We start from the raw sequence: 66107 nt of genomic DNA, 5'->3' as shown, positions 1-66107 counted from the left end.
CGAACAAACAACTCTCCTCTTGTAACTGGAATCGAATGGAGATGGCTGAAAGTTCATAAATCGGGAACAAACGTGACTATGAAGGGCAGCATGGTAGCGCAGTTGGCCTCACAATGCCATGGGGTTGATTCTGACCTGATTGATCTCTTTGCAGAGATTAAACATTCTTCATGCGTTCATGTGAGTTCCTCCCGGTGCTCTAGTTTCCAGCTGTGTGTGAGGGGTTGTAGGTTAATTGGTCACTGGAAAAATTGCCCCTCGTGTGTGGGGAGTGGATCAGAATGTGGAAAACATGAAACTGGTATGAAAGAGTGATCAATGGTGGGCGTCGACTTGGTGGAAGGAAAAGCCTGTTTCCATGCTGAATCTCAAAACTAAATTAAACGACCCAAAATGGATAGGTAACCTTTGGCCAGGTCAACACTGCATCATTCAAACTGAAACCAAGCTCACAATTGATTAGGCACATGTGATCCCGCCTGCCCTATGGCCATGGAAAATAATTATTAATGGTGCTTGTAAAATACCTTACATTTATGTTTTGGAAACTAAGTATCCTTCTCCAAGTTAGACAAAAATGTTGGGGAAAGTTAGCGGGTGAGGCGGCATCTATGGAGCGAAGGAACGGGTGATGTTTTGGGTCGAGACCCTTCTTCAGACTGATGCGGGGCGGGAAGAAGAAATGAAGATGCGGAGACAGTGGGCTGTGGGAGAGCTAGGGAGGGGAAAGAGGGAGAAAACAAGGACTACCTGAAATTGGAGAAGTCGATGTTCATACCGCTGGGGTGTAAACTACCCAAATGAAATATGAGGTGCTGCTCCTCCAATTTATGGTGGGACTCACTCTAGCCATGGAGGAGGCCCAGGACAGAAAGTTCGGATTTGGAATTGGAGGGGGAGTTGAAGTGCTGAGCCACCGGGAGATCAGGTTGGTTATTGCGAACTGAGCTCGTTTTCTTTCCTCGGGTTCTGGAGGGCGTCGTGTAGCGACACCTAGTGGTGAAGCTGTGTATTCAGAACCCTTGTCATTGGTCGCGACTGTTACGTGACCAGGGGTTCGTTCGCGGGCTTTTCAATATGTTCAGTAGGTAGTGCTCCTCACGACAATAGGAGCTTAGATCGTTTATTCCTGACCAAGTACACGTGCAGTTTGAGTGTTGTTTCACTAATAAAGAAAATTTTGCTCTACCTGCTTAGTCTCACTACAATAGTAAGATTACCATACAGTAACTTGCATATCATGTGGACACAGTGGCACAGCTGCAATTGTTACCTGCAGCAATCCAATTGAATCCTGACCCTCTGTGCTGTGTGCATGATACCCTATGTTCTTCCTGTCATTGTATGAGGTTTCCCTGAGGTATTTCAGTTTCCTCCGACATCCCACAGATGTGCAGAATGGTAGCTTAATCGGCCGCTGTAAATTATCTCTACTGGAGATGATAGGATTGAAGAGAGGGCACAGAGAATATGTTGCAAAGCAAATTAGTTGGGAGTGTGATTTCTTTGTGAACTGGCAATACTTGAAAGGCCGAATGGCTTCCAATGTTAAAGGGAAATATGGAAAAGTGGACGCTGAACCCATCCTTTTGCAGCATGGAATTGTGCCTGAGTGCAGTCAGGGCACCCAGTCAAGAAGAGGTCAGAGAATGTTTCAAAGGTATCCTCAGGTAAGCATAAAGAAATGCAGTCATCACCACGAGATTACAAATGACTATCATCTGGGACCATCCAGATGACCTAAATGTTTACTGATAGGATGAATAATTGAAACATCATCAATGGCAAATTCAGGGGAAGGAAGTCAGGCTTAACCCTCCAAACTAGTGTTATCTATCCATCTATCTTCTATCTACACATAATCTATCTATCTATCTATACATCTATCTACTTCTCTTTTATTTATATTATATATATTATTTTATATAATATATTTTATTGTTACATAACAAAAACTCTGATCTTGTGCTCTTCCAGTTTGCTCGGTTTTTCTACTTCAGCAAAAACGGTACACGACAGCACTATGAATTTTCGTCAGCTCACCCACCGTTCTCCTGTGTTGCGAGTGCAACAAGTTTGGTTCCGATTGGTAGTATATTGTAAAACTTAGCGAGGTTTAAATATCGTAAAAAATGCGCGTGCACAGATCGATCTCCTCTCCTGCCAGTCAGCGCTGCGCGGATTGGTCTCTTCTCCTGTCACTCCCTGGAACAGTCTGCCCCTTCCTGCGTTATCGAGTCTTTACTGAAGCTGAGGGACGCTGCAGGTGGTCGGCAGAGGTCATTGAAACCAGACATCATTTTCGGAGGAACCGGAAGCGGCCCGGCATTGGAGATGTCGCCAAACGGAGAGTCTGATCCCGGCGGAGGAGAGCTTCTAGCGCCCACGGTGAGTCCCAACACACCGCCATCGCAACGCCCTGCAGCTCCAGCCCTTCCCCTCTGGTCCCCTTCGCTGGCTTCTGTCCCCCTCCCCTGTGATACCCCCCTCTCCCCCATGGTTCTTCCCCCGTCTTTTCTCTGAGCTCTGCCCGCACGCCGGCTCGGCCGTTGCTGCTGGTGCTTCCGGGCTGATCTGAGGCCTGCTCTAAGGGCGCCGATGGCTGATGCTCCTCCGGGGCACGCAATAAGGGAGAGGAGCGGCAACCTCGAGATCCTGGGGAGGTGAGGAGAGAGTGTGGGGGAGGAGAGGGGATAGAGGGAGAGCAGGGGAGTTGGGAAGGGAGAGGATTTATGGAGGGAAGGAGAGAGGGAGTGACTGAGGGTAGGGAAAAGGAGAGGTGAGGGAGGGATTGGGGGAGGGTAGGAGGAGAGTGAAAAGGAGATGAGGAGGGGGAATACACTGAGAGGAGGGGGGAGTGGGGAATAGAGTGAGCGGAGGGCAGTGCGGCAGGTGAGGAGGGATAGTGGGAGGGATAGGAGGGGGTAGGGAGAGGGAGTGATTGAGGGTAGGGGAAAGGAGGGAGAGAGGGATTGGGGAGGGGAGGAGGAGATGGGAAAGAAGAGGGAGGGTGAAGAGGAGGCGGAGTGTGCTAGGGATGAGGGGAAATGAGCTGTGCCTGTGCAGTTGGGGGCTATGGGTGAGTGGTGGCATATTGTGTTGGTGGACCAAACCTCCTCTGTGACAGCGACCCAACAGGTCCCACTTATTCTAGTACACAACTATAGCTTGCATTCTTGAATAGGCTTCCCAGTGCTCCCTGAACCAGGGCTAACGTGTCCCTCCAGAAACAATCCCCCTGTATAGCAGGGAATGCCAATTAATGAATAGTTGTACTTGGAGCATTATTTGCAGGGATCAGAGAGTCAGCTAGGCATGGAGAATAATATTAACATTTTAAGATTCAGCTATTGGCTGTGTCAGATATTGACGACTGCATAAATCCAACACTTTTTTTCCCCAATGCAACCGCAGCACTTCTGGGGCAATTAAGGCAAGTGAGACAAAATGTAATCTCTCAGATGGCCAGCGTTTGAGCTTATGGCACATAGAAATTGTTAGGTACAATGTTGTGGGTATCACAGAGATATCACTGAAAGAGGATCCTTTGAGAGGCTGGTGAAGAAACACATCTGCGCCTTCCTCCCTCGGAACATGGACCGTTGCAGTTCGCATACCGTCCGAACAGATCCATGGACGATGCGGTCTCCCAGGTCTTGCACACCGCTCTCTCCCATCTGTACAGCCAGAAGGGGGGCTACGTGAGGATGCTGTTCATAGACTACAGTTCAGCCTTCAACACGATAGTCCCCACCAGGCTGGCCGGGAAGCTAATGGAATTGGGGCTCAATACCTCCCTGTGTGCCTGGGTCCTGGACTTTCTCACTGCCAGGCCCCAGGTAGTCAAGATGGGAGGGAATACATCGAAGTCCCTCACCCTGAGCACAGGATCGCCCCAGGGTTGCGTCCTCAGTCCCCTATTGTACTCCCTGTACACACATGACTGTGTGGCTAAGTTCAGCTCCAACTCAATAATTAAGTTTGCTGATGACACTGTGGTGGTGGGCCTGATCTCAGACAACGACGAGAAGGACTACTGGGAGGAGGTGGCTGATCTAGCACTCTGGTGCCAGGATAACAGCCTCCTCTTGAACATCAAAAAAACGAAGGAGCTGATCATGGACTTTAGGAGGGCACATCATCCGAGGACGTACACTCCATTGAGGATAAATGGGGATCCTGTGGATAGGGTGAACTGTTTTAAATATCTGGGAGTCCACATCTCCGAGGATATGACATGGTCATCACACGCCTCAGCACTCGTGAGTAAGGCAAGGCAGCGCCTTTACCACCTCAGGCAATTGAGGAAATTCAGAGTGTCTCCGAGGATCCTCCAGTGCTTCTTCGCAGCGGCGGTGGAAAGCATCTTGTCCGGGAACATTACCATCTGGTTTGGGAATTGCTCTGCCAAGGATAAGAAGGCTCTGCAGAGAGTAGTGCGTTCGGCCGAACGCACTATGGGAACTTCACTTGCCCCCCTGCAGGAACTATACATCAGGAGGTGCAACTCCAGAGCCAATATCATGAGAGACCCCTTCCACCCCTGCAACGGACTGTTCCAGCTGCTACGGTCAGGAAAACGCCTCCATTGCCATGCGGTGAGAAGGGAGAGGTTGAGAAGGAGTTTCTTCCCAGAGGCCATTCGGTCTGTAAACGCCTATCTCACCAGGGACTAACTCTACTGAACGTTTTTCCTTCCATTATTTATTATGTAAAAGAATATGTGTGTTTATGATTGTGTTTATAGTTTGTTTGGTTGTTTGTCTTTTTGCACAAAAGTCCACGAGCATTGCCACTTTCATTTCACTGCACATCTCGTATGTGTATGTGACAAATAAACTTGACATGACTTGGAGGTGGGAGCTGAATATCCAAAGAGCGGAAACTATAGGCCAGTTAATCTGACTACAGTGTTTGTTATGATTTTTGAGTCGATTATAAAGGATGAGGTTTCCGAATACTTCGAACCACATGATAAAGTAGGCCAAAGTCAGCATGGTTTTGTGAAGACGAGATCTTGCCTGATGAATTTGTTATTGGAGGAAGAAATAGCAGGACAGAAAAAGAAGAGTCACCAGATGTTTTTACCCGGGATTTTAGAAGATCTTTGATACGGTGCTGCATGTGAGGCTGCTAAAGAGGATGAGAGCACATAGTATTAGAAGGAAGATACTTACATGGATAGACGGCTAAATGGCAGAAGGCAAGGAGTGCGAAGAAAGGGAGTTTCTGGTTGGTTGCTAGTGATTAGTAGTGTTCCGCAGGGGGGCCGCTACTCTTCTTGTATCTCAATTATTTGTATGATGGAATTGAAGGCTTTGTGTGCGAATGATAGAAAGATAGGTAGAGGGGCAGGTAGTGTAGAGAAAGCAGGGGCTCTGCAGAACGATTTGGACAGATTGGGAGAGTGGACAAAGAAGTGGCGAAAGTACATTGGCCACTTTGTATGAAGTGGCATTGTGTGCGGTGATACACTTCATACAAGGTGTGTGAACACACAGCATAGCAAAGTGTGCAGCCATACACTTTGGTGTAGGAATGAAGGCATGGACTATTTGCTAAATGGGGAGAGGATTCAGAAATCTGAGATGCAAAAGGACTTGGGAGTGCTGGTGCAGGATTCCCAAAATATTTATTTGCAAGTTGAATCGGTAGTGAGGAAGGCAAATGCAATGTTAGTATTTATTTCAAGAGGATTAGAATATTAAAAAAAACTATAATATAACTAGACTAAGTGGGACCCGTTGGGTCCCAGCATCACACAGGAGGGCTGGTCATCCAACGCAATATTCCACCTCTCCACCAATTCTAATATTGGAGGCCAATTGTGTGGGGGGGGGGGGGGGGGGGGGGGGGGGGCGGCGCTGTTGGGCTGGTAGTTGACTCACGGCTAATCCTTGAAATTCTATTTCAAGCAGGGTATAAGGCCACCAAATTCAAGTGCAGTTTCTTACCACTTCTAGCAGGGTGCAAGGCCACCAAATTCAAGTGCAGTTTCATACCATTTGAAGTAGGGTGCAAAGCCACTAAAGACAGCGAGTCGTGACCTCTCCCTCCTCCATCTTGCAGAGACTGAGCCACACCCACACTTCTGGGTTTTATAACCCCTCTCTCTCTCTCCCCCCCCCCCCCCCCCCCCCACCGGAAAAGGTGTGGCTTTCATGGAGTGATTGACAGGAGAGAGATTCTCAACATTTTTTAAAAAACTAATAACACTTTTATTTTTCATTGATGGGAAGAATTCTCTGCACCTGCTCAGCGGAGGGGGGACTGAGTAAGATGGCCAAAACTCACAGCCGTAAGTGGTAGCGTTTTATCTAAAATTAATATACAGTGCAAACAGGAAGTAAGTGCATTTACAGTAGTGCCTTTCAACTTCAAGCCAATGCACCCACGCCACTATTTGCAGTAAGGAGTGCATTTCAATTTCATGCCACCATTTGCAGTAAGTGGTGCCTTTCAACTTCAAGCCAATGCACCCAAGCCACCATTTGCAGTAAGTAATGCCTTTTAACTTCAAACCACACCCAAGCCACCATTAGCAGTAAGAGGTGCCTTTCAACTTCATGCCACCATTTGCAGTGCCTTTCAACTTAATGCCAAAGCACCCAAGCCACCATTTGCAGTAAGTAGTGCCTTTCAACTTCAAGCCAATGCACCCACGCCCCCATTTGCAGTAAGTAATGCATTTTAACTTCAAGCCATTGCACCCAAGCCACCATTTGCAGTAATAGTGCCTTTCAACTTCAAGTCAAAGCTCCCAAGCCACCATTTGCAGTAAGTAGTGCCTTTCAACTTCATGTCGCCATTTGCAGTAAGTGGTGTCTTTCAACTTCAAGCCACACTCAAGCTACCATTTGCAGTAAGCAGTGCCTTTCAACTTCATGTCGCCATTTGCAGTAAGTAGTGCCTTTCAACTTCATGCCACCATTTGCAGTAAGTGGTGTCTTTCAACTTCAAGCCACACCCAAGCCATCATTTGCAGTAAGTAGTGCCTTTCAACTTCAAAGCTCCCAAGCCACCATTTGCAGTAAGTGGTGTATTTCAACTCCAAGCCACACCCAAGCAATCATTTGCAGTAAGTGGTGTCTTTCCACTTCAAGCCACACCCAAGCAACCATTTGCAGTAAGTAGTGCCTTTCAACTTCATGCCACTATTTGCAGTAAGTGGTGTATTTCAACTTCAAGCCACACCCAAGCCGTCATTTGCAGTAAGTGGTGTTTTTCAACTTCAAGCCACACCCAAGCCAGCATTTGCAGTAAGTAGTGCCTTTCAACTTCAAGCCAAAGCAACCAAGCCACCATTTGCAGTAATAGTGCCTTTCAACTTCAAACCAAAGCAACCAAGCCACCATTTGCAGTAATAGTGCCTTTCAACTTCAAACCAAAGCTCCCAAGCCACCATTTGCAGTAAGTAGTGCTTTCAACTTCAAGCTAAAGCACTCAAGCCACCATTTGCAGTAAGTAGTGCCTGTCAACCTCATGCCACCATTTGCAGTAAGTAGTGCCTTTCAACTTCAAGCCAAAGCAACCAAGCCACCATTTGCTGTAAGTAGTGCCTTTCAACTTCAAGCCAAAGCAACCAAGCCACCATTTGCAGTAATAGTGCCTTTCAACTTCAAGCCAAAGCTCCCAAGCCACCATTTGCAGTAAGTAGTGCCTTTCAACTTCATGCCACCATTTGCAGTAAGTAGTGCCTTTCAATTTCAAGACACACCCAAGCCAAGCCAACCAGGGGAGGGAGGGAGGGAGGGAGGGGATGCGCTTTCTGGAGCGCTAGTATGAACCATTTTAGAACCAATAGACATTTTTTGCAAGCTTTAGAACCAATAGAGACACTTTTTGCAAGCTTTAGAACCAAAAGACATTTTGTTTGCAAGCTTTAGAACCAATAGACATTTTTTTGCAAGCTTTAGAACAAATAGACATTTTTTTACAAGCTTTAGAACCAATAGACATTTTTTGCAAGCTTTAGAACCAATAGACATTTTTTGCAAGCTTTAGAACCAATAGACATTGTTTTGCAAGCTTTAGAACCAATAGACATGTTTTTGCAAGCTTTAGAACCAATAGACATTTTTTTGCACACTTTAGAACCAATAGACACATTCTGCAAGCATTTTAGAACCACTAAGGGCACTTACATTTGAGTAGACATGTGTTTAGTGTTATTCACAGCTCAGAGAAACGTGACCCTCTGCCTTCCTCCATCTTGAAGAGTGAGTGAGGCACACCAGCAGCAGAGAGAATGGGGAATTTTGTAAAAACATTAATATCTCTGTCATTTTTAATCGACGGGAAAAATCCTCAGCACACATGCGGCGGAGGGGGGCTCTGAGCAAGGTGGCCAAAAATGACGGCCGTAGGTGGCGGCGTTCTCTCGGAAATCGCAGCACAGATGGCGAAAACCGGTCAAGAACAGACTTTTAGTAATATAGAAGATAGATAGATAGATAGATAGATAGATAGATAGATAGATACTGAGCTGTAATACTGAGCTGCATTTGGAGTGGGCAGATTTGGGCCACATATCAGAGAAATTATGTGCTGGCATTGGAGAGAGTCCAGAGGAGGTTTACGGGAATTGTCCTGGGGATAATTGGGTTACATTTTGATGAGCGTTTTACCATTAATATGTAGCAACTCATTATCTGCAATCCAGAGTATTGGGTCTGGTGCATCCCATAGGCGGCCTGACCTAGTTTATGAAATCCTACTACTATTAAGCCAAGTGACAAGGAGGGGCAGTGATGTGACTTTGTTGTGGGTCCCAGCACACATTGGTGCTCTAGGAAATGAAAAAGTGGATAAATTAGCAAAGGAGGCTTTAAAAAAAAAGAAACATAGAGGTAGACTTACAATTATCCAAATCTGAAGGAAAACACATTGTGTGGAAGAAAATAAATCAGGAATGTCAACAATATTGGGAACAGGAGACAAAGGGGAGACACCTCTATTCGCTACAAAACAGAGTGGGCATTATAGCAAGAAGAGGGGGGGAACAGGAGGGAACATGTAGTATTAGCAAGATTGAGGATAGGACACACTCACCTGAACAGCACATTAAAAATATTGGAAAAACACCCTACTGGACTGTGTGAGGAATGCCATCAGCCGGAAACAGTTCAGCATGCCCTAATTACATGTAGGAGATATGAGACAGAAAGAGGAGTTATGACCAGTGAAATGAAGAAAATTGGAGTGACAGAAATATCAGTAAAGAACATTCTAGAGTGTGGAGGGAAAGGAAAAGGAATAAAGGTATTGTTTGATTTCTTGAGGGCCTCTGGCCTTATAAAAAGGATATAATGTAAAGACATGAGTACTGTGGAATGAAGCCAGAAGGTGGCAGTAATGCAACATTACGGATGCCGGCTGCCGTAAAACTCCAAAGAAGGAGAAGCGCGTTTTACCATACTGGGCCTGTACTCACTGGAGTTCAAAAGGATGGGATGGGATCTTATTGAACTTACCGAATAGTGGAGAGCCTGGATAGAGTGGATGAGGAGATAATGTTTCTGCTAGTGGGAGAGTCTAGGACACAGCCTCAGATTAAAATGATGTGTTTTTAGAAAAGAGATGAGGAAGAATTTATTTTGTCAGAGGGTGGGAATTTTTGAAATTCATTGCCAGACAGCTGTGGAGGCCAAGTCATTCGATATTTTTAAGGCAGAGATTAACAGATTTTTGATTAGTCAGGGTGTCAAGAGTTGTGGGGACAAGGCAGGAGGATGGGGTTGGGAAGGAAAGATAGATCAGCCACGGAATGGTGGTGTAGACTCTTTGGGCCGAAAACCGTAGTTGTAACTATCTTCTTTATCGCCAGGAGGAGGACGGAAGCGGAAGGTTGCGGGTTGTTGCAGTGGACGTCAAAGATCTTATAGCTTATAGGATCTTTGGTGGACGTTATCAGACAGCTAAGATTTTATTGAATGGCAACCGGCTCGAGGAACTTCCGCCTTCTCCTGTAATCACCGGGACGTCACGGTCTTTTCCGATATTGCACCACTGGGTGAGGTCAGCTGACGGCTCGGAATGACTTTGCAAAATTAATCAGCGTGGGTTGCAGAGTGTTGGAGATGGCGGATCGGACGATGCTGTTCTGGGGATCGGGCTCGCCACCCTGTTGGCGCCTGATGATAGCGCTGAAGGAGAAGCAGGTGCTCGACATCCCTCAGAAGCTGCTATCCTTCGACAAACAGGAGCACAAGTCGCCCGAAGTTCTGGCACTGAACCCCCGGGGAGAAGTAAGGACAATTGGAGTTTGAAACTGTTAGGCAACACCTCTCATGCAAAGTTGGGGAGACTGTCAGCGACTTGGGCCGCGAGTAACTGCTTTCGTTTTGTTTCAGCTCCCCACCTTTGTGCACAATGGCAACATCGTGAACGAGTCGATGGCGGCCTGCCTGTACCTGGAGGTGAGTGAATAGACACGGGCACACACACACACCGCCGTCCTCCCGCTAGATCCGGCACAGAGCGAGAAGTTCCCGGGCTCAGAGAAAATGTGGGGCAGCCTTCGGACGTAGTGGAATCTCTAAAACGATTCCAAGTCTGTGCAAAGTTCGGGAGACATTTTGTTCAGTGGGCGGATCAAACGGGAGTGCCTCTCGAGAAGCACTGCCTTGTTACGTTAAGTGTCCCATTGCCCCAGGAAGGGGTGAGCAAGGCCCACCACCCGCTTGACCCGGATCGATGTGCACTCGGTCGGCCAGAGTAATCAAATTGATTCTCTATAGATAAAACAAATCCGATTATAATTTTGATCTGCAGAAAATGACTAGCCAATATTTATTTCCGTTTTTAAAGCTTTAAATGTTTTAAAGCCTTTGACTAATGAGCGTTGAGTAAGCCGATTTTACAGATGAAGCAGTTCTGGAGTGCAGACCACTGCTGCGAACCACGAGGAGTTAGTATCGCTGCCCCGACAAAGTCCTTTTTACTGACTCGTTCGTCAGGGTGTACGTCAATGACTGGAAGTGTGGTAGATTAGGGTGGAGCAGCGGTAGCGTAGCTGCCTTTACAGCGCCAGGGATCTTTTCGATGCCTGTAGAGTGGGTTTCCTCCCACATTCCAGTGACGTGTAGACTTGTAGGTTAATTGACTTCTAAAAATTGCTCCTGGTGTGTAAAACAGATCTAGTGTATAGGTGATCCCTGATCGGTGGGGACTTGGAGACCCTTGCACATTATCTCTAAACTAAATCACATGAGTGTACATGGACTACACTCCGTGAAAGGATTGTTGGATTGAATTACATTTATTTCAATGCAAGAGATGGGTAGGGTGTATGAACTCGGTGAGTGTATAGGTATGTGGGATTGGGACGTTTTAGCTGCAATGTATAGTTTGCTAGGGACAGGGCTACGAGAGGCAAGTACCATTTATTAACCAAAAAAAACATTTAAAAGACATTTGAACATGTACATGAATATGAAAGATTTAAAAGGGTATGGGCCAAACGTGGGCACATGGAACTAGTGTAGATGGGACATCTTGGTTGGCATGGGCATGATAGGCTGGATGCCCTTTTTCCACGATGTATGATTCCATGATACATCCATAGCATTTGGTGCTCCCAGTGTAGCCTCCTTGAGATCGGCCAGTCAAAGTGTAGACTAAGCAGCCATTTCGCCAAACACTTGGGCTCTGTCCGCCAAGGTCTGCTGAATCCCTGTTCGCTCCCCATTTTAACACTCCTTGCCGTGCCATACTGACCTTTATGTCCTGGACCACCTCCATTGCCAGAGTAAGGCAACATGCAACCTGGAGGAACACCACCTCGTGTTACGCTTGGGTACATCCAACGGCATAAACATTTCTCCCATCCCTGTCCCCTTCCACCTATATTCCTTCTTCTAGCTTCACATTTCATGCCTCTTCTCTTTACTTCTGCCTTTTGTCTTTTCATCTCTGACTCTTGTCCAACCATACCAATCAAACACCCCCCCCCCCATCTGTATCCACCTATCACATGCCAGGCTTCGGCCTGGCCTCGCCTTTCTTCCAGCTTTCTCCCACCTTCTACAATCAGTCTAAAGAATGGTCCCGACCAAAACGTCACCCACCCATGTTCTCCAGAGATGCTTGCTGACCCACTGGATCACTCCAGCACTTTGTATCTTTTCTTTGTAAACTGGCAGCTGCAGTTCCTTGTGTTGAAATTGTTTGCAATTATCTCCGGTATGATGCTAATGTTTCCCTGGGATGTGTTTCTTCATTGCTTTGCAGAATCAATTCAAGTCCCAAGGCAACCAACTGATTCCAGATGGCCCCGCAGAGCAGTCTCTGGTTTACCAGCGGATGTTTGAAGTGGTAACTCTGCACCAAAAAATGGGTGAGCTTCTGACCAAGCTGTTGTGTTCAGCCTGTGGGTGGTTGGGGCTGTCACGGGGTAATGAGTGGGATGGAGGTGGTTGCTTCTGATCACAGCTGGGGCAAGTGTCAACACAGAGAGTCCACCCAGTCCTCGCCAGGAGACCCCACATGGGCGCCCCTAGGCAACTACAAATGGGCACTGGCCAACTAACCAGTGGGGCCCTGGTAGAATCCTTGCCTGATTAAGTACTGGAGGGGGAGATGGGGGTGTGTGGGTGGGGGGGGGGGGGGGGGTGATGGTGGCCTTAATAGAGAATTAGGACTGGAGTGGGTGGGAGGATGGTTGCCAGCCTGAATACCAGATAACTCCAGTACTGGTTTGAAAACAACCTGAAAATCCATGTTAATTAATCAAAAACTGGAAATTCAACCACTAAATGCAGAGTATGAGTAGAAATACATTGCCGAAAAGAACTGGTGATGGATGCTGAGAGCACAGGTGGCAAGGCACGTTGCTGACAGACATGACACGCAGTTTCTTCATCACTATTCAGGACATCTACTGCCCAAGCATCCAAGGCTTACCCAACAGAGCCAAGTTGAATAATCCAGAAATCTGAGGTCAAATTCACCATGGCAGCTGTAGAATTTCAATTTGATCGATAATCTGGTATTTAGGAAAGCAACTCGTCATGGTAATGATGCCCATAAACAACTGCTATTAATCATAAAACCCATCTGGTTCACTGGCATCCTTCAGGGGAGGAAACGTCATCTGCACCTGCACCGTCCAGCATGTGACAACAGACCCCCCCCCCCCCCCCAATGTGGTGCAATTGACTGTTAAATATCCTCCAAAAGCCATGGTTGAAACATGGGCTGATAAGTGTCGCTTGAGAGGGACCTGGAGAATTCTTGCCCACATTTTAATTACAATAGGGTTCTACACCATCCTGTGGCTCGTACATGACGATGGACAAAGCCATGAATTTAAGCAAATGGCCCATCACGGACTCCTCTCCGTGCAGACTGCCATCTACGAGGGTGCATTATTGACCTAACACTTTTCCCAATCTTTTTCACTGCAATATTGCACTTCATTCCGAATGAACTTCCTGTTGGTGGCAATAATCTAATCGGTGACTGGAAAGCTATTCAACTTCCATTGCTCCCACTCCACATCTAAGATCTCACTCAAGTTTGTCATCAAACTGTGGAGTATAGGTAATGCCTATATAGCATGCACTTCATGCCAAATTTCAAGTGGTTATTGTCTGATTTAGAAGCAAAGGAGAATGGGCTTTGCACTCAATGCCTGCAAGACCAGTGTCCTCTCTCAAACTGCCTTTGCAGTCCATGACAATGAAGGTTCATGATACGACTCTAGAAAACACAGCATCTAGAATAGTACAGCACAGGAATGGGCCTTTGATTGTGCTAAACATGATGCCAAGACAAACAGTTACCTGCCTGCCTGCACATGATCCCTATCCCTCCATTCCCTGCATATACATGTGCCTAAATAAGTACCTCTTAACCTCCACCATCGTATCTGGTTTCACCACGATCCCTGACAGCATGTTCCAGGCACCCACCATCATCAGTATAAAAACAATACTTGTTCCACTTTGGCCCACTCACCTTAAAACAATGCCTTCTCGTATTTGATATTTCCATCCTGGGAGTAAAGGTGCTGACTGTCTACCCTATCTTTACCTCTCATAATCTATATAATTAGATCAGCTCTCAACTCTTCCTCAGCTATCTGTCCTCAACTCTTCTTCTGTCCCAGCTCCCATAAGCTTCAATTCCTCCATCTTTTAAATATTATTCTATCTCTTCGTGAAACTGATCGAATGATCCGGCGGCCACCACCCTCTGGGGCAGAGAGTTCTGCAGATTTGTTACCTTCTGAGACAAGTTTCAAATGACCGGCCACTTTTGTCACCTTGTCCCCTTGTTTGTGACACATCCACAAGTGAAAACATCTCCAGAGAATGTGTTGTGTACCATCTATATGTTCCTCTATTTTGGGCCTACTTCATGGCAAAGGCAATCATTGATAATTAAATTCAGCACCCCCATTCAGTGTCCCATTACATCCAATCACACCTGTTGCATACATTTTTTTTTAGAGATATATTGCGGAAACAGGCCCTTCAGCCCACCAAATCCATGCCGACCACCCCATACACTAGCACTATCAATAGACAATAGGTGCAGGAGTAGGCCATTTGGCCCTTCGAGCCAGCACTACCATTCAATATAATCATGGCTGATCATCCACAATCAGTACCCCGTTCCTGCCTTCTCACCATATCCCCTGACTCTGCTATCTTTAAGAGCTCTCTCTAACTCTTTCTTGAAAGCATCCGGAGAATTGGCCTCCACTGCCTTCTGAGGCAGAGAATTCCACAGATTCACAACTCTCTGGGTGAAAAAGTTTTTCCTCTTCTCTGTTCCAAAAGGCCTATCCCTTATTCTTAAACTGTGGCCCCTGGTTCTGGATTCCCTTAACATAGGAAACATGTATCCTGCCTCTAGCGTGTCCAATCCCTTAATAATCTTATATGTTTCAATAAGATCCACTCTCATCCTTCTAAATTCCAGAGTATACAAGCCCAGCCGCTCTATTCTAGAAACATAGAAACATAGAAAATAGGTGCAGGAGTAGGCCATTTGGCCCTTCGAGCCTGCACCGCCATTCAATATGATCATGGCTGATCATCCAACTCAGTATCCTGTACCTGCCTTCTCTCCATACCCCCTGATCCCTTTAGCCACAAGGGCCACATCTAACTCCCTCTTAAATATAGCCAACGAACTGGCCTCAACTACCTTCTGTGGCAGAGAATTCCAGAGATTCACCACTCTCTGTGTGAAAAATGTTTTCCACATCTCCGTCCTAAAAGATTTCCCCCTTATCCTTAAACTGTGACCCCTTGTTCTGGACTTCCCCAACATCGGAAACAATCTTCCTGCATCTAGCCTGTCCAACCCCTTAAGAATTTTGTACGTTTCTATAAGATCCCCCCTCAATCTTCTAAATTCTAGTGAGTTCAAACCGAGTCTATCCAGTCTTTCTTCATATGAAAGTCCTGACATCCCAGGAATCAGTCTGGTGAACCTTCTCTGTACTCCCTCTATGGCAAGAATGTCTTTCCTCAGATTAGGAGACCAAAACTGTACGCAATACTCCAGGTGTGGTCTCACCAAGACCCTGTACAACTGCAGTAGAACCTCTCTGCTCCTATATTCAAATCCTTTATCAACATATGACAGTCTCGCCATCCCTGGTATTAACCTTGTGAACCTACGCTGCGCTCCCTCAATAGCAAGAATGTCCTTTCCCAGGGACAATTTACAATTTTACTGAAAACAATTAACTTACAAGCCTGGACATCTTTGGAGTGTGGGAGGAAACTAGAGCACCCCACCCAGTCACAGGGAAAGAGTAGAGACAGCATCCATAGTCGGGATTAAACCTGGGTCTTTGGCGCTGTAAGGCAGCAACTCTACCACTGCGCTACCCTATTACAGATAAAAGTTTAAAGATGAAGACCTCAAACCTGGTGCAGCTCATTGTCTACTGGGCAAGATGATTCCCTGTACTCAACTTTTGTTAAGACCTCTTAGAGCAGCAACCTCAAGGAACTTGAGTGATACCACCCACATTGTCCCCACAAATTCCACCACACGCATTTGATGGGAGTATAAATCAACAACAGTCCTTTTTCAGTTAGTCGCCGGTGATGCCTATCCTGTACTGGTGGACAGGTCACATCGACGTGGAGATTCCATTCCAGAAGAGGATCTATTGTGTTAATGTGTGATATGATTTGATGCATAACATTCAGAATAAGCATTCACTTTCTCTACACTCCTGCTATACCAGTGGCAAATTGAGAGAAACCTCTCAACGCTGTTCCTGAGGGCAAGAGTCATTCTAACCTTTCTGTCCTTGCAACCACAGCTGACTTCCTCTTCTACAGTTGGAGGGTTCCAGAACCTGAGCGACATGACACAGCGCTGGCAAGGAACAAGTCTATGCTGAGTTCAGAGTTTAAACTCTGGGAAGGATATCTGTGGAAGGTATGTCCCTTTATTTGAAGACTGCGAGCAGTTTAGATAAGTTGATCTGCAGTTGCATGAGCCATGGTTAAGTTGCTGCTGGAAATATATAAATTAGGAGCTGGCCCGGACGTTTCGACACTTTGTCACTGCTCTGATTTTTTATATGGCCTTGGCCGATCTTTCATCATGTACCATATTCATACTTTCTCCCCATTCAGGAACTCGTTTATCCCCTCCATTGTTCTCTCTGGCAGAGAGATCAAGGGATTCACTTCAAGAGGTCTGCTTCAACCACTAACCCCCGGCAGCACGTTCCAGACCCTCACCACCCTCTGTACATGTAAAACAAAATCTTGTCCCTTACATCTCCTTTAAGCTCCGGCCCTCACACTTTAAAGCTATGCCCTCTCGAATATGATTTTTTCCATCCTGGGAAAAAGATTCTGACTGTCCACACTAGCTAGCTATGCCTCTCATAATTTTATACATGTCTATCAAGTCTCCCCTCAACCTCCAGCATTCCAAAAAAAACAATCCAAGTCTGTCCAACCTCTCCCTGTAGCTAACACTCCCTAAACCAGGCATAATTCTGGTAAGGCAGCATCTCTGGCGAAAAGGAATAAATGACATTTTGAATTGAGACCCTTTTTCAGACTGAGAGTCAGGGAAGAAGTCCTTCTCCCCCTCTTCCCTCTCTCTTGATTCTGTCTGAAGAAGGGTGTCAACTCAAAATGTCACCTATTTCTTCAGAGATGCTGCCTGACACACTGAGCTGCTCCATCTTTTTCTGTCCATATTTGGTGTTCCTTCCTACACGTAATTCTGGTAAACCTCCTCTGCACCCTTTCCAAAGCTTCCAGTACACCCCTGTAATGGGGCAACCAGAACTGCATGCAGTACTCCAAAGACGGCCTAACCGAAGTCTTATAAAGCTGCATCCTTGCTCTTGTACTCTAAATCCCTCGATTGTATCATTTCTCTTTACTATGTTGGGCTTTTAGTGATTCATGTACAAGAACACCAACTCTCTTTGTATATCAACTCATCCCTATTTCTATCTGCTTCAGTAACATCCCACCTTTCTCCTGTTCCTGACAAAGTGGTGAACCTCGTAGAGTCATACTTATCTATATTATGTTGTGCCTCAGTTGCATTGAATCCACATTACATGCTCTTCATTGTTCCTAATCTATGTTGCATGGAAACAGATCCCTTGCCGATTAACATGTCCCATTTGTCTGCATATGGACGATATATCTCTAAAATTTTCCTCTCCATTTACCTGTCCAAGTGTCTCTTAAATGCTGTTTGTGTACTTGCCTCGGCAACTTCCTCTGGCAGCTTATTCCATTGCGAAGGCAGGTACAGGATATTGAGGTGGATGATCAGCCATGATCATATTGAATGGCGGTGCAGGCTCGAAGGGCCAAATGGCCTACTCCTGCACCTATTTTCTATGTTTTCTATGTCTATGTTTCTATATTCACCTCCTTTGACAACATTGTAGCACTGCTTTATGATGAATAGTGAAGGCTAATTACTGACTGCTGTGATGCGCAACTAGTCACTGCCCACCATCCTGCAAAAGACCCATTTATTTCAAAATCAAAACTGTCCTGTGAACTAATTTTCAATCTGTGGCATTGGATGACCCATAAATCTATGTGATGTGATGTTACACACTAACCTTGCATGTAGGCTTTTTCCTTTCAGAAAGCAATGTTCAGTTCTAATTCAGTTGATATTTCCCCACTGTCCTGATGTCTCATTATTTCCAACAGCTTTCAGCATCTTCTCCACTCCCCATGTTATACTAACCATTAACTATCTCTGTTCTTTTGAGGGATTACACAAACCATAATTGCCCTCCAATCCATGGGCATTGTTCCGTGGTCCACATCGTTTTCCAGAATACTTACCATTAAATACTGCAGATTATTGGGAAATGGAAATGTATCAGTTTTCAGTAGCTTTAATTTCTCAACACTTTTTCAAATTAGTTTTAGTTTGTCACGTTGTAGATTTATAGTTCACCAATATTTCTGGAAAGTTAATTGTGTCGTTTTCAGTGACAACGTATTTGCTGAACTGCTTTGTCACTTCACATTATGAATTTGCAGATTTCAGTACAGGACTTCACTAAAATAGAATTTAACAAGTATGAGGCACTCTGATGCAATGTATTCTTTGGTAACTATCCCACACAGGACTGGGGAGATGTCAGCGTTTGATTTGTGGCAGAGATTCAGAAAACACTGTCCGCAATAACAGCTCATGAGCAGGTGGGTGGGAAATGAGCTCCAAATTAGGGGAAGACCCCAGGGTAACATCCTCTTGTATCAACACTACCATGTCCACTGACCATGTGGGGTTTCTCGTGGTGCTCTGGTTTCCTCCAAGATGTGGATGTTTCTAGGTTAATTGCCTTTAATAAAAATTGTAAATTGTCCCTAGCCTGTAAGACAGTGCTAGTGAATGGGAATCGCTGGTCGGCACGGACTCGGCTGGCTGAAGGACCCATTTCCGCGCTGTATCTCCAAACTAAATTAAACAAATATGGAACAATACAGCATGGGAACAGGCCCTTCGACCCACAGTGTTAGTGCCGAACATGATGCCAAGACCAACTGTTTTCCATGTGCACATACCTCCTTGCATACCTGTATGCCTATCCAAACGTTTCTTGAAAGCCACGGTCATGTAGGGTGAATGCACAGAGTCTTTTACCAAGGGTAGGCGAATCAAAAACAAGAGGACAGATGTCTAAAGTGAGAGGGGCAAGTTTTAATACAAACCTGAAGGGCACCTATTTTCACTCGGAGAATAGTGCATGGAATGAATTGCCAGAGGAGGTAATTGAGGCAGACACTATAATAGCATTTAAAACACATTTGGACAGGTGCATGAATAGGAAATGTTTAGATACAGTAGATGTGGTCCAAATGCAGGCAAGTGGGACAAACATCTTGGTCAGCATGGACGAAGGGCCTGTTCCTGTCAAAGATTATTCTATAATTGCATAAGTGTGTGCTTTAACCATACTCTTTCTTCCCGTCAGATGGGACCAAAGTCGTACATAGCTGGAAAAAACTTCACTATGGCTGACATCATGCTGTTTCCACATCTGGCCTTCTGCGTCCGATTTGGGTGAGTTACTGATCGTCTCACTGTAGTCTGTTAATTGGATTTAAGATCGGTGAAACACAACCCTTGGGTGATGATGGGCTTTGAGCTGAGATTATGTGTCCAGCCAGCAGAGCACACATCCTGGTCTATCTTCAGTTTCCATATTTCCTTACAACATAGGAGGCCATTCAGCCCATTAAGCATTAACTATGGCGATAGATGTGGCCCGTCATCATGGGTCCTGGTCCGTATGCAATAACGGTTGCTGACCCCTGGACTAAACCAAACCCTTGATCCTGTCCCGACAGCTTTTTTTCAAATTTTAGCGACTCAAAGTGGGGGTGTGTCTTCATTGCCGGGAAATTCAGTAAATGCCAGTTGTTCCAACACCTAGTTCCCCCAGGCTGGTCCTTGAGATGGCTTTTGTTAGTTACTTCCCTGTTGGAACCAAACATCCATATGAATTTGCAGCACAGAGGAATTTAAGTGACTAAACACCTCGTTGTGTATGTATGAAAATTTAAATATTCCTGACTGAAAAATTCAACCATGTATCTTTTATGTTGATTTCAGACTCTCTCAGAAAAGGTACCCACATCTGCTGGATTACTACCACCGAGTGAAGGAACGCCCCAGCATACAGGCCACTTGGCCCCCACACTGGAAGGAGAGCCCTCTACCCATTGACTCCCTGAAGGAGGTCTAAGGTCCCTGTTCTCACTAGGCATGTTCTCTGTCTCCACCATCATGCAGGTTGTCATTGAGCCTGCAGTCAGAATTTTATCAAGAAATATGCTGGCATTTTCTAGGCAGTGGCTGATTTTAAACCTTTGAATAAATTCTCTTAGATTTATTAAAGTGGTCGGATAAATGAGTATTCGTCATTAACACATAGTCAGACAAGAAGCTGCTTCAACGGTTTAGTACTGAATCAAGATTTAACCAGTCTTTGAACATTTTGGTATTTCCCTGCTCATTGAGCTTCTTTCACGGGGATTGATGATGTTCAAGGAACTGTGTGTACTGGCCTTTTCTATTTTCCACTCCTATAGTTGAATCCTGGTCATCTCAAATAAACACCCTTCAGGAACTTATAAAAATTTCCTCTGATAATGAACCAGGGGGATAACTAATTGCTCTTTTACCCGGTGATTATAGGCAATTTCTAAACACCTCTGCTTAGAGATAGTCTGGGCTTTCACCCTCAGTAGTACCCACTGCCTGCTGCTCTCATTCTGTTCCCTCACAGTCTGGAGCACAATTGATACATGTCAATTAATATAAACAGGCTATTGAATGTTTTTACGTTATCCTTGAAGTGTGAAAACGCACACCTCCAGATTCAAGGATAGCTTCTTCCCATCAGGCAACCGAACAACTCTATCAACAATTAGAGAGTGGTCCTGAGCCACTATTCACCTGGAGATCCTTAGACTATCTTTAATCTGACTTTACTGGACTTTATCTTACACTAAATGTTATTCCCTTGATCATTTATGTTTACTCTGGATCGCTCAATTGTAGTCATGTATTGTCTTTCCGCTGACTGGTTGGCACGCAAGACTTTTACCTGGTAGATATGACAAAAAACTAAACTTCAAACTTTATTAGTAAAAACATCATAAATTATACAAGGATAAGAGAATTGAAGAATGCAGATGGTGCCACATTCGCAACACTTGGGAGTTTGTAGAAGGTTTTATGATTGATCCTTGATGCACAGCACTGTAAAATTTCACCTGAGGAACCACGGTTTGATCACTATAGCAAGGACATGGGCAGGGGTATAGTCATACAGCATGGAAACAGGTCCTTCAGTCCAACTTGTCCATGCTGACCAAGATGCTCCATCTAAGTTGTCCCATTTGCCCGTGTTTAGCCCACATCCCTCTAAACCTTTCCTATCCATGTACATGTCCAAGTGTCTTTAAAATGCCAACTACCTCCTCTGGAAGTTTGATCCACGAACCCAGCTATTGTATTTATTTAAGGCAGAGGTAGATTCATAATCGGTGATGATATCAAGGAGAATGGCAAAAATGCTGGAAGATGCACTTGAAGAAAGTCAGATCAGTCATTATCCCATGGAACGGCAGGGCAGGCTTGAGGGGCTGAATGGCATCCTGCTGGTCCTACTTCTAATGGTTTAACTTGCCGAACTGGCTGAGTCATTATGTCGTCAAATTTAAAAAATCATTTGTTGTGATGTGTGACTATAAAGTTGGCATTGTCAGCACTCAGTGAAAATGATTGAGGTGATCTGCTAGACTCCATTGAGAGCTTTTTCATCTCTGGCCTTTGTCTAATCATCTGCCCATCAAAACCATCGCCGAGCGAGTATGCGCGGAGTCCGGTGTGCAGGATGAAGGGTTGTCCGAACTGTCCAGTTTATTCAGCACACAAGATAGTACACAGAGTTGGTAAATCAAATGCTCCACTACCGCGGTCTCTAACGCTTAGGGATGAAGTCTGTGCCTCGCTCTGTGTCTGACTGTAGATCCCCAGCCTTTGTGGTATTATTTGTGATGAAGTTGCGCACCCTGCTGGCTCATTCCAGCTGCGTCTCTGCCGGAGGAGACGGATACACCATTTATATGGCACATGGTGTGAGTAGTTTGCCGGGTATCTTGTGGGGCCGGTGAAGAGGGAGGCGGCTGCTCTCATTGAACAGGTTTCGCTGCTACCTCAGAACCCGGGTCAAGAGGCAACATGGATACAGGAGCACCTTCTTCAATTGCTGCCGGACTTTGTTCTGCGTGACCACGTAGATGCAGGTATTGCTGCAGGTGCCCAGTAGCTGCAGCATGGGTCCGAGGTAGGCGACGAGATCGGGCAGGCGCCGCTTCACCAGGCGGTGAAAGATGTGGTTGATTGTCAGTCTCTCGTGGATCCTGTACACCGCGTGTGTCGTCCACAGCAGCACGAAGCTGGCCGAGATGCTAAAGAGCAGGATGACGGACTTCCTGCGATTCTCTAGCTCCGCGTCCGGTTGACTCTCGGCGCCGCCGTCTCTCCGCAGCCGCCGGCGGGCTCGACTGGCCAGCACGATACACCTGACGGTCAGCGCGTTGAAGAGCAGGATCAGCAGGAACGGCAGCAGAGGGGTGGTAATGTGATTCATCAGGTCGAACGCCTTCCACAGAGGCGAGGTGTAGTAACTGAGGTCCACTGTGCAGAACAACGGGATCAGAAATAAAAAAAGGGGCTTGTAGCGAAAATACCACGGGATATTCTTCAAAATGCTGAGCGCGCACACGACTCCGAGAACGGCCGCCGCCGTCCTCACACGGCTGTACTTCGCCTTCAGCTCCCGGCAGCTGATCGCCACAAACCGGTCAAAGGTGAAGGAGACGGTGAACCAGACGGACAGGTCAGTCGCGGCATGAGTGAGGCAGTCTATGAGGCCACACAGCCTGATGTGGAAGAAGAATATGTTGACTGTGTACAAGGGGACGATCTGCTGCAATATCACGTCCGTCAGCACCACGGACAGATCAGCCAACGCCATGGCCACCAGGTACCAGGTGATGCAGCGTGTGAGACCACACCGTCCCCGGGACAAGACCAGAATCACCAGCAGGTTAACTGTAACAAAACAATTGGCAGATATATCCCCAACAATGCAACGCAATGCAAACATGGTTTTCAGTTTAAAAAAAACAGCAGCGCACACCACATTCTCCAACTAGAAAATACTCCAAAATCCGGGCACAGACAGTGCGGGGGATCTGGGCAAAGCAAACATAGAGACCATGCCCAGATCCAGTGCATGCAGCACCGATCACCCCTCATCCTCCTCTGCTCCATCGTAACCAAACCAGCCCATCCAAACTCCCTACTAACTGAAATGCTCCAATCCAGGCAGGTATGGTGAAAAAGGAAAGCAGCTAGAGGAACTCAACTGCAACATCTGTGTAGTGAAAGAGACCGTGAGCATTTCAGCTCGGGACCCTTCCTTTATGTTGGAGGCAGGACAGAGCTTCATCAACGGACAGGAGAGGGGATGATGAGGACTCATTTACAAAGAAATAGACACTGAAGCGGAGGGCAATGGTAAAAGGAGCTTGACGTCATGGTGGGCTCGGAACATATTGAGGTGCTGTTGCAGGGTGAAGGTGAGGCCAATGCATAGTGCTTAATCCCTCCAACATCTTAGTAAATGTCCTCTGGACCTTCTTTAGTCCAATTAATATTTCCATTAGTGTGACGAACATTACTGCAGTGCAGTACCAGACATGGCCCCTGGTATAGCGATATATAACGCTATAACATGACGCCGCAGCTCTTATATGCCCCGCAATGGTTAACGATTGCCAGCATTCAAATTGTCTTTTTCACCACCTTATCCACCTGTGCTGCCATTTTCGGGGATCTATGGGCTTGTACATAACAGTTTATTTTATGTTCATCAATATTCCTTCGTGCCCTACCATTTACTGCGTATGACCAACCATTACTTGGCCACGCGTTCCACCACCGCCTTGGGTCTTTTTTTTAGTCTGAAGAGGGTTATCGACTCGAAACGTCACCTGCCCATGTTCTCCAGAGATGCTGCTGAGTTACTCCAGCACTTTGTGGGGGGGGGGGGGGGGGTTTGTTAACCAGCATCTGTAGTTCCTTGTCGCACCATTACTTGACTTCTTAATATGCATCATCTCACACGTCTTAAAGAGTTGCTGAGATAATAAATTACGTGAATATAGATGGGATTTATAGGTAAATGGATAGGAGTGGTTTAGAGGGATATGGGCCAAACGGGACCAAATGAGACTAGGTTATATGGGGCATCTTGATTGATAAGAACGAGTGGGCCGAATGACATGTTTCCGTGATGTGTGACTCTCTGGCTCTATCTATGACTCTCTTGTAAGTTTGCAGACGACACCAACATTAGTGGAGTTGCAGGCAGCGAGGAAGGCTGTCAAATTATGTAGCTGTGATAAAGGCTGACAAAGTATTTAGAAATGGGTGGAAAAATAACAGATGGAGTTTAATCCAAACAAAGGTGAGGTGTTACACTCTGGGAGGTTGAATGTATGGGGAAAGTATACAGGTAATGGCAAGGCAATCTATAGCATTGGTGTACAGAGACATACTGGACTTCATGCCCATAGCTCCTTGAAAGTCGCAACACAAGTTGATAGAAGTACAAAGAAGGCATATGGTACGCTTATGCTCATCGGTCGGGGCATTGAATATAACAGCCGGGAAGTCGTTTAGCAGCTACACAGCACTCTCGTTAGACCCCATTTTGGAGTATTGCGTTCAATCCTGGTCGCCCTATTACTGGAAGTATGTGCAGACTTTGAAGAGGATACGAAGAGGTTTACCAGAATGTGAAACCAAATAACTGCAGATGCTAGTTAATACACAAACGGACACGAAGTGATGGAATAAATCAGCAGGTCAGACATGGATAACCATGTTCTCCAGAAATGCTGCCTGGCCGCTGAATTACTCCAGCACTTTGTGCCCTTTTGAAGTTGGATCAGAGGACATTAGCTGCAAGAAGAGGTTTGACAAACCTGGATTGATTTCTCTAAACTTCGGAGGTTTAGGGGAGAACTGAAATAAAATATATACAATTCGGAGTGGCATAGACATGGTAGACACGGAAACCATTTACCAGCTGTGAATGTTAAAGGCTAGAGGCCATAGCTTTAAAGTGAAAAGGAAAAAATTAAAGATGTGCGGGGCAGGTATTTTAATACAGAGAGTGGTGGGTGCAGAATGCGCTGACAGGGTTGGTGGTGGAGATATGGCAGTGGTATTTAAGAGCCTTTTAGATTGGTACACGAATGCAGGGAATGGAGGGGTGTGGATGAGGTGCAGGCAAAGGAGATTAGTTTAACGTGGCATCGTGTACGGCACGGATATTGTGATCCGAAGGGTCTGTTCCTACGCTGTACTCTTCCATGTTCGAAATGTCAGCATATGAATTGACAAGGTACAACGTGTTACGGACTAAGTGGTGGATTTGGAATAAATTAGTACTTCATCGTTGGCATGAAGTGTCTGTTTGTTACCGAGAAACACTGAGAAGGAGATACACAATGGGGGACACACAGCCTCGCTCCAACAGCTCACCAAACGGAAGACGCACAGAATCAGACGCTGATCGAAGTCACAAAAATCCGCAGTCAGACCGAGAGTGATACGATTGATGTGAGAGTGGCAAAGAGCGTGAGATGGCAGGAGAACGAATGGAGGAGGAAGAAAGAGCGAGAGAAAAACATACTCAAGTGGGCGGGCATTAGATAGGTGACCTTCCCCTGAATGGAGCCGGGCCATAAAACCAGGATTATATTATTGTGCAACTCCGACTTCCCTCAACTGGTACGGGGAGGTCGGGGGACGAGGAATTGGAGAATGTGACGCCGGAGCGCAGCACAGACAAAGGGTAGGGAGCAGCCCAGGGCCAGGCACAGACTGTGTGCCGGAGATTGCCAGCGCACACATGGACCAGCGTCACTTCCACTACAAGTCGGTTCGCCGACCGTTGGTGTGCAAGAGATTCAGATTCAGATTCACATTCAACTTTAATTGTCATTGTGCAGTGTACAGTACAGAGCCAACGAAATGCAGTTAGCATCAGCATGGCATCAGCAAAACGAAGCCCACAGCCTCGATCAGATTAGCGGCGACACGCGCGACTTACTTGGGATAGCAACGGCAGCGAGTGCGGGATAGAAAATTCTCCGGACCTGTATCAGCTCCATGCCTCCGATTCTCCTCCGTAGAGTCGCTCCCGGAATGACCCCACCGTCGGCCTCTCTCAGATACTTGCACTAACGAGAGTTCCTATTTCAGAGCAGTCAAAGAAAAGCAAATCCTGGGAGACAGGAGAGGTAGGAGAGGATTGCATAACTCAGGCAACAGCTTCAATTGCTAATAGAGTACCAAACCCGCAGGGACCGTGCGAAATCCACCCACGAAACGCAAATCTCCATGTCATCATAAACTAGCGAGGGCTCCACCTCAAGAGATGTAATCATCCACACACAATGTAAACTGACTTCTGCGCGGTTGCCCTCGGATTGCCGTGGCCTATTGCCATGCCGTATGATTCTATGATAACGAGATGAATGGGTAGCTGGTGGGAAATAATCCGCGACTCACAATTATCCAGAACATAGGCTGGGCTTTCCTTTGCGGTTCTCCCACAGCACCGCAAATTATTTTCACTGCAAATGAATGCCAAATTGGGCTCGAGGGGGCGATTCTGAGCTACGTTTGTTCTGTTCTTAACAATTATACAAGCGAAAACAAAGTGCTAGAGTAATTTAGCGAGTAGGCAGCATCTCTGGAAGACATAGAAAATGGTCGGGACCATTCAGACCGATTGCAGTAGGGAAGTAAATGCTGGAAACGAGGTGAGGACGGGGCAGACGGTGGCAAGTGAAGGGTGGATAGATGTGGGAGTTTATTGGATGATGGATGGCGAACTAGAGAGGGAAATGAAACAGAAGGGTGACAAAGGGGACCTTATGGACAAAGGGACAAACTTTTAGAAAGGAGATGATACCCTTTCTTTCGACAGAGGTTAGTGAATCTGTGTAGTTTATGGCCACAGATGGCTATGGAGGCCGCCATTGGGTGTTTTAAGGCGGAGATGGACAGATTCTTGATTAGTAAGGGTGTCAAGAATTATGGGGAGTAGACAGGGGAATGCAGTTGAGAGGGAAAGATAGATCATCCATGATTGAATGGCGGAGTAGACTTGATGGGCCGAATGGCCTAATTGTGCCCCTTTGACGTAATGCTCCTATATATCGGCGAGACGTAGCGCAGACTGTGGGATCGTTTTGTTGAAGACCTTCGCCCAGTCCGCCTTGGCCAACGTGATCTCCCTGTTGCCAAACAGTTTAACACCCCTTCCCATTCCCATACTGACCTTTTTGTCCTGGGCCACCTCTTTTGTCAGAGTGAGGCGAAATGCAAATTGGGGGAACAACAACTCATATTTCGCTTGGGCAGCTTACAACCCAGCGAAATTAAAATTGATTTCTCTAACTTCAAGTAATCCTTGCATCCCGTCTCTCTCCATCATTCCCCCGCCAGAGTTGTCGCACTAGTTTCACTGTGGTCCTGTTGAGTTTCACTGTCTGTATAACTTATTATCACCTGGCCCTCATAGCTTACACTCCGGTGTAGGCCACATTAGGCTTCCTCTCCAGATTCTTCACTGCAGCCGTAACCCACATCTCACCAACTCTGGTGCAAATCTTCACATTCCTCCTGTTGGTGAACCTGAAACAGAACAGACTGTTGTGTTTACCGGAGTGTCACCAACCCGTTAATTAAACACATGACCAAAACTGAACATTATACGCCAAATGCAGCCTCATCAACGTCGTGTACAACTGTAATATAACACTCCGAATGGCCTACTCCTATTGTCTATTGACTGTTGTCTATCATTCTCGTAAACCTCCTCTGGACCATCTCCACAGCCTGCACATCCTTCCTTAGATATGGGGCCCATATTTACTCACAGTATTCCAAATGCGGCATGACCAGCGCCTTATAGAGCCTCAACATTACATCTCTGATTTTGTATTCCAGTCCTCTTGATATAAATGCTTGCATTGAATTCGCCTTCCTTACTTCCGGTTTGACATGCAAATTAACTTTTTGGGAGTCCGGCTGCTCCCCTTCCCTCTTGGGACACCAGGGAGGCAATACGCCATCCTTGAGTCTCGAATTTTGCCGCAGAATCTCCTGTCCGCAACTCTGACTATGGAGTCAATGACCACGATGGCTCTGCCTGACGTCGGTCTCTCTGGTTGAACCTCTGCGCCAGGATTCGAGTCACGCTAGGAATAATGAAGGACTCTTTCCCGGGTGGGCTGCCGCGTACTGTGAACTGCAGATCACCAGAGGACCCAGAAGAACAAACCAGCAGAGGGCTGCCTTCATCTTATGCTTCCCAGGGTGGCATTGCTGAGTCTGGCCCAGTGAACGAGCAGACCCCATTCACCCTCTTTCATCCACGTTGGTAGAACGGCCACACAGGGATTCAGGCGGTGCCTGCAAAATCCCCCAGACCTCCTTGCCCCCGTGAAACTGTCACTCGATTCCGCTGTTCCCTGAAATGCGAAGTATGGGGCATTCTAAGAATGTTGGTTCCGATGTTAAAATGGAAAGAGCAGTGTGCAACTTCCTGGGCCCGAGATTCTCAGTATCGGCAGTACTCACTTCCATCAGGCAATCCCACAACATCCGTGCCGGAGAGGAAGAAACCTGGGCGACAACAATCCAGCTTCCTGATCGGCAAGTCCCTCATTCTGAGAGTGTGGGCCGGGTTCTGAACAGTCCAGTTGGAAGAAACATCATTTATGCATTTAGTCTGTGCTGCAGTGAAATCAGACCTCACTGTTCCCTGCTGGCGAATAAAGACGCAGTTTGTGTATGAAGGAACTGCAGATACTGATTTTAAACCGAAGATAGACAAAAAAAAAGCTAGGTTAACTCAGCGGGACAGAGAACAACTCTGGAAAAATAAATAGGTGACATTTTTGGGTGCAAACCTTTCTTCAGACTGTCTAAAGAAACGTCAACTATTAATTTTCTCCAGAAATGCTGCCTTTCCCGCTGAGTAACTCTTGCCTTTTGTAACTCCTGCCTTTAAGGCCATGCTTCAAATGCCTCCGCGCGCTTAAAGTAGTGTTGCATGTTGTGGTTGCGTTGCGAAGAAAGCTTTTGGCAAGCTACCTTCATAAGTCAGGGAAATGAGTATAGAAGTTACGCGTTAAGTTTACAAAATGTTGATGAGGCCCCTCTTCGGGTATTGTGCTCAGTTTTGGTTACGCTGCTGCAGTAAGGCTTGACGTCGGGCTTTCTAATAAAGGATTTGACAAGTTTCCACAGGTGGAGCCTGGAAAAAACATTTTGGGCCCATGGAATCCAGGGCACCTTAGTAAAATTTGTTTGGCAATAGGCGACTGATGGTGATGGTAGAAAGTCGTGTTCATGATGTAATGCCTGTGGTCAGTTATAGACAATAGACAATAGGTGCAGGAGAAGGCCATTTGGCCCTTCGAGCCAGCACCGCCATTCAATGTGATCATGGTTGATCATCCCCAATCAGTACCCCGTTCCTGCCTTCTCCCTATATCCGCTGACTCCGCTATCTTTAAGAGCCCTATCTAGCTCTCTCTTGACAGTATCCAGAGAACCGGCCTCCACCAGAGGCAGAGAATTTCACAGACTCACAACTCTCTATGTGAAAAGTGTTTCCTCGTCTCCGTTCCAAATGCCTTACCCCTTATTCTTAAACTGTGGCCCCTGGTCCTGGACTCCCCCAACATCGGGAACATGTTTCCTGCCTCTAGCGTGTCCAACCCCTTAATAATCTTATATGTTTTAATAAGATACCCGCTCATCCTTCTAAAATTTAGAGTGTACAAGCCCAGCCGCTCCATTCTCTCAGCATATGACAATCCCGCCATCCCGGGAATTAACCTTGTAAACCTACGCTGCACTGCCTCAATAGCAATGTTCCACAGGGATCCGTGCTGGGACACTCGTAGTTCACAAATGCGCAAATGATTTAGGTATGTATATCAGAGGCATGGTCACTAAGTTGGCAGATGACATGAAGATTGGGGGAGCTGTTGACAGTGTGGAAAATAGACTTCGGTATGTATGATATCGATGTGTTGGTGAAATGGGCTGAGAAATGACATGTGAAATTTAGTGGCAATTCATGTGGTTACTTTGTTTAAGAAGGCACGAGGGGTCCTGGCCTTCATCAGTCGGGACATTAAATACAGGGCCAGCCGACAGACCTGAATCAGTGCTGTATGACTGTGTTTTTATTTGGAATGGAGACGGTTATGAGGGGACATGAGTGAACTATATAAAACAATGAAGGGAGTAGATAAAGTAGTCGGCATGAAACTTCCCCCATACCAGGATGAATACAACTAGAGGATATACACTAGGGTAGTTATGCTCCTGTCCCACTTAGGAAACCTGAACGGAAATCTCTGGAGACTTTGTGCCCCACCCAAGGTTTCCGTGCGGGTCCCGGAGGTTTTTGTCAGTCTCCCTACCTGCTTCCACTACCTGCAACCTCCGGAAACCACCTGCAACCTCCGGGAACCGCACGGAAACCTTGGGTGGGCGCAAAGTCTCCAGAGGTTTCCGTTCAGGTTTCCTAAGTGGGACAGGGGCATTAGGAGTACGAGATTTATAGCTGATCTAAGATATATTTTCTCATACAGAAAGTGGTGAGTACATGGAATACAGTGATGAAAGCGGAGTAATTGACAGAATTTTAAGAAGTGTCCAGATGCGCACTTGAATTACCCAGGCAACGAAGGCTATGGACCACGTGCTGGGAAATAGGGCTAATACTGGCGATTACCCACTGCACAGCATGGACGTGGTGGGCAGAATGGCCTGTTTCCATGCTGTGTGACGCTGTGCTATGAACCAGTGTGATCTCACCAACACCATCTGTAGATGTAGCAGGACCTCTTTACTGTTATACTCCATCCTCTTCCCAACATTACAGTCTTAACTACTTCAAGTAGCCACAAATGCTCCGGTTTGTTTTTTCGGACCCCCAGATCTCTCTACATTTGCTCTTCCGCCTTATCTTTCCCTAATTATGCACATTTCCCAAAGTTCAGTGGGTTCTTGTTCATTATTTTTGAATTATTTACAAAATTATTTAAGATAAGAATGGAACCTAATACTGAAATGATTATATTTGGAGTAATGGAAGATGGGAATAAATTGTACACCTCAAAATTTATTTTTTAATTATGATTTAATAACAGCAAAAAAATTAATACTTACATTTTGGGGAAATACATCAATACCAACGATTAAAATGTGGATTGCAAGCATGTTGGGCACCGCACATCTTGAGGAAATGCGATTCCTCCTAATGGATAAATCAGACCAATTCATAACGAGTTAGTCTCCATTTGTCGTCTTTTTGGAATCATATGGTGCAACACAATTGTAAAAGCTAACTGTTTCAGGACTGGACGAGGGATGATCAAGATTATAAACAATGATCTCCTTACTTCTTTTTTTTATGTCTTATTCTCTTTTTCCTATTTTCTTTTCCTCAACTTTCTTCACTCATTCGTCTTTTTTCTTTTTCTTCACACACTATATAGCTCACGTCTTTCTATTCTTTACTATCCAATTTCATTTTCTTATTCTTATCTCTCTTTATTATAACAAAAAACAAAGAAGCTATACATAAAATGTATTATGAAAATATATATTAGGCACTTTTGGTGCCATATGATTGTACTTACTTCTAATAAAATAAAATATTAAAAATATTTTAAAAATATATATAGCCAATGAACTGGCCTCAACTGCCTTCTGTGGCAAAGAATTCCACAGATTCACCACTCTCTGTGTAAAAAATGATTTTCTCATCTCGGTCCTAAAAGACTTCCCCCTTATCCTTAAACTGTGACCCCATTATTCCCAACATCGGGAATAATCTTCCTGCATCAAGCCTGTCTAACCCCTTAAGAATTTTGTAAGTTTCTCTTGGGGTCTTGCACAATGAAACTAAATTTCCATCAAATGCTTTTTTGTACATTTAATTGGAATTAATTCGTGGTGTTTTTACTGAAATGACCCACATGTGCTCTTCTTGGAAAACTAGGAAGCAGTTTCCACGTTCACCAGCACCACTCTAAAATTGAAAATCTGTCATAAAGCAGAAAATGTTGCAACCATTTCCTCTAACCGTCCATTTTATCAATTAGTCAGCACACAGTTTACCGTCGCCTATTTCCTTCGCTCCATAGATGCTGCTGCACCCGCTGAGTTTCCCCAGCAATTTTGTGTACCTACGGGTACTGACTGTATGGGTTTTGTAAGTTCTCCCTGTAACGGTGCGGGTTTTTGCCGGGTGCTCCAGTTTACTCCCATATTCCAAAGACGTGCAGTTTTGTAGATTAATTGGCGTCTGTAAATTGTCCCTAGTGTATAGGATAGAATTAGTGTACGGGTGATCATTGGTCGGCGCAGACGGTGGGCTGAAGAAACTGTTTCCACGCTATATTCCTAAACTAAACTAAACTAAAGTAGCAAAGAAGGCAAATGGTAGACTTGCCGTTTTTGGTCGTGACACTGAATAAATAGTCAGCTCGTCATAATGCAGGTCAGTGCATTAGTGAACGTTAGTTAGGCTGCATTTGGCGGATCGCGTGTAATTTTGGCTGCCCCCATTATAAGAAGGATGTGGAGGCAGAGAACAATATAATGATTACATTAGGACGGATTAGCCACAGGGAGAGGTTGACCAGACATGGATTATTTTCTCTGGAACACTGGTGATTGTGACAAGACTGAGATATATAACATTATGAGAGGTACAGACAGGGTAGACATTCAGAACCTTTTTTTCCCAGGATGGAAACACCAAATACTAGAGGGCATAGCTTTAAAGTGAGAAAGGAAAAGTTTAAAGGAGCCGAGCAGGGCAGGTGTTTTACATAGAGGGTGGTGAATGCCTGGAACACAATGCCGGGTAGGTGGTTGAGGCAGACATAATGGTGACATTATAAAGGGATTTGGATATGCAGGGGATGGAGGGATATGAATTATATGCAGCCAGATAAGAGGTGGTCTTGACATTGTATTCGGCACAGACATGGCGGGATGGGGGCCTGTTGCTGTGTTGTACAGTTCTATGTACTGTGTTCTATGGAATCTCTGCTTGCCTTTTCTTTTTTCTTGGAAGCACTTGCAATAAGGTTTGGGGTTACTAGCTGCTGAAGTGTAATAAGGCAATCAGCACTACAGAGAATCGAATTACATTCTGCAGACACGTTTCCAGGACTGTTTAGTCCAGAGGTAATGTTAGTGGACAGCCAGAATAAATGAAAGGGAAGAACACAGTGGGGGTGGCACAGTGGCGCAGCTTCATGGTTGTTGCCTTACAGCTCCAGAGACCCGGGTGTGATCCTGATTACGAGTGCTGTCTATACTGAGCGTGTACGTTCTACCTGTGACAGCTGGGTTTTCTCCGGGTGGTTCGGTTTCCACCCACATTCCAAAAATGTATATATTTGTAGTTAAATTGGCTTCTGAAAATTATCCATGGTGCGTGGGGTAAACCTAGTGTACGGGTGATCGCTGGTCGGTATGGATTTACTGGGCTGAAGGGCCTGTTTCCGTGTTTGCATCTTTAACCAAACACACATTTTGGGTGGTTACTGTGTATCATACCAAACCTGTTCATTGGGGAAATCAAACTGAACATTTCATTTGCGAAACCTGTGAATCCCACACAGCTGCTTTGTCGAATTGGGATAATTTTATCAAAATATTCAACCCAGAAACGTGAATTTGGAATATGACATTGCATTATGGTGTGGTTCAGAAAGCATGTCCCAGAGCCCTCGGGCCGATGAAACGGTAAATACGGTGAAACAGAAAGTGATGTACAGGCAGATCCAGGTCTTGGTCCAGGTCTCCAACCACTATCTGGGGTGCCTGCCGACTAGTACGCCTGTTGCATATCCCAATACAACTACTTGTGGATAATTCACACTAGGGGGGAGGAAGGTGTGGAATCATATACATATTGTTGTGGAAGCCACGTTTCTGTTCTCCGGGTTGGATTACCAATGTCCTTTCCGCATCAGAGAAACTTTCCGTTTCGGTTTAGACTCTCCCAGATTTTTATCAAACTTGGAGGTCAGGTTTGATCTCCACAACGATTGAGGAAAGACGCGGCTAACTGTGAACTCACCGGACCCCGGTCGTCTGTGTACTTCCTATATTTAGTCAATGTCACCGAGACACGTAGTTATTCACCTCTGTTAATGACAGGAAAGACTAGGGAAATAGTTGTTGCTACTAACTGGGAGCTGGGCAGGAGAGGGGAGGAACGAGGAAGAGATTTTCTGGGGAGGATCATAAACATTCTGCCCGGAATATTGGTTGAAAACTTCAAACTAATGAAATAAGGTCAGCCAGAAAGTCCACAACAACGGCACAAGAGATGGGGTGATGTTGAGGGGGCAGTATTTGAACCAAAGGGGAAGACTCCACACGGCTTTATGAAACCACACTGCCCCGTGGTGAACACTACTGCCAGGAGAAATGGGTTCGCACCAAATTGCTGAAATATCGTAAACCTCAGAAGCTGCAGTGAGAGCGAGCGAGAGCGCGTGACTCCTGATGAACAGTGTCCTCGACTCCTGCAGCACGGAAACGAGCATTTCAGCCCATCTCATCCATGGCAACCAAGATGTGCACAAAAGGCCCCAGAATGTACTATCGGGAAGAGACTCGGGAAATTGAGGCTCTGGTGAAGAGTTAGAAGGGGACATTTGGCAGGTATAAGCAACTGGGGTCGATTGTATCTCTGGAGGAGCTTTGGGACCTAAGTAATAAGCTAAAACAGGAAATCAAGGGGGCAAAAAGGGGAACGGAGATAGCTCTGGTGGGTAGCTTTAAGGATATTAGCGGTGAATGGGGTTGAGAGCTCTCACTGGGTTCTGAGGGGGATTACAACTCCGACAATGGGGAGTGATTCTTGATTAGTACGGATGTCAAGGGTTATGGAGAAGGGACAGGAGAGTGGGGTTGGAAGGGACAGGTGGATCAGCCATGATGGAATGGCGGAGTGGACATGATGGGCCGAATGGCCTTATTCTGCTCCTACCACATGACCTTATGACTTTATGATTGTGGTGAGACTGACAATCTGGGATCCACTTGGGAGGCTGCAAGGTAACAAAGCACAGAGCGTAACTTGGGAAGTCCGGTGTAGAGGATAGAGCGACATAACTCACATCAATCAAATTCATGGCCTCACTCACTGATCACGCCATCCGGATTAGTGACATGGACACCGAGCCCATGAAACGTTCAGCAGATCGGGAGTACCTGAAGAGACAGAGTCCACTTGCTTTTATGGAAGGGAAGTCAAATTCAGATATAACTTCGCTGGGATGTTCCAGGGTCGGGGGCAGAGAGGCCGGAGAGGATTAGAGATAAGCGAAGTGAACGGACAAAAATGCCCTGCATCATATTGGGCACACAAGCGAACAGATCCAGTGTGATGCAAACACAGGAAGGCCGTGTATATTCGATGGTGATACAATGAAGGATGTCGGTGCTCAGTCGGCTCCGCTGCCCTTGTACACAAATCACTGCACGGCATCATCCTGAAACAACAAGGAACTGGTCGTCAAGTGACAAACTGGTCTTTATTGCCAGAGGATTTGACCAAGTGTAAAGATGGCTCGTTCAGTTCTATACTGGCCGGAACACCACATCTAGAATATTGTAATCAGCTCTGATCTCTCCGCCATAGGATTTCTGTCCCTGCTATAGAGGGTGTGCGACCAAGGGTACACATTCCTGTGCTCATTGGATTGTCTTGTGAAAGTGTGTACATAAACGGGGCCTATACTCTATCCAGGGGAGAAAAACGAGGGCTGATATCACGACAGCCTATACAGTTCTACTGCTGCTTGGTGGGGTAGATGCGGGGAATATGTTTGTCCTGACTTGGCCGTCCGGGGCCATGGTTCACAGTCTCGGAATCAGTGACTTGTTATTCGGCAAGCTTCATTCTTCTCTCAGCTTTCCCTTCCGCTTGGTTACGGATGTTGTGGGATTGGAAGGAAGTGAAACGTACTGATACTGAAAACACGGGTTCTGGAAGATGCAGCGTGCTCCTTGCAGTTTAACACTGGAAAGGCCATTCGCCGAATCGTCCGTACTTCCCATTTCAGGGAATAATGGCATATTTCGTCTGAGCAGGGTCCACGTGGACTTTAGGGACTTTACAGGCAGCCCCTGAATTCCGGTCTGACTCTTTCGCTACCCTTTAAAAGGTAGACGGAGTGGAAGCTGCTCAGTCACTGGGCCCCAGCCAGCACTTCAATCCTAGGAAGCACCATGAAGACAGCGCTCTGCGTCGTTGCCCTTGTAGGAGCCCTGGTGATCTGCAGTTTCCAGAATGTTGCAGCCGCCCCGTGTAAGAGACCTTCCTTATTCCCTATATTCCGGCTTCTCTTGACTTTGAACCATGAGCTGCTCATTGTCGTTTCCCTCCGTCTGGTGGTTTCGGTGAATAACTCCCAGTTGAATAATCTCCTCGTTATTTGGAGGGAGGGATCGGGGAGGATACAACAGCATCTGAGGGGGTGAGAGGTTAGCAGACTGGAAAATTGTATTGGTGGTGGTGGTGGGGAGGGTGAGATTGTTGACGGAGGGCAGGGGCGGAAAACCAGGGGGGGGCAGGGGACACACTGCCTCTCCATGTTTTGAGAGGTGGGGGGCATCCCCCCCAAGTTTTTGTAGATTTTAAAATCCGGTGATCGAGGGCGCCGATTGCAGCAGAGAGACGTCGGTCGGCAGGCAATGGGGGCAGGACATGATTCAGCGCGATGATTGGAGGAGGGAAGAGGGGGGGGGGGGGGTTTGGGACTGAGGATACAGCGCGGTGATTGGAGGAGGGAGACATGGCACAGACCTGCGCTTCATCCGCAGCCAGAATCGATCCCGGCCAGGTCTCCGGCGCTGTCCTGCCCCCTCCCGTGTACCCTTCCCCACTCCGCGGGTGGCCAGAGAGGTCGGCAGCAAAGATCCTCCGCTATAGGATCTAGGATCTTTGGTCGGCAGGCAGACGGGTCAGCGCAGAGAAACAGCGCTAAACCCAGCTCAACGCTGCCTGTCCCACCAGGGGAGCTTACAACCCTTCCTGGAATTGCGGGACATATGGCCCTTCAGTCCAGACAGGGCTGTAGTTAACCCGGTGAGACAGGCAGCGTTGAGCTGCACTTAGCGCTGGATTGCTCCTCCGAAGCCTCGCGCGTGTGTGTGTGTGTGTGTGTGTATGTGTGTATGTGTGTGTGTGTGTGTGTGTGTGTGTGTGTGTGTGTGTGTGTGTGTGTGTGTGTGTGCGTGTGTGTGTGTGTGTGTGTGTGTATGTGTGTCTGTGTGTGTGTGTGTGTGTGTGTGTGTGTGTGTGTGTGGGTGTGTGTGTATGTGTGTGTGTGTGTGTGTGCGCGCATGCGCGCGTGGCCGCCAAAAAAGTGTGTCCCCCGTCCCCTCCATGTTTTGATAGCGAGTTCCGCTCTTCGCGGGGGGGGGGGGGGGGGGGGGGTTGGCCAGCTAGTGTAAAACACGGAAACCTGTACAGAGCCCAGGGCAGCAATGCCTCCCTTGCTGTGTATTTTCTGTAAATGCGAGGCAGTACGGTAACTTGCGATGGAGAATGCTGGAAAACCCCTCAGTGTGTAACGTTGTCTCTTCCTCCCTCTCCCCCAGTGGGATCGATATTCCCGGAATGCTGTGAGACCTTTAAGACCACTCATATTCCTCACGGGAGGCTTAAAAGCTACATGGCAGCTCCATGGTGCTCGACTCCCGCTGTCATGTAAGTATTTTAATGTGTTGCTCCAAAGTGTGTTTCAACAAGTGGTGAGTGACTTTCAGGTAATCACACCTGCTTGGTCTGCTTCAGATTCGTCAACCGGAGGGATATGAAGATTTGCACCAAAGCCGGCGAGGGATGGGTCAAAGCTGCAATGAAGTATCTGGACAGGAAACACAAGAAGTGAGAGACGAAGTGAAAGCTCTGCATTCCAATGGACTGCCAAGAGTCGTCCGTGAAAGTCCGTTCCATCCCCTCAGACCCTCTGGTGTGGATGAAAGCGTCGGCAACTGGTTAGAGTTGGACATCATAAAGCATTCATTCGTTCTCCTTATAAACGATATATCCTGTACATTATGTTGATTTATTTGTAATTTATTTGTCGAGTTGCTCAGTGTTAATAAACTTTGAACATGCTATGGGCGGTGAATGTGTGTGAGCTTTGATCAGGGTGACCGTATCTGCAAGGGTTCGGGCTGTTGAGATAATCGGTGGGAGCGACAACTACCTGTTTACGGGGGTGGGCGGTCTGCGTCGGCGGAAGAAGACGGGTCCGTATAATTCCTTTCCAAAATAGCGAGGAAAGGGAGGAAACTTGTCCGGATAAGAAATCTGAGACAGAAATAGACACAAAAAACTGGAGTTATTCAGCGGCACAGGCAGCATCTCTGGAGAGAAGGAATGGGTGACGTTTCGGGTCGAGACCCTTCTTCTGACCATCTTCTGAAATAGGGTCTCGACCCGAAACGTCATCCATTCTTCTCTCCAGAGATGCTGCCTGTCCCGCTGAATAACTCCAGCTTTTTGTGTCTATCTTCGGTTTAAACCAGCATCTGCAGTTCCTTCATCTACATAAGAAACCTATGAAATGGATAATTGAATGTTGGTTCCAAAGTTAAAATGGAAAGAGCAGTGTGCAACTTCCTGGGCCCGAGATTCTCAGTATCGGCAGTACTCACTTCCTTCAGGCAAACCCACAACATCCGTGCCGGAGAGGATGAAACCTGGGCGACAACAATCCGGCTTCCTGACCGGCAAGTCCCTCATTCTGAGAGCGTGGGCCGGGTTCTGAACCGTCCAGTTGGAAGAAACATCTTCCTTGCATTTACCTACCAAGATGAATTAGTCTGAGCTGCAGTGAAATCAGACCTCACCGTTCCCTGCTGGCGAATAAAGACGCAGTTTGTGTATGAAGGAACTGCAGATGCTGATTTTAAACCGAAGATAGACACAAAAAGCTGGGTTAACTCAGCGGGACAGAGAGCATCTCTGGAAAAATGAATAGGTGACATTTTGGGTGCAAACCTTTCTTCAGACTGTCTGAAGAAACGTCACCTATTCATTTTCTCCAGAAATGCTGCTTGTCCCGCTGAGTAAGTCTTGCCTTTTGTAACTCCTGCCTTTAAGGTCATGCTTCAAATGCCTCAGCCTCAACGCTCAAGTAGTGTTGCATGTTGGGGTTGCGAAGAAAGCTTTTCGCACGCTACCTTCATAAGTCAGGGAAATTAGTATAGAAGTTGCGCGTTAAGTTTACAAAACGTTGATGAGGCCCCTCTTCGGGTATTGTGCCCAGTGTTACCCTGCTGCAGAAAAGCTTTACGTCGGGCTTCCTAATAAAGCATTTGACAAGTTTCCACACGTGGAGCCTGGAATAAACATTTTGGGCCGATGGAATCCAGGACTGATGGTGATGGTAGAAGGTTGTGTTCATGATTTAATGCCTGTGATTAGTTATAGACAATAAACAATAGGTGCAGAAGTAGGCCATTTGGCCCTTCGAGCCAGCACCGCCATTCAATGTGATCATGGCTGATCATCCCCAATCAATACCCCGTTCCTGCCTTCTGCCCATATCCCCTGGCTCTGCTATATTTAAGAGCCCTATCTAGCTCTCTCTTGAAAGTATCCAGAGACCCGGCCTCCACCGCCCTCAGAGGCAGAGAATTCCACAAACACACAACTCTCTGCATGAAAAAAGTGTTCCTCGTCTCCGTTCTAAATGCCTTACCCCTTATTCTTAAACTGTGGCCCCTGGTTCTGGACTTCCCCCCAACATCGGGAACATGTTTCCTGCCTCTAGCGTGTCCAATCCCTTAATAATCTTATATGTTTTAATAAGATACCCGCTCATCCTTCTAAATTCTAGAGTGTACAAGCCCAGCCGCTCCATTCTCTCAGCATATGACAGTCCCGCCATCCCGGGAATTAACCTTGTAAACGTACGCTGCACTCCCTCAATAGCTATGTTCCACATAGATCCGTGCTGGGACACTCGTAGTTCACAAAAGCGCAAATGATTTAGATATGTATATCAGAGGCATGATCACTACGTTGGCAGATGACATGAAGATTGTGGGAGCTGTTGACAGTGTGGAAAATAGACTTCGGTATGTATGATACCGATGTGTTGGTGAAATGGGCTGAGAAATGACATGTGAAATTTAGTGGCAATTCATGTAGTTACTTTGTTTAAGAAGGCATGAGGGGTCCTGGCCTTCATCAGTCGGGACATTAAATACAGGCCAGCCGACAGACCTGAATCAGTGCTGTATGACTGTGTTTTTATTTGGAATGGAGGAGGTTAGGAGGGGACATGAGTTAACTAAATAAAACAATGATGGGAGTAGATAAAGTAGACGGCATGAAACTTCCCCCATACCAGGATGAATAAAACTAGAGGATATACACTGGGGTAATGAGTACGAGCTTTATAGCTGATCTAAGAGATATTTTCTCATCCAGAAAGTGGTGAGTACATGGAATGCAGTGATGAAAGCGAAGTCATTGACAGAATTTTAAGAAGTGTCCAGGTGCGCACTTGAATTACCCAGGCAACGAAGGCTATGGACCACGTGCTGGAAAATAGGACTAATACGGGTGATTACACACTGCACAGCGTGGACATGGTGGTCAGAATGGCCTGTTTCCATGCTGTGTGACTGTGCAATGAACCAGTAAATCTGTAGATGTAACAGGACCTCTTTACTGTTATACTCCATCCTCTTCCCAACATTACAGTCTTAACTACTTCAAGTAGCCACAAATGCTCTGATTTGTTTTTTCTGACCCCCAGATCTCTCTACATTTGCTCTTCCGCCTTATCTTTCCCTAATTATGCACCTTTCCCAAAGTTCAGCGGGTTCTTGTTCATTCCTTTGAGCTCCGGCTAAGCTCCCACAATTTACCTGTTCTCCCGAGGGGCTGCAATGTATGCAGACTTGTTATGAGAACCTCTTTATAATACAGATTATAATCAGCTGAGGCCGAGCTCAGTGTAATCCACCAATTATTACAGCCTTGCTGCTCCAGTTTCACAAATGCAATCCCCTGCCATCGTCTGAGATGCCCGGCGACTATTTACCAGCCAGAGCTATGGAAAACCTGGTTTCTGTGATTCTCTTGGAGTCTTGCACAAGGAAACTAACGTTCCATTAAATGCTTTGTTGTACATTTAATTGGAAATAATTCGTGGAGTTTTTTTTCTGAAATGACCCACTTGTGCTCTTCTAAGAAAATTAGGAAGCAGTTTCCACTTTCACCAGCACCACTCTAAAATGGAAAATCTGACATAAATCAGAAAATGTTGCAACCACTTCCTCTAACCGTCCATTTTATCAATTAGTCAGCACACAGTTTAGCTTTGCTGGATGAAAATTATATGTTATATATCTAGAAATTTGGAGTGAGAAAAATCAAAAATAGGTAAATAGTTCATATGTGGAATCTTAATCGGCATGGACGAGTTGGGCTGAAGGGTTTGTTTCCATGCTGTATAGCCCCATGGCTCTATATGACCATGGCAATATGTTTTGCCAATAGTCGGAGAATTGCGGATAGCGGTTGGTACGTTATGTTACAGTTGATCGAGACCTTAGTGAGGCTGCACATTTCTTAACAAAGAAAGATTGTTTACATGCACCGAGTGGTAGCCTTTTCATACAGAGAGGGGTAAGTGCATGGAACTAGCTGGAACAGAGCGCCTTGAGTATTAGAAAGGCGCTATATAAATCCCATCCATTATTATTATTATTATTATTATTATGTGACAGGCAGGTGCAATAACAACATTTTAAATAGTCTAGGAATTTATTGCGGGGGATATGGGCCAGAGGCAGGCAAATTGGATGAGTTTGAATGGGGCACGTTGGGTGGCATGACTCTATGTTGATAAATACTAACCCCAGTTACAGAATGTTGAGGTAACAACTTTTCCTTTGGTCCTTTTAGCTGCCAACATTAATATACAGAAGGATTTCGGGGTCCAAGTCCATAACTCCGTGAAAATGACAACACGGATGAATAAATTAGATGGCACAAAGGCGCAGTGGGAGAGTTGTTGCCTCACTGCTCCAGAGACCGAGGTTCGATGCAGACTACGGGTACTGGCTGTATGGATTTTGTAATTTCTCTCTGTAACGGTGCGGGTTTTTGCCGGGTGCTCCAGTTTACTCCCATATTCCAAAGACGTGCAGCTTTGTAGATTAATTGGCGTCTGTAAATTGTCCCTAGTGTATAGGATAGAATTAGTGTACGGGTGATCATTGGTCGGCGCAGACGGTGGGCTGAAGAGACTGTTTCCACGCTATATTCCTAAACTAAACTAAACTAAAGTAGCAAAGAAGGCAAATGGTAGACTTGCCTTTTTTGGTCGTGACACTGAATAAATAGTCAGCTCGTCATAATGCAGGTCAGTGCATTAGTGAACGTTAGTTAGGCTGCATTTGGCGGATCGCGTGTAATTTTGGCTGCCCCATTATAAGAAGGATGTGGAGGCTTTGGAACGAATGCAGATAACAATATAATGATTACATTAGGAGGTATTAGCCACAGGGAGAGGTTGAACAGACATGGATTATTTTCTCTGGAACACTGGTGATTGTGACAAGACTGAGATATATAACATTATGAGAGGTACAGACAGGGGAGACATTCAGAACCTTTTTTTCCCAGGATGGAAACACCAAATACTAGAGGGCATAGCTTTAAAGGAGCCGAGCAGGGCAGGTGTTTTACATAGAAGGTGGTGAATGCCTGGAACACAATGCCGGGTAGGTGGTTGAGGCAGATATAATGGTGACATTATAAAGGGATTTGGATATGCAGGTGGTGGAGGGATATTAATTATATGCAGCCAGATAAGAGCGTCACTTATTCCTTTTCTCCATAGATGCTGCCTGTCCCGCTGAGTAACTCTTGCATTTTGTAACTCCTGCCTTTAAGGTCATGCTTCAAATGCCTCAGCACGCTTAAAGTAGTGTTGCATGTTGGGGTTGCGAAGAAAGCTTTTGGCACGCTACCTTCATAAGTCAGGGAAATTAGTATAGAAGTTGCGCGTTAAGTTTACAAAACGTTGATGAGACCCCACTTCGGGTATTGTGCTCAGTTTTGGTTACCCTGCTGCAGTAAGCCTTTACGTCGGGCTTTCTAATAAAACAAGTTTCCATACGTGGAGCCTGGAATGAACATTTTGGGCCCATTGATTCCAGGGCACCTTAGTAAAATTTGTTTGGCAATAGGCGACTGATGGTGATGGTAGAAGGTTGTGTTCATGATTTAATGCATGTGATTAGTTCTAGACAATATACAATAGATGCAGGAGTAGGCCATTTGGCCCTTCGAGCCAGCACCGCCATTCAATGTGATCTTGGCTGATCAATCCCAATCAGTACCCCGGTCCTGTCTTCTGCCCATATCCCCTGACACCGCTATATTGAAGAGCCCTATCTAGCTCTCTCTTGAAAGTATCCAGAGACCTGGCCTCCACCGCCCTCAGAGGCAGAGAATTCCACAGACTCACAATTTTCTGTATGAAAAAATTGTTTCCTCGTCTCCGTTCTAAATGCCTTACCCCTTATTCTGAAACTGTGGCCCCTGGTCCTGGACTCCCCCAACATCGGGAACATGTTTCCTGCCTCTAGCGTGTCCAAGCCCTTAATAATCTTATATGTTTTAATAAGATACCCGCTCATCCTTCTAAATTCAAGAGTATACAAGCCCAGCCGCTTCATTCTCTCAGCATATGACAGTCCCATCATCCTTGTAAACCTACGCTGCACTCCCTCAATAGCAATGTTCCACGGAGATCCGTGATGGGACACTCGTAGTTCACAAAAGCGCAAATGATTTAGGTATGTATATCAGAGGCATGATCACTAAGTTGGCAGATGACATGAAGATTGGGGGAGCTGTTGACAGTGTGGAAAATAGACTTCGGTACGGATGATATCGATGTGTTGGTAAAATGGGCTGAGAAATGACGTGAAATTTAGTGGCAATTCGTGTAGTTACTTTGTTTAAGAAGGCACGAGGGGTCCTGGCCTTCATCAGTCGGGACATTAAATACAGGGCCAGCCGACAGACCTGAATCAGTGCTGTATGACTGTGTTTTTATTTGGAATGGAGACGGTTATGAGGGGACATGAGTGAACTATATAAAACAATGAAGGGAGTAGATAAAGTAGACGGCATGAAACTTCCCCCATACCAGGATGAATACAACTAGAGGATATACACTAGGGTAGTTATGCTCCTGTCCCAGTTAGGAAACCTCGGAAACCTCTGGAAACGTTGTGCCCCACCCAAGGTTTCCGTGCGGTTCCCGGAGGTCTTAGTCAGTCTCCCTACCTGCTTCCACTACCTGCAACCTCCGGCAACCACCTGCAACCTCCGGGAACCGCACGGAAACCTTGGGTGGGGCGCAAAGTCTCCAGAGGTTTCCGTTCAGGTTTCCTAGGTGGGATAGGGGCATTAGGAGTACGAGATTTATAGCTGATCTAAGAGATATTTTCTCATCCTGAAAGTGGTGAGTACATGGAATGCAGCGATCAAAGCGGAGTAATTGACAGTATTTTGATAAGTGTCCAGATGCGCACTTGAATTACCCAGGCAACGAAGGCTATGGACCACGTGCTGGAAAATAGGGCTAATACGGGTGATTATCCACTGCACAGCGTGGATATGGTGGGCAGAATGGCCTGTTTCCATGCTGTGTGACGCTGTGCAATGAACCAGTGTGGTCTCACCAACACCATCTGTAGATGTAGCAGGACATCTTTACTGTTATACTCCATCCTCTTCCCAACATTACAGTCTTAACTACTTCAAGTTGCCACAAATGCTCTGATTTGTTTTTTCGGACCCCCAGATCTCTCTACATTTGCTCTTCCGCCTTATCTTTCCCTAATTATGCACCTTTCCCAAAGTTCAGCGGGTTCTTGTTCATTCCTTTGAGCTCCGGCTAAGCTCCCACAATTTACCTGTTCTCCCGAGGGGCTGCAATGTATGCAGACTTGCTATGAGAACCTCTTTATAATACAGATTATAATCAGCTGAGGCAGAGATCAGTGTAATCGAACAATTATTACAGCCTAAGGTACACAAAATTGCTGGGGAAACTCAGCGGGTGCAGCAGCATCTATGGAGCGAAGGAAATAGGCGACGTTTCGGGCCGAACCCCTTCTTATTACAGCCTTGCTGCTCTAGTTTCACAAATACAATCCCCTGCCATCGTCTGAGATGCCCGGCGACTATTTCCAAGCCAGTGCTATGGAAAACCTGTTTCTGTGATTCTCTTGGGGTCTTGCACAAGGAAACTAACTTTCCATTAAATGCTTTGTTGTACATTTAATTGGAAATAATTCGTGGTGTTTTTTTTCTGAAATGACCCACTTGTGATCTTCTAAGAAAATTAGGAAGCAGTTTCCACTTTCACCAGCACCACTCTAAAATTGAAAATCTGACAAAGCAGAAAATGTTGCAACCACGTCCTCTAACCGTCCATTGTATCAATTAGTCAGCACACAGTTTAGCTTTGCTGAATGGAAATTATATGTTATATATCTAGAAATTTTGAGTGAGAAAAAACAAAAATAGGTAAATAGAACTAGTTCACATGTGGAATCTTAATCGGCATGGACGAGTTGGGCTGAAGGGTTTGTTTCCATGCTGTATAGCCCCGTGGCTCTATATGACCATGGCAATATGTTTTGCCAATAGTCGGAGAATTGCGGATAGCGGTTGGAACGTTATGTTACAGTTGATCGAGACCTTAGTGAGGCTGCACATTTCTTAACAAAGAAAGATTGTTTACATGCACCGAGTGGTAGCCTTTTCATACAGAGAGGGGTAAGTGCATGGAACTAGCTGCCATGTGACAGGCAGGTGCAATAACAACATTTTAAATAGTCTAGGAATTTATTGGAGGGATTTGGGCCAGGGGCAGGCAAATGGGATGAGTTTGAATGGGGCATGTTGGGAGGCATGACTCTATGTTGATAAATACTAACCCCAGTTACAGAATGTTGAGGTAACAACTTTTCCTTAGGTCCTTTTAGCTGCCAACATTAATATACAGAAGGATTTCGGGGTCCAAGTCCATAACTCCGTGAAAATGACAACACGGATGAATAAATTAGATGGCACAAAGACGCAGTGGGAGAGTTGTTGCCTCACTGATCCAGAGACCGAGGTTCGATGCAGTCTACGGGTACTGGCTGTATGGGTTTTGTAAGTTCTCTCTGTAACGGTGCGGGTTTTTGCCGGGTGCTCCAGTTTACTCCCATATTCCAAAGAGGTGCAGCTTTGTAGATTAATTGGCGTCTGTAAATTGTCCCTAGTGTATAGGATAGAATTAGTGTACGGGTGATCATTGGTCGGCGCAGACGGTGGGCTGAAGAGACTGTTTCCACGCTATATTCCTAAACTAAACTAAACTAAAGTAGCAAAGAAGGCAAATGGTAGACTTGCCTTTTTTGGTCGTGACACTGAATAAATAGTCAGCTCGTCATAATGCAGGTCAGTGCATTAGTGAACGTTAGTTAGGCTGCATTTGGCGGATCGCGTGTAATTTTGGCTGCCCCATTATAAGAAGGGTGTGGAGGCTTTGGAACGAATGCAGAGAACAATATAATGATTACATTAGGAGGTATTAGCCACAGGGAGAGGTTGAACGGACATGGATTATTTTCTCTGGAACACTGGTGATTGTGACAAGACTGAGATATATAACATTATGAGAGGTACAGACAGGGTAGACATTCAGAACCTTTTTTTCCCAGGATGGAAACACCAAATACTAGAGGGCACAGCTTTAAAGGAGCCGAGCAGGGCAGGTGTTTTACATAGAGGGTGGTGAATGCCTGGAACACAATGCCGGGTAGGTGGTTGAGGCAGATATAATGGTGACATTATAAAGGGATTTGGATATGCAGGGGGTGGAGGGATATGAATTATATGCAGCCAGATTAGAGCGTCGCTTATTCATTTTCTCCATAGATGCTGCCTGTCCCGCTGAGTAACTCTTGCATTTTGTAACTCCTGCCTTTAAGGTCATGCTTCAAATGCCTCAGCGCGCTTAAAGTAGTGTTGCATGTTGGGGTTGCGAAGAAAGCTTTTGGCACGCTACCTTCATAAGTCAGGGAAATTAGTATAGAAGTTGCGCGTTAAGTTTACAAAACGTTGATGAGGCCCCACTTCGGGTATTGTGCTCAGTTTTGGTTACCCTGCTGCAGTAAGCCTTTACGTCGGGCTTTCTAATTAAACAAGTTTCCACACGTGGAGCCTGGAATAAACATTTTGGGCCCATTGATTCCAGGGCACCTTAGTAAAATTTGTTTGGCAACAGGCGACTGATGGTGATGGTAGAAGGTTGTGTTCATGATTTAATGCCTGTGATTAGTTCTAGACAATAGACAATAGATGCAGGAGTAGGCCATTTGGCCCTTCGAGCCAGCACCGTCGTTCAATGTGATCTTGGCTGATCAATCCCAATCAGTACCCCGGTCCTGCCTTCTGCCCATATCCCCTGACTCCGCTATCTTAAAGAGCCCTATCTAGCTCTCTCTTGAAAGTATCCAGAGACCTGGCCTCCACCAGAGGCAGAGAATGCCACAGACTCACAATTTTCTGTATGAAAAAAGTGTTTCCTCGTCTCCGTTGTAAATGCCTTACCCCTTATTCTGAAACTGTGGCCCCTGGTCCTGGACTCCCCCAACATCGGGAACATGTTTCCTGCCTCTAGCGTGTCCAAGCCCTTAATAATCTTATATGTTTTAATAAGATACCCGCTCATCCTTCTAAATTCTAGAGTATACAAGCCCAGCCGCTCCATTCTCTCAGCATATGACAGTCCCGCCACCCTTGTAAACCTACGCTGCACTCCCTCAATAGCAATGTTCCACAGAGATCCGTGATGGGACACTCGTAGTTCACAAAAGCGCAAATGATTTAGGTATGTATATCAGAGGCATGATCACTAAGTTGGCAGATGACATGAAGATTGGGGGAGCTGTTGACAGTGTGGAAAATAGACTTCGGTATGTATGATATCGATGTGTTGGTAAAATGGGCAGAGAAATGACGTGAAATTTAGTGGCAATTCGTGTAGTTACTTTGTTTAAGAAGGCACGAGGGGTCCTGGCCTTCATCAGTCGGGACATTAAATACAGGGCCAGCCGACAGACCTGAATCAGTGCTGTATGACTGTGTTTTTATTTGGAATGATTTGTGGCAGAGATTCAGAAAACACTGTCTGCAATAACAGCTCATGAGCAGGTGCGTGGGAAATGAGCTCCAAATTAGGGGAAGACCCCAGGGTAACATCCTCTTGTATCAACACTACCATGTCCACTGACCATGTGGGGTTTCTCGTGGTGCTCTGGTTTCCTCCAAGATGTGGATGTTTCTAGGTTAATTGCCTTTAATAAAAATTGTAAATTGTCCCTAGCCTGTAAGCTAGTGCTAGTGAACGGGAATCGCTGGTCGGCACGGACTCGGCTGGCTGAAGGACCCATTTCCGCGCTGTATCTCCAAATCAAATTAAACAAATATGGAACAATACAGCATGGGAACAGGCCCTTCGACCCACAGTGTTAGTGCCGAACATGATGCCAAGACCAACTGTTTTCCGTGTGCACATACCTCCTTGCATACCTGTATGCCTATCCAAACGTTTCTTGAAAGCCACGGTCATGTAGGGTGAATGCACAGAGTCTTTTACCAAGGGTAGGCGAATCAAAAACAAGAGGACAGATGTCTAAAGTGAGAGGGGCAAGTTTTAATACAAACCTGAAGGGCACCTATTTTCATTCGGAGAATGGTGCATGGAATGAATTGCCAGAGGTAATTGAGGCAGACACTATAATAGCATTTAAAACACATTTGGACAGGTGCATGAATAGGAAATGTTTAGATACAGTAGATGTGGTCCAAATGCAGGCAAGTGGGACAAACATCTTGGTCAGCATGGACGAAGGGCCTGTTCCTGTCAAAGATTATTCTATAATTGCATAAGTGTGTGCTTTAACCATACTCTTTCTTCCCGTCAGATGGGACCAAAGTCATACATAGCTGGAAAAAACTTCACTATGGCTGACATCATGCTGTTTCCACATCTGGCCTTCTGCGTCCGATTTGGGTGAGTTACTGATCATCTCACTGTAGTCTGTTAATTGGATTTAAGATCGGTGAAACACAACCCTTGGGTGATGATGTGCTTTGAGCTGAGATTATGTGTCCAGCCAGCAGAGCACACATCCTGGTCTATCTTCAGTTTCCATATTTCCTTACAACATAGGAGGCCATTCAGCCCATTAAGCATTAACTATGGCGATAGATGTGGCCCGTCATCATGGGTCCTGGTCCCTATGCAATAACGGTTGCTAACCCCTGGACTAAACCAAACCCTTGATCCTGTCCCGACAGCTTTTTTTCAAATTTTAGCGACTCAAAGTGGGGGTGTGTCTTCATTGCCGGGAAATTCAGTAAATGCCAGTTGTTCCAACACCTAGTTCCCCCAGGCTGGTCCTTGAGATGGCTTTGGTTAGTTACTTCCCTGTTGGAACCAAACATCCATATGAATTTGCAGCACAGAGGAATTTAAGTGACTAAACACCTCGTTGTGTATGTATGAAAATTTAAATATTCCTGACTGAAAAATTCAACCATGTATCTTTTATGTTGATTTCAGACTCTCTCAGAAAAGGTACCCACATCTGCTGGATTACTACAACCGAGTGAAGGAACGCCCCAGCATACAGGCCACTTGGCCCCCACACTGGAAGGAGAGCCCTCTACCCATTGACTCCCTGAAGGAGGTCTAAGGTCCCTGTTCTCACTAGGCATATTCTCTGTCTCCGCCATCATGCAGGTTGTCATTGAGCCTGCAGTCAGAATTTTATCAAGAAATATGCTGGCATTTTCTAGGCAGTGGCTGATTTTAAACCTTTGAATAAATTCTCTTAGATTTATTAAAGTGGTCGGATAAATGAGTATTCGTTATTAACACATAGTCAGACAAGAAGCTGCTTCAACGGTTTAGTACTGAATCAAGATTTAACCAGTCTTTGAACATTTTGGTATTTCCCTGCTCATTGAGCTTCTTTCACGGGGATTGATGATGTTCAAGGAACTGTGTGTACTGGCCTTTTCTATTTTCCAATCCTATAGTTGAATCCTGGTCATCTCAAATAAACACCCATCAGGAACTTTTAAAAATTTCCTCTGATAATGAACCAGGGGGATAACTAATTGCTCTTTTACCCGGTGATTATAGGCAATTTCTAAACACCTCTGCTTAGAGATAGTCTGGGCTTTCACCCTCAGTAGTACCCACTGCCTGCTGCTCTCATTCTGTTCCCTCACAGTCTGGAGCACAATTGATACATGTCAATTAATATAAACAGGTTAATGAATGTTTTTACGTTATCCTTGAAGTGTGAAAACGCACACCTCCAGATTCAAGGATAGCTTCTTCCCATCAGGCAACTGAACAACTCTATCAACAATTAGAGAGTGGTCCTGAGCCACTATTCACCTGGAGATCCTTAGACTATCTTTAATCTGACTTTACTGGACTTTATCTTACACTAAATGTTATTCCCTTGATCATTTATGTTTACTCTGGATCGCTCAATTGCAGTCATGTATTGTCTTTCCGCTGACTGGTTGGCACGCAAGACTTTTACCTGGTAGATATGACAAAAAACTAAACTTCAAACTTTATTAGTAAAAACATCATAAATTATACAAGGATAAGAGAATTGAAGAATGCAGATGGTGCCACATTCGCAACACTTGGGAGTTTGTAGAAGGCTTTATGATTGATCCTTGATGCACAGCACTGTAAAATTTCACCTGAGGAACCACGGTTTGATCACTATAGCAAGGACATGGGCAGGGGTATAGTCATACAGCATGGAAACAGGTCCTTCAGTCCAACTTGTCCATGCTGACCAAGATGCTCCATCTAAGTTGTCCCATTTGCCAGTGTTTAGCCCACATCCCTCTAAACCTTTCCTATCCATGTACATGTCCAAGTGTCTTTAAAATGCCAACTACCTCCTCTGGAAGTTTGATCCACGAACCCAGCTATTGTATTTATTTAAGGCAGAGGTAGATTCATAATCGGTGATGATATCAAGGAGAATGGCAAAAATGCTGGAAGATGCACTTGAAGAAAGTCAGATCAGTCATTATCCCATGGAACGGCAGGGCAGGCTTGAGGGGTTGAATGGCATCCTGCTGGTCCTACTTCTAATGGTTTAACTTGCCGAACTGGCTGAGTCATTATGTCGTCAAATTTTAAAAAATCATTTGTTGTGATGTGTGACTATAAAGTTGGCATTGTCAGCACTCAGTGAAAATGATTGAGGTGATCTGCTAGACTCCATTGAGAGCTTTTTCATCTCTGGCCTTTGTCTAATCATCTGCCCATCAAAACACCCCCACCCCCCCACCCCCCCCCCCCCCCCCCCCCACCCCCCCCCCAACCCCTAGCCTGCATTAACCTATTACTTGCCAAGCTTTGTCGCATCCCTCCTCTTCCACCTTTCTTTCAGACCCCCCTTCTCTCAACATCTACAATAAGTCTGGAGATGGGGATGCCCCTGTCCCACTTAGGAAACCTGAACGGAAACCTCTGGAGACTTTGCGCCCCACACAAGGTTTCCGTGAGGTTCCCGGAGGTTTTTTTCAGTCTCCCTACCTGCTTCCACTACCTGCAACCACCTGCAACCTCCGGGAACAGCACGGAAACCTTGGGTGGGGCGCAAGGTCTCCAGAGGTTTCCGTTCAGGTTTCCTAAGTGGGACAGGGGCATTACAGTGGAGTGACCGATACTCTTGCCTCCGAGAAGCGGAGTGACCATGGCCCTCACTACGGGACGAGAGAAGTGATCGAGGACCCACACTCATGGGGACTCAGTGACCAAGGCCACTCTTTCGGGAAGCGCAGACAATGACCGAGCCCCTTCACTCGAGAGAGTGGAGTGACCGAAACCATCGCCGTAGAGCGAGTATGCGCGGAGTCCGGTGTGCAGGATGAAGGGTTGTCCGAACTGTCCAGTTTATTCAGCACACAAGATCGTACACAGAGTTGGTAAATCAAATGCTCCACTGCCGCGGTCTCTAACGCTTAGGGATGAAGTCTGTGCCTCGCTCTGTGTCTGACTGTAGATTCCCAGCCTTTGTGGTATTATTTGTGATGAAGATGCGCACCCTGCTGGCTCATTCCAGCTGCGTCTCTGCCGGAGGAGACGGATACACCATTTATATGGCACATGGTGTGAGTAGTTTGCCGGGTATCTTGTGGGGCCGGTGAAGAGGGAGGCGGCTGCTCTCATTGAACAGGTTTCGCTGCTACCTCAGAACCCGGGTCAAGAGGCAACATGGATACAGGAGCACCTTCTTCAATTGCTGCCGGACTTTGTTCTGCGTGACCACGTAGATGCAGGTATTGCTGCAGGTGCCCAGTAGCTGCAGCATGGGTCCGAGGTAGGCGACGAGATCGGGCAGGCGCCGCTTCACCAGGCGGTGAAAGATGTGGTTGACTGTCAGTCTCTCGTGGATCCTGTACACCGCGTGTGTCGTCCACAGCAGCACAAAGCTGGCCGAGATGCTAAAGAGCAGGATGACGGATTTCCTGCGATTCTCTAGCTCCGCGTCCGGTTGACTCTCGGCGCCGCCGTCTCTCCGCAGCCGCCGGCGGGCTCGACTGGCCAGTACGATACACCTGACGGTCAGCGCGTTGAAGAGCAGGATCAGCAGGAACGGCAGCAGAGGGGTGGTAATGTGATTCATCAGGTCGAACGCCTTCCACAGAGGCGAGGTGTAGTAACTGAGGTCCACCATGCAGAACAACGGGATCAGAAATAAAAAAAGGGGCTTGTAGCGAAAATACCACGGGATATTCTTCAAAATGCTGAGCGCGCACACGACTCCGAGAACGACCGCCGCCGTCCTCACACGGCTGTACTTCGCCTTCAGCTCCCGGCAGCTGATCGCCACAAACCGGTCAAAGGTGAAGGCGACGGTGAATCAGACGGACAGGTCAGTCGCGGCATGAGTGAGGCAGTCTATGAGGCCACACAGCCTGATGTGGAAGAAGAATATGCTGACTGTGTACAAGGGGACGATCTGCTGCAATATCACGTCCGTCAGCACCACGGACAGATCAGCCAACGCCATGGCCACCAGGTACCAGGTGATGCAGCGTGTGAGACCACACCGTCCCCGGGACAAGACCAGAATCACCAGCAGGTTAACTGTAACAAAACAATTGGCAGATATATCCCCAACAAAGCAACGCAATGCAAACATGGTTTTCAGTTTAAAAAAAACAGCAGCGCACACCACATTCTCCAACTAGAAAATACTCCAAAATCCGGGCACAGACAGTGCGGGGGATCTGGGCAAAGCAAACATAGAGACCATGCCCTGATCCAGTGCGTGCAGCACCGATCACCCCTCATCCTCCTCTGCTCCATCGTAACCAAACCAGCCCATCCAAACTCCCTACTAACTGAAATGCTCAAATCCAGGCAGGTATGGTGAAAAAGGAAAGCAGCTAGAGGAACTCAACTGCAACATCTGTGTAGTGAAAGAGACCGTGAGCATTTCAGCTCGGGGCTCTTCCTTTATGTTGGAGGCAGGACAGAGCTTCATCAACGGACAGGAGAGAGGATGATGAGGACTAATTTACAAAGAAATAGACACTGAAGCGGAGGGCAATGGTAAAAGGAGCTTGACGTCATGGTGGGCTCGGAACTTATTGAGGTGCTGTTGCAGGGTGAAGGTGAGGCCAATGCATAGTGCTTACTCCCTCCAACATCTTAGTAAATGTCCTCTGGACCTTCTTTAGTCCAATTAATATTTCCATTAGTGTGACGAACATTACTGCAGTGCAGTACCAGGCATGGCCCCTGGTATAGCGATATATAACGCTATAACATGACGCCCCAGCTCTTATATGCCCCGCAATGGCTAACGATTGCCAGCATTCAAATTGCCTTTTTCACCATCTTATCCACCTGTGCTGCCATTTTCGGGGATCTATGGGCTTGTACATAACAGTTTATTTTATGTTCATCGATATTCCTTCGTGCCCTACCATTTACTGCGTATGACCAACCATTACTTGGCCACGCGTTCCACCACCGCCTTGGGTCTTTTTTTTAGTCTGAAGAGGGTTATCGACTCGAAACGTCACCTGCCCATGTTCTCCAGAGATGCTGCTGAGTTACTCCAGCACTTTGTGGGGGGGGGGGTTTTGTTAACCAGCATCTGTAGTTCCTTGTCGCACCATTACTTGACTTCTTAATATGCATCATCTCACACGTCTTAAAGAGTTGCTGGGATAATAAATTACGTGAATATAGATGGGATTTATAGGTAAATGGATAGGAGTGGTTTAGAGGGATATGGGCCAAACGGGAACAAATTAGACTAGGTTATATGGGGCATCTTGATTGATAAGAACGAGTGGGCCGAATGACATGTTTCCGTGATGTATGACTCTCTTGTAAGTTTGCAGACGACACCAACATTAGTGGAGTTGCAGGCAGCGAGGAAGGCTGTCAAAGTATGTAGCTGTGATAAAGGCTGACAAAGTATTTAGAAATGGGTGGAAAAATAACAGATGGAGTTTAATCCAAACAAAGGTGAGGTGTTACACTCTGGGAGGTTGAATGTATGGGGAAAGTATACAGGTAATGGCAAGGCAATTTATAGCATTGGTGTACAGAGAGATACTGGACTTCATGCCCATAGCTCCTTGTAAGTCGCAACACAAGTTGATAGAAGTACAAAGAAGGCATATGGTACGCTTATCCTCATCGGTCGGGGCATTGAATATAACAGCCGGGAAGTCGTTTAGCAGCTACACCGCACTCTCGTTAGACCCCATTTTGGAGTATTGCGTTTAATCCTGGTCGCCCTATTACTGGAAGTATGTGCAGACTTTGAAGAGGATACGAAGAGGTTTACCAGAATGTGAAATCAAATAACTGCAGATGCTAGTTAATACACAAACGAACACGAAGTGATGGAATAAATCAGCAGGTCAGACATGGATAACCATGTTCTCCAGAAATGCTGCCTGGCCGCTGAATTACTCCAGCACTTTGTGCCCTTTTGAAGTTGGATCAGAGGACATTAGCTGCAAGAAGAGGTTTGACAAACCTGGATTGATTTCTCTAAACTTCGGAGGTTTAGGGGAGAACTGAAATAAAATATATACAATTCGGAGTGGCATAGACATGGTAGACACGGAAACCAGTTACCAGCTGTGAATGTTAAAGGCTAGAGGCCATAGCTTTAAAGTGAAAAAGGAAAAAATTAAAGATGTGCGGGGCAGGTATTTTAATACAGAGAGTGGTGGGTGCAGAATGCGCTGACAGGGTTGGTGGTGGAGATATGGCAGTGGTATTTAAGAGCCTTTTAGATTGGTACACGAATGCAGGGAATGGAGGGGTGTGGATGAGGTGCAGGCAAAGGAGATTAGTTTAACGTGGCATCGTGTACGGCACGGATATTGCGATCCGAAGGGTCTGTTCCTACGCTGTACTCTTCCATGTTCGAAATGTCAGCATATGAATTGACAAGGTACAACGTGTTACGGACTAAGTGGTGGATTTGGAATAAATTGGTACTTCATCGTTGGCATGAAGTGTCTGTTTGTTACCGAGAAACACTGAGAAGGAGATACACAATGGGGGACACACAGCCTCGCTCCAACAGCTCACCAAACGGAAGACGCACAGAATCAGACGCTGATCGAAGTCACAAAAATCCGCAGTCAGACCGAGAGTGATACGATTGATGTGAGAGTGGCAAAGAGCGTGAGATGGCAGGAGAACGAATGGAGGAGGAAGAAAGAGCGAGAGAAAAACATACTCAAGTGGGCGGGCATTAGATAGGTGACCTTCCCCTGAAGGGAGCCGGGCCATAAAACCAGGATTATATTATTGTGCAACTCCGACTTCCCTCAACTGGTACGGGGAGGACGGGGGACGAGGAATTGGAGAATGTGACGCCGGAGCGTAGCACAGACAAAGGGTAGGGAGCAGCCCAGGGCCAGGCACAGACTGTGTGCCGGAGATTGCCAGCGCACACATGGACCAGCGTCACTTCCACTACAAGTCGGTTCGCCGACCGTTGGTGTGCAAGAGATTCAGATTCAGATTCACATTCAACTTTAATTGTCATTGTGCAGTGTACAGTACAGAGCCAACGAAATGCAGTTAGCATCAGCATGGCATCAGCAAAACGAAGCCCACAGCCTCGATCAGATTAGCGGCGACACGCGCGACTTACTTGGGATAGCAACGGCAGCGAGTGCGGGATAGAAAATTCTCCGGACCTGTATCAGCTCCATGCCTCCGATTCTCCTCCGTAGAGTCGCTCCCGGAATGACCCCACCGTCGGCCTCTCTCAGATACTTGCACTAACGAGAGTTCCTATTTCAGAGCAGTCAAAGAAAAGCAAATCCTGGGAGACAGGAGAGGTAGGAGAGGATTGCATAACTCAGGCAACAGCTTCAATTGCTAATAGAGTACCAATCCCGCAGGGACCTTGCGAAATCCACCCACGAAACGCAAATCTCCATGTCATCATAAACTAGCGAGGGCTCCACCTCAAGAGATGTAATCATCCACACACAATGTAAACTGACTTCTGCGCGGTTGCCCTCGGATTGCCGTGGCCTATTGCCATGCCGTAGGATTCTATGATAACGAGATGAATGGGTAGCTGGTGGGAGATAATCCGCGACTCACAATTATCCAGAACATAGGCTGGGCTTTCCTTCGCGGTTCTCCCACAGCACCGCAAATTATTTTCACTGCAAATGAATGCCAAATTGGGCTCGAGGGGGCGATTCTGAGCTACGTTTGTTCTGTTCTTAACAATTATACAAGCGAAAACAAAGTGCTAGAATAATTTAGCGAGTAGGCAGCATCTCTGGAAGACATAGAAAATGGTCGGGACCATTCAGACCGATTGCAGTAGGGAAGTAAATGCTGGAAACGAGGTGAGGACGGGGCAGACGGTGGCAAGTTAAGGGTGGATAGATATGGGAGTTTATTGGATGATGGATGGAGAACTAGAGAGGGAAATGAAACAGAAGGGTGACAAAGGGGACCTTATGGACAAAGGGACAAACTTTTAGAAAGGAGATGATACCCTTTCTTTCGACAGAGGTTAGTGAATCTGTGTAGTTTATGGCCACAGATGGCTATGGAGGCCGCCATTGGGTGTTTTAAGGCGGAGATGGACAGATTCTTGATTAGTAAGGGTGTCAAGAATTATGGGGAGTAGACAGGGGAATGCAGTTGAGAGGGAAAGATAGATCATCCATGATTGAATGGCGGAGTAGACTTGATGGGCCGAATGGCCTAATTGTGCCCCTTTGACGTAATGCTCCTATATATCGGCGAGACGTAGCGCAGACTGTGGGATCGTTTTGTTGAAGACCTTCGCCCAGTCCGCCTTGGCCAACGTGATCTCCCTGTTGCCAAACAGTTTAACACCCCTTCCCATTCCCATACTGACCTTTTTGTCCTGGGCCACCTCTTTTGTCAGAGTGCGGCGAAATGCAAATTGGGGGAACAACAACTCATATTTCGCTTGGGCAGCTTACAACCCAGCGAAATTAAAATTGATTTCTCTAACTTCAAGTAATCCTTGCATCCCGTCTCTCTCCATCATTCCCCCGCCAGAGTTGTCGCACTAGTTTCACTGTGGTCCTGTTGAGTTTCACTGTCTGTATAACTTATTATCACCTGGCCCTCATAGCTTACACTCCGGTGTAGGCCACATTAGGCTTCCTCTCCAGATTCTTCACTGCAGCCGTAACCCACATCTCACCAACTCTGGTGCAAATCTTCACATTCCTCCTGTTGGTGAACCTGAAACAGACCAGACTGTTGTGTTTACCGGAGTGTCACCAACCCGTTAATTAAACACATGACCAAAACTGAACATTATACGCCAAATGCAGCCTCATCAACGTCGTGTACAACTGTAATATAACACTCCGAATGGCCTACTCCTATTGTCTATTGACTGTTGTCTATCATTCGCGTAAACCTCCTCTGGACCATCTCCACAGCCTGCACATCCTTCCTTAGATATGGGGCCCATATTTACTCACAGTATTCCAAATGCGGCATGACCAGCGCCTTATAGAGCCTCAACATTACATCTCTGATTTTGTATTCCAGTCCTCTTGATATAAATGCTAGCATTGAATTCGCCTTCCTTACTTCCGGTTTGACATGCAAATGAACTTTTTGGGAGTCCGGCTGCTCCCCTTCCCTTTTGGGACACCAGGGAGGCAATACGCCATCCTTGAGTCTCGAATTTTGCCGCAGAATCTCCTGTCCGCAACTCTGACTATGGAGTCAATGACCACGATGGCTCTGCCTGACGTCGGTCTCTCTGGTTGAACCTCTGCGCCAGGATTCGAGTCACGCTAGGAATAATGAAGGACTCTTTCCCGGGTGGGCTGCCGCGTACTGTGAACTGCAGATCACCAGAGGACCCAGAAGAACAAACCAGCAGAGGGCTGCCTTCACCTTATGCTTCCCAGGGTGGCATTGCTGAGTCTGGCCCAGTGAACGAGCAGACCCCATTCACCCTCTTTCATCCACGTTGGTAGAACGGCCACACAGGGATTCAGGCGGTGCCTGCAAAATCCCCCAGACCTCCTTGCCCCCGTGAAACTGTCACTCGATTCCGCTGTTCCCTGAAATGCGAAGTATGGGGAATTCTAAGAATGTTGGTTCCGATGTTAAAATGGAAAGAGCAGTGTGCAACTTCCTGGGCCCGAGATTCTCAGTATCGGTAGTACTCACTTCCATCAGGCAATCCCACAACATCCGTGCCGGAGAGGAAGAAACCTGGGCGACAACAATCCAGCTTCCTGATCGGCAAGTCCCTCATTCTGAGAGTGTGGGCCGGGTTCTGAACAGTCCAGTTGGAAGAAACATCATCTATGCATTTAGTCTGTGCTGCAGTGAAATCAGACCTCACTGTTCCCTGCTGGCGAATAAAGACGCAGTTTGTGTATGAAGGAACTGCAGATACTGATTTTAAACCGAAGATAGACAAAAAAAAGCTAGGTTAACTCAGCGGGACAGAGAACAACTCTGGAAAAATAAATAGGTGACATTTTGGGTGCAAACCTTTCTTCAGACTGTCTAAAGAAACGTCAACTATTAATTTTCTCCAGAAATGCTGCCTGTCCCGCTGAGTAACTCTTGCCTTTTGTAACTCCTGCCTTTAAGGCCATGCTTCAAATGCCTCCGCGCGCTTAAAGTAGTGTTGCATGTTGGGATTGCGTTGCGAAGAAAGCTTTTGGCAAGCTACCTTCATAAGTCAGGGAAATTAGTATAGAAGTTGCGCGTTAAGTTTACAAAATGTTGATGAGGCCCCTCTTCGGGTATTGTGCTCAGTTTTGGTTAGCCTGCTGCAGTAAGGCTTGACGTCGGGCTTTCTAATAAAGGATTTGACAAGTTTCCACAGGTGGAGCCTGGAAAAAACATTTTGGGCCCATGGAATCCAGGGCACCTTAGTAAAATTTGTTTGGCAATAGGCGACTGATGGTGATGGTAGAAAGTCGTGTTCATGATGTAATGCCTGTGGTCAGTTATAGACAATAGACAATAGGTGCAGGAGTAGGCCATTTGGCCCTTCGAGCCAGCACCGCCATTCAATGTGATCATGGTTGATCATCCCCAATCAGTACCCCGTTCCTGCCTTCTCCCTATATCCCCTGACTCCGCTATCTTTAAGAGCCCTATCTAGCTCTCTCTTGAAAGTATCCAGAGAACCGGCCTCCACCAGAGGCAGAGAATTTCACAGACTCACAAATCTCTATGTGAAAAGTGTTTCGTCGTCTCCGTTCCAAATGCCTTACCCCTTATTCTTAAACTGTGGCCCCTGGTCCTGGACTCCCCCAACATCGTGAACATGTTTCCTGCCTCTAGCGTGTCCAACCCCTTAATAATCTTATATGTTTTAATAAGATACCCGCTCATCCTTCTAAAATTTAGAGTGTACAAGCCCAGCCGCTCCATTCTCTCAGCATATGACAATCCCGCCATCCCGGGAATTAACCTTGTAAACCTACGCTGCACTGCCTCAATAGCAATGTTCCACAGGGATCCGTGCTGGGACACTCGTAGTTCACAAAAGCGCAAATGATTTAGGTATGTATATCAGAGGCATGATCACTAAGTTGGCAGATGACATGAAGATTGGGGGAGCTGTTGACAGTGTGGAAAATAGACTTCGGTATGTATGATATCGATGTGTTGGTGAAATGGGCTGAGAAATGACATGTGAAATTTAGTGGCAATTCATGTGGTTACTTTGTTTAAGAAGGCACGAGGGGTCCTGGCCTTCATCAGTCGGGACATTAAATACAGGGCCAGCCGACAGACCTGAATCAGTGCTGTATGACTGTGTTTTGATTTGGAATGGAGACGGTTATGAGGGGACATGAGTGAACTATATAAAACAATGAAGGGAGTAGATAAAGTAGACGGCATGAAACTTCCCCCATACCAGGATGAATACAACTAGAGGATATACACTAGGGTAGTTATGCTCCTGTCCCACTTAGGAAACCTGAACGGAAATGTCTGGAGACTTTGTGCCCCACCCAAGGTTTCCGTGCGGGTCCCGGAGGTTTTTGTCAGTCTCCCTACCTGCTTCCACTACCTGCAACCTCCGGCAACCACCTGCAACCTCCGGGAACCGCACGTGAACCTTGGGTGGGCGCAAAGTCTCCAGAGGTTTCCGTTCAGGTTTCCTAAGTGGGACAGGGGCATTAGGAGTACGAGATTTATAGCTGATCTAAGATATAGTTTCTCATACAGAAAGTGGTGAGTACATGGAATACAGTGATGAAAGCGGAGTAATTGACAGAATTTTAAGAAGTGTCCAGATGCGCACTTGAATTACCCAGGCAACGAAGGCTATGGACCACGTGCTGGGAAATAGGGCTAATACTGGCGATTACCCACTGCACAGCATGGACGTGGTGGGCAGAATGGCCTGTTTCCATGCTGTGTGACGCTGTGCTATGAACCAGTGTGATCTCACCAACACCATCTGTAGATGTAGCAGGACCTCTTTACTGTTATACTCCATCCTCTTCCCAACATTACAGTCTTAACTACTTCAAGTAGCTACAAATGCTCCGGTTTGTTTTTTCGGACCCCCAGATCTCTCTACATTTGCTCTTCCGCCTTATCTTTCCCTAATTATGCACATTTCCCAAAGTTCAGTGGGTTCTTGTTCATTATTTTTGAATTATTTACAAAATTATTTAAGATAAGAATGGAACCTAATACTGAAATGATTATATTTGGAGTAATGGAAGATGGGAATAAATTGTACACCTCAAAATTTATTTTTTAATTATGATTTAATAACAGCAAAAAAATTAATACTTACATTTTGGGAAAATACATCAATACCAACGATTAAAATGTGGATTGCAAGCATGTTGGGCACCGCACATCTTGAGGAAATGCGATTCCTCCTAATGGATAAATCAGACCAATTCATAACGAGTTAGTCTCCATTTGTCGTCTTTTTGGAATCATATGGTGCAACACAATTGTAAAAGCTAACTGTTTCAGGACTGGACGAGGGATGATCAAGATTATAAACAATGATCTCCTTACTTCTTTTTTTTATGTCTTATTCTCTTTTTCCTATTTTCTTTTCCTCAACTTTCTTCACTCATTCGTCTTTTTTCTTTTTCTTCACACACTATATAGCTCACGTCTTTCTATTCTTTACTATCCAATTTCTTTTTCTTATTCTTATCTTTCTTTATTATAACAAAAAAAAAAAAGCTATACATAAAATGTAATATGAAAATATATATTAGGCACTTTTGGTGCCATATGATTGTACTTACTTCTAATAAAATAAAATATTAAAAATATTTAAAAAATATATATAGCCAATCAACTGGCCTCAACTGCCTTCTGTGGCAAAGAATTCCACAGATTCACCACTCTCTGTGTAAAAAATGATTTTCTCATCTCGGTCCTAAAAGACTTCCCCCTTATCCTTAAACTGTGACCCCATTATTCCCAACATCGGGAATAATCTTCCTGCATCAAGCCTGTCTAACCCCTTAAGAATTTTGTAAGTTTCTCTTGGGGTCTTGCACAATGAAACTAAATTTCCATCAAATGCTTTTTTGTACATTTAATTGGAATTAATTCGTGGTGTTTTTACTGAAATGACCCACATGTGCTCTTCTTGGAAAACTAGGAAGCAGTTTCCACGTTCACCAGCACCACTCTAAAATTGAAAATCTGTCATAAAGCAGAAAATGTTGCAACCATTTCCTCTAACCGTCCATTTTATCAATTAGTCAGCACACAGTTTAGCTTTGCTGAATGAAAATTATATGTTATATATCTAGAAATTTTGAGTCATAAAAAACAAAAATAGGTAAATATAACTAGTTCATATGTGGAATCTTAATCTGCATGGACGAGTTGGGCTGAAGGGTTTGTTTCCATGCTGTATAGCCCCATGGCTCTATATGACCATGGCAATATGTTTTGCCAATAGTCGGAGAATTGCGGATAGCGGTTGGTACGTTATGTTACAGTTGATCGAGACCTTAGTGAGGCTGCACATTTCTTAACAAAGAAAGACTGTTTACATGCACCGAGTGGTAGCCTTTTCATACAGAGAGGGGTAAGTGCATGGGACTAGCTGCCATGTGACAGGCAGGTGCAATAACAACATTTTAAAAAGTCTAGGAATTTATTGGAGGGATATGGGCCAGGGGCAGGCAAATGGGGCATGTTGGGTGGCATGACTCTATGTTGATAAATACTAACCCCAGTTACAGAATGTTGAGGTATCAACTTTTCCTTTGGTCCTTTTAGCTGCCAACATTAATATACAGAAGGGTTTCGGGGTCCAAGTCCATAACTCCGTGAAAATGACAACACGGATGAATAAATTAGATGGCACAAAGGCGCAGTGGGAGAGTTGTTGCCTCACTGCTCCAGAGACCGAGGATCGATGCACACTACGGGTACTGACTGTATGGGTTTTGTAAGTTCTCCCTGTAACGGTGCGGATTTTTGCCGGGTGCTCCAGTTTACTCCCATATTCCAAAGACGTGCAGCTTTGTAGATTAATTGGCGTCTGTAAATTGTCCCTAGTGTATAGGATAGAATTAGTGTACGGGTGATCATTGGTCGGCGCAGACGGTGGGCTGAAGAGACTGTTTCCACGCTATATTCCTAAACTAAACTAAACTAAAGTAGCAAAGAAGGCAAATGGTAGACTTGCCTTTTTTGGTCGTGACTGAATAAATAGTCAGCTCGTCATAATGCAGGTCAGTGCATTAGTGAACGTTAGTTAGGCTGCTTTTGGCGGATCGCGTGTAATTTTGGCTGCCCCATTATAAGAAGGATGTGGAGGCTTTGAAACGAATGCAGAGAACAATATAATGATTACATTAGGAGGGATTAGCCACAGGGAGAGGTTGACCAGACATGGATTATTTTCTCTGGAACACTGGTGATTGTGACAAGACTGAGATATATAACATTATGAGAGGTACAGACAGGGTAGACATTCAGAACCTTTTTTTCCCAGGATGGAAACACCAAATACTAGAGGGCATAGCTTTAAAGTGAGAAAGGCAAAGTTTAAAGGAGCCGAGCAGGGCAGGTGTTTTACATAGAGGGTGGTGAATGCCTGGAACACAATGCCGGGTAGGTGGTTGAGGCAGATATAATGGTGACATTATAAAGGGATTTGGATATGCAGGGGATGGAGGGATATGAATTATATGCAGCCAGATAAGAGGTGGTCTTGACATTGTATTCGGCACAGACATGGCGGGATGGGGGCCTGTTGCTGTGTTGTACAGTTCTATGTACTGTGCTCTATGGAATCTCTGCTTGCCTTTTCTTTTTTCTTGGAAGCACTTGCAATAAGGTTTGGGGTTACTAGCTGCTGAAGTGTAATAAGGCAATCAGCACTACAGAGAATCGAATTACATTCTGCAGACACGTTTCCAGGACTGTTTAGTCCAGAGGTAATGTTAGTGGACAGCCAGAATAAATGAAAGGGAAGAACACAGTGGGGGTGGCACAGTGGCGCAGCTTCATGGTTGTTGCCTTACAGCTCCAGAGACCCGGGTGTGATCCTGATTACGAGTGCTGTCTATACTGAGCTAGTACGTTCTACCTGTGACAGCTGGGTTTTCTCCGGGTGGTTCGGTTTCCACCCACATTCCAAAAATGTATATATTTGTAGTTAAATTGGCTTCTGAAAATTATCCATGGTGCGTGGGGTAAACCTAGTGTACGGGTGATCGCTGGTCGGTATGGATTTACTGGGCTGAAGGGCCTGTTTCCGTGTTTGCATCTTTAACCAAACACACATTTTGGGTGGTTACTGTGTATCATACCAAACCTGTTCATTGGGGAAATCAAACTGAACATTTCATTTGCGAAACCTGTGAATCCCACACAGCTGCTTTGTCGAATTGGGATAATTTTACCAAAATATTCAACCCAGAAACGTGAATTTGGAATGTGACATTGCATTATGGTGTGGTTCAGAAAGCATGTCCCATAGCCCTCGGGCAGATGAAACGGTAAATACGGTGAAACAGAAAGTGATGTACAGGCAGATAACCCACACCTTGGTCCAGGTCTCCTACCACTATCTGGGGTGCCTGCCGACTAGTACGCCTGTTGCATATCCCAATACAACTACTTGTGGATAATTCACACTAGGGGGGAGGAAGGTGTGGAATCATATACATATTGTTGTGGAAGCCACGTTTCTGTTCTCCGGGTTGGATTACCAATGTCCTTTCCGCATCAGAGAAACTTTCCGTTTCAGTTTAGACTCTCCCAGATTTTTATCAAACTTGGAGGCCAGGTTTGATCTCCACAACGATTGAGAAAGACGCGACTAACTGTGAACTCACCGAACCCCGGTCGTCTGTGTACTTCCTATATTTAGTCAATGTCACCGAGACACGTAAATATTCACCTCTGTTAATGACAGGAAAGGACTACGGAAATATTTGTTGCTACTAACTGGGAGCTGGGCAGGAGAGGGGAGGAACGAGGAAGAGATTTTCTGGGGAGGATCATAAACATTCTGCCCGGAATATTGGTTGAAAACGTCAAACTAATGAAATAAGGTCAGCCAGAAAGTCCACAACAACGGCACAAGAGATGGGGTGATGATGAGGGGTCAGTATTTGAACCAAAGGGGAAGACTCCACACGGCTTTATGAAACCACACTGCCCCGTGGTGAACACTACTGCCAGGGGAAATGGGTTCACACCAAATTGCTGAGATATAGTAAACCTCAGAAGCTGCAGTGAGAGCGAGCGAGAGCGCGTGACTCCTGATGAACAGTGTCCTCGACTCCTGCAGCACGGAAACGAGCATTTCAGCCCATCTCATCCATGGCAACCAAGATGTGCACAAAAGGCCCCAGAATGTACTATCGGGAAGAGACTCGGGAAATTGAGGCTCTGGTGAAGAGTTAGAAGGGGGCATTTGGCAGGTATAAGCAACTGGGGTCGATTGTATCCCTGAAGGAGCTTTGGGACCTAAGTAATAAGCTAAGACAGGAAATCAAGGGGGCAAAAAGGGGACCGGAGATAGCTCTGGTAGGTAGCTTTAAGGATATTAGCGGTGAATGGGGTTGAGAGCTCTCACTGGGTTCTGAGGGGATTACAACTCCGACAATGGGGAGTGATTCTTGATTAGTACGGATGTCAAGGGTTATGGAGAAGGGGCAGGAGAGTGGGGTTGGAAGGGACAGATGGATCAGCCATGATGGAATGGAGTAGTGGACATGATGGGCCGAATGGCCTTATTCTGCTCCAACCACATGACCTTGTGACTTTATG

At 46.0% G+C, this 66107-nt stretch overlaps 2 protein-coding genes across 3 annotated transcripts; both read left to right on the top strand.

The window, feature by feature from the left end:
- Positions 1 to 9868: 9868 nt before the first annotated feature.
- On the top strand, positions 9869 to 50150 carry LOC116982642 (glutathione S-transferase A-like). 2 transcript variants are annotated; one of them, XM_033035952.1, is made up of 6 exons: positions 9869 to 10247; positions 10353 to 10418; positions 12232 to 12337; positions 16292 to 16410; positions 49225 to 49313; positions 49866 to 50150. In XM_033035952.1, exons 1-6 carry the CDS (start codon positions 10080 to 10082, stop codon positions 49996 to 49998), a joined length of 681 nt encoding a protein of 226 aa, XP_032891843.1. In that variant the 5' UTR covers positions 9869 to 10079; the 3' UTR covers positions 49999 to 50150. The 2 variants fall into 2 exon arrangements, with proteins under 2 accessions (XP_032891843.1, XP_032891844.1); XM_033035953.1 differs by lacking the exons at positions 49225 to 49313; positions 49866 to 50150 and adding exons at positions 19451 to 19539; positions 20092 to 20376 and having other exon boundaries at positions 9991 to 10247.
- LOC116982645 (C-C motif chemokine 17-like) lies at positions 36362 to 38159 on the top strand. The gene is made up of 3 exons (XM_033035955.1): positions 36362 to 36499; positions 37795 to 37903; positions 37991 to 38159. The coding sequence occupies exons 1-3, from the start codon at positions 36421 to 36423 to the stop codon at positions 38085 to 38087; spliced, it is 285 nt and encodes a 94-aa protein (XP_032891846.1). The 5' UTR covers positions 36362 to 36420; the 3' UTR covers positions 38088 to 38159.
- Positions 50151 to 66107: the final 15957 nt, after the last annotated feature.

Source organism: Amblyraja radiata, chromosome 17 (genome assembly GCF_010909765.2).
Source record: "Amblyraja radiata isolate CabotCenter1 chromosome 17, sAmbRad1.1.pri, whole genome shotgun sequence".
Lineage (NCBI taxonomy): Eukaryota > Metazoa > Chordata > Chondrichthyes > Rajiformes > Rajidae > Amblyraja > Amblyraja radiata.
Note: the sequence above shows the minus strand (reverse complement) of the source record. Positions and strands in the feature narration are given on the sequence as shown.

What these genes read in the sequence shown, in the direction of transcription:
- LOC116982642 (XM_033035952.1), top strand. Translation starts at nt 10,080, where the DNA reads ATGGCGGATCGGACGATGCTGTTCTGGGGATCGGGCTCGCCACCCTGT. An exon ending in CACTGAACCCCCGGGGAGAA is followed by an intron (nt 10,248 to 10,352) that starts GTAAGGACAATT and finishes GTTTTGTTTCAG; the next exon opens with CTCCCCACCTTTGTGCACAA. An exon ending in AACTCTGCACCAAAAAATGG is followed by an intron (nt 12,338 to 16,291) that starts GTGAGCTTCTGA and finishes TTGCAACCACAG; the next exon opens with CTGACTTCCTCTTCTACAGT.
- LOC116982645 (XM_033035955.1), top strand. Translation starts at nt 36,421, where the DNA reads ATGAAGACAGCGCTCTGCGTCGTTGCCCTTGTAGGAGCCCTGGTGATC. An exon ending in GAATGTTGCAGCCGCCCCGT is followed by an intron (nt 36,500 to 37,794) that starts GTAAGAGACCTT and finishes CCTCTCCCCCAG; the next exon opens with TGGGATCGATATTCCCGGAA. An exon ending in TGCTCGACTCCCGCTGTCAT is followed by an intron (nt 37,904 to 37,990) that starts GTAAGTATTTTA and finishes GGTCTGCTTCAG; the next exon opens with ATTCGTCAACCGGAGGGATA.